Source organism: Urocampus carinirostris, chromosome 4, assembly GCF_059441175.1.
Source record: "Urocampus carinirostris isolate Australia breed hairy pipefish chromosome 4, RoL_Ucar_1.0, whole genome shotgun sequence".
NCBI lineage: Eukaryota > Metazoa > Chordata > Actinopteri > Syngnathiformes > Syngnathidae > Urocampus > Urocampus carinirostris.
In genome coordinates this window covers 39,696,572-39,760,873 of record NC_142352.1, presented here as the reverse complement: position 1 = coordinate 39,760,873, position 64,302 = coordinate 39,696,572, and the positions used below count along the sequence as shown (strand labels likewise).

Genomic DNA, 64,302 nt, shown 5'->3' with positions numbered 1-64,302 from the left:
GTTCGAAAACCGAGGCTCCACTGTATTATGGTATGTTATTATGGAAGCCCAGGAGTGCCATACTGTAAATTTAAAAAAGAATGTTCAAATAAGAAATTTGATAATTTGATAAAAACGGCATTTAAAAAACAAAAAAACCTTGAGCAAAATATTTCATTTCAAATATTATAATCGAAATGTTTTGAACCAGCCATACAAAAACGCTTAAAAAACTCCCCTGTCACCTCAAACGACGCAGCCCACTTTTCGGGATTGGAAAGGTTTGTTGCTCTCTACCGCCATCTCCTGGCCTTAAGATAGATAGATAGATACTTTATTCATCCCCGCAGGGAAATTCACATTTCCAGCAGCATCCCTGCGCTGAAGAACAAAACAAAACAATAAAGCAAAAAGAATACAATACACAAATACCCAATGTGACCTGTTAATACACAATGTAGAGTGTTATATAGAGTATTTACATAGTGCTTCACAGAATAAACACTGCAATAAAAATACGGTAATATGAAATGTGGGGGCAACGGTTTAATGTGGGCCTTCACTCCGCGGTGTTATGATTGGAGTCTTAGGCAGCCTGTTCGTGAATTCTCAGATGCGCCTGAATAAACTCTCTTCTTTTAATCTACGACTCGGCCGAAATGAAAGCAGATGTCTCCGACCTTGGAGGCCGAGAGCTACTTTTTGTTACTTGTTAGCACAAAGGCACCCAGTTTGATACATATTTCCATATCTGTCAACCTGTACGTTTTTGCCGTACAAAGTACGTTCATTATCCATTTTAAGACATGTACGACGTACAAGAAAATCTGTACGGAAAAAGGCAAAATTGTCAATGATGGGTACCATTCGGTAAACACCGACTATCACTAAACGGCAAATCAGTCAAATCAAAGGAGTTCGCCGCGGTAGCCTCTTTCTCTGTATCGTTTTTTTTTCATTGCAAACGAAGCGAGCGGTTTGATGCTACTGTGCGCATGTGCCTGCCGCCTAGGGATTTCCCATCATGCATCATTCCGGTCACACGTGAACAAAGCGAAAGTCGAGCAGTAGGCCTACATTACAACATAGTTTTGAAGTTTCTTTAGATACAATTATCAAGTAGCAATGGCCGAACCTGAATTCAAACGCCGTAAGTCATTCTGATCTGAAAACAACAGGTGGGGTTGATTGAATAAATTTAAAATACGTGTGGTTTTAAAAAACATCGGATTGCATGCGGTAGTTGTGTAGTGAAAGGAAGTCCGTCTCTTTTTAGAGAAGCGGCTTTTTAGGCTCAACTCACTAAAGAGAGCAGGCTCTCAAACGGCTCACTTGCTTTGATGCATTACTGTATATTACGAATCATTATTGTTGTATAAAGGAGTTAAGAAAAAAAAGTATGAAAAGAGAAAATGAAAAAAGACAGGTTTGGTATCCCTTTAATCAATATATTACCAAAAATAATTTAATGCAGAACATGATTTTATAATTTGAATAAGAAAATGTATTATTCTACTTAATTCTATTTGCATTTTTTTCCTTCCACGGTGAACGTCCAAGCGACTTCATTTTTGAACTTTTTTTTATAATAAACCTCATTCATGTCAAGCAACTCAGGATCTCACAACAAAATATTAATTAACAATATATATGATATAACGAAACACATGTACAATATAACATGTTAAACTACATAAATAAACACGTTTGAAAAAAAATATAGGGTACGACTATTTTGTATATTGCAAGGGAAAATACGACATTTTGTAAGGGCATGGAGCCATGGAGGTTGACAGGTATGTATTTCTAACTTATGTTATTACGATGTTGTTACTGTGTTATTACCGGGGCAATTATTAGAAGTAGGGTTAACTCAACTCAACAACTTAACATCATTTTACTAGAAAATTACACTGGTGAGCTATTTTCAGGGGGCAGTCTAGGAGACCTTTAAAGGGACACCGTCGTATTTGAACACTAGATGCCGCTTTATTGTGTAGTCCAACTGAAAACAAATGCCGCCAAGCACTGAATAATACAAACTACGGAAACTTCAGCTGACTGCAACATTTTTTTTTCAGATTTCTTTCACAAGGTTTTGTTTTTTGGGGTTACGACCTAGCAGCAAGATGGTGGACAATCATGTCAGTTTCCTCTAGGCAAGCCTGATGTTATTTAAGTTTTTTCTGACCTACGAGTATTCTTGTCCATGTTTTTTTTAAAATTAAAATCGATATTGTTTTCTTAAAATACGTTTTTTGACCTCTAGTAGGCGCTAAATAATACACAATGTCCCTTTAATCTGTACCTTATAGTCGTGAAAATAGAGTATGTAATAACATTTATACTTAATTAGGGTATTATCATGAACAATGAGAATGTACAATGCATTTATTTGTTTTAAATGCTATTTACCCCTCAAAATATAAATTTGTTGCAAGAAACAACAAACGTACAAAGTCAGACTATTCTCACAAACATAAATTGGCATTATTAAAACCACGAATAAATAAGCGAGGTAAAGCTGGACCTCAATGATTCATTTTCTTACACTCACAAGCCTGTAATTCTATGTTGAGCCACACGAGGATGGCATTACTCAATGATCAATATTCTTCCACGACGCTTCAGTGATCCAATGTAGAAATACGTTTTATAATACTGTACACTTCAGTCTGTCATTTCAAATATATATATAATTGTGTATTTATACATGAATTGAAACGTTTTTTCCTATGTTTTAGCATTTATCTCAGGTCCCACTCCGAAATCATGGAGGGGTCAGACATTTTCATCGTAGGTGCATGTCTACTGTGAGAGAGATAAACTAAAAAGAAAAATCCAGAAATCACAACACATGATTATTTTTAACAATTTATTTGTGTGATACAGATGTAAATAAGTATTTGAACACTTGTGTATCATCTAGGATTCTGACCCTGAAAGACCTGTTAGTCTCGCCTTTAGAAGTCCACCTGCCCCTCATTTATCATCCTGAAGCAGTCGTACCTGTTTGAGGTTCTTAGCTGCATAAAGACACCTGTCCACCTCATAAAATAGGTAAGACTTTAACTTGTAACATGGCGAAGACCCAAGAGCTGTCCAAAGACACCAGAGACAAAATTGTACATCTCCAAAAGACTGGAAAGGGCTACGGAGCAATTGCCAAACAGCTTGGTGAAATAAGGTCCACTGTTGGAGCAATCGTTAGAAAAGGGAAGAAGCTAACATCAATCGGAGTGGAACCCAATGCAAGCTATCACCTCGTGGGGTCTTATTGATTCTAAGAAAAGTAAAGAATCAGACCGGAACTACACGACAGGAGTTTCTCAATGAAGAGCATTGAAGATGTTTCATGGCAGGGTCTTCCAACACGACAACGACCCGAAGCACACAGCCAGGAAAACCAAGGAGTGGCTCTGTAGGAAGCATATCAAGGTTTCTAGCATGGCCCAGCCGGTCTCCAGACCTGAACCCAATGAAAATCTTTGGAGGGAGCTCAAACTCCGCGTTTCTTAGCGACAGCCCACAAACCTGACTGATCAAAAGAAGATCTGTGATTAGGAATGGGCCAAGATCCCTCTTGCAGTGTGTGCAAAAAACTACAGGAAACATTTGACCTCTGTAATAAATGGTAAATAGTCTGCACTTATATAGCGCTTTTCAAGTCAATGAACACCTCCCAAAACGTTTAACAATGTGCTTCACACTTACCCATTCACACACTTACTCACACCAATAGGGAGTCAGCCATGCAAGGCGCCTACCAGCTTATTGGGGGCAGTATGGATTCAGTGCCTTGGGCACTTCGACATATAACACGGAGGAGCCGGGAATCGAACCTGCGACCTGCGCTCTACCTCCTGAGCTAATGCCACCCTAATAGAGTAATAGCAAACAAATGCTACTGTACCAAATATCAATGTTCATTTTCTCAGGTTTTCAAATACTCATTTGCAGCTATATCACACAAATAAATCGTTAAAAAAATCATGCACTGTGATTTCTGGATTTTTCTTTTTAGTTTATCTCTTTCACTGTGGACATGCACCTACAATGAAAATTTCAGACCCTTCCATGATTTATAAGTGGGAGAAATAGCATAATAGCAGGGTGTTCAAATAGTTATTTCTTTCACTGTGTATATTATATATACTGTATATTCATTGCATTATTAACTTATAATTTTTCTACACTTTTTTTTATGAATATTATCTTGGGCCAATTCATCCTTACAATCATCTATCTATCTATCTATCTATCTATCTATCTATCTATCTATCTATCTATCTATCTATCTATCTATCTATCTATCTATCTATCTATCTATCTATCTATCTATCTATCTATCTATCTATCTATCTATCTATCTATCTATCTATCTATCTCATAAAATGAAGTCTCATTCTAATCTCTCCTAGAGATCTAACTCATATCAGCTCCACGTAAAAATAATAGACCGGGTGATTGGCAGCTTAGTAAAACATCAAGCTCTCGGTTGAATGTTAGTCAGGTGGAAAAGGAATAAATAAGTAAGCAACACATGGGTGAACGCTTCCGCGCTGCCATTCATCTCCGTGACGTTTAGAAAAGCAGAGGAACAGTTTGACGAAAGTTGACTCCACTCTTTCTCAAGAGCGTGCCTGGCGGGGAAGGCAGCGTTTCAAGGAAGAACTACCCTATTTTGTCCTTTCTACGCTTATGTTTGCCAATTTTTCTCATCGTGACTTGACTTCACTTTAGGGGCTCATCTCCCTTTTTACTTTCACGGAGGTGAAAGCTATTGCAAACATCTGTTACATCAAGAACCAATCAAGGAACAATCCATCCATCCAATACCTGCACGGCTTATCCTCAGTAGGGCCGCGGGGGTGCTGGAGCTTATCCCAGCTATGTTCAGGCAGTGGGCAGGGGACACCCTGAACTGGTTTCCAGCCAGTCGAAGGGAACACGGGGACAGACAACTCACTCGCTCATTCACACCCAGGGACAATTTGCACCGGCCAATTCACCTGAAATGCATGATTTTGGGATGTGGGAGGAAACCGGAGTGCCCGGAGGAAACCCACGCGAGCACGGGGAGAACATACAAACTCCACACAGGATGGTTTGATCTCATGACCTCAGAACTGTGCCGTAAACGCGCTAACCACTCAGCAGGTGTGGAGCCTATTGTTGGGAATTAATTAGTTATCTGACTCCATTAACCAAACACAACCTACCTTCATCCAACAATTTATGCGCGCTCATTTCTTGAGAGAAAAATGATCAGGAAAGCCGAAATTTTCACACAGGGGCGGATTTATTTTCCCATACAGAAGAACTAAGTGTACCCTCTCGAAGACGGCCGAAGTGACATTGGCGTCTGTGGGAAGCTTTCTTCTGAAGTCCTATAGCTTTCTCTTATTGGCCCACGTCACCCCGCAAGATGGCATCGTCTCGGCTCCTCCCACGGGCGTGCCAAGCCGTTGTTTTGCACCCATCGTTCTCACAACACAGAGCCTTGATGTCTGGCTTCTCAAAACAATGCCCGCCGTCCTGCGTCAGAGTCCTGTTATCAAAATTCCCTAAACAAAATATTATGCATTTCAAACAGCCTGCCCTGACCTTGTACATTGAACTAAAGCCCAAGCAGTGAAAATCTTCATTGCATTATAAGTCAATCGTATAAAATCCATTATAGTCAAATGTATAAAACCCTTTAATATCAAGGAACTACTTTCGACCTAATCATAAATCGGGGGAACGCCGACCACTCGCTTGCATCTGCCTTTATTTTGCCAAAAAAAGGCAAAATAAACACGTTACGTGCTCATGTATATATATATATATATATATATATATATATATATATATATATATATATATATATATATATATATATATATATATATATATATATATATGACCACGATTTTTGCTTCACCCCTTGACTTCCTGTGTAACCAACTTTGTCTGAATAAAAACCTCTCTGCACTCATCTGTGTTTTAGCACCACTCTGAGTGTGTCCTCGACAAGTCCATAATAATGTTGTGGGCTCTGCTGCAATAGCCTGAGCTAGTAATGTCCTCTAGACTGGGAACAGAATAGCCAATGATTTTCTGAACCCTGTCGATGACCCTAGTCAAGTCAAGTCTTGTGTATTTGCGATGCAGTTAATCACAAGAAGTCTCTAAGGGCTGCACAGACCACAGACTACTATTACACCATCCCCTGATCTAAAACCTACATGAGGGCAACGACAAACTCAAAAACCACAAGTCAAATCAGCCATGTTTATTTGTATAGCCCTTAATAACAAGGAGTCTCAAAGGGCTGCACAGACCACAGACTATTGCAGACTTCAGACTATTATGACACCATCCCCTGATCTAAAACTTACATGAGGGCAAGGAAAAACTCAAAAACCTTAACATGAGGTAAATGAAGAAAACCTGAGAAGGTACAGTCTCAAAGGGCTGCACAGACCACAGACTATCGCAAACCACAGACTATTATTACATCTTACCCTGATCTAAAACCTACATGAGGGCAAGGAAAAATTAAAAAAACCTCAACATGTGGAAAACGAAGAAACCTTGAGAAGGGGCCGCACATGAGGTCATCCACTTCCAGGATGACCAGGCTGCAGTGAGGTTCTCCCGTGTGCTCCTATGCACCTACTCCCTCTCTGAACCTTCAAGGAGAATTTAAAGCAACTCTTGAATTCAGTCTCACAAAGGCCACACTCCAAAGTATAAACCCTGCGGGGAAGCCTTCAAGCGTGACATGTTGACACTTGGTTTCCACATATTTCTGGCGACTGAGCCGCCCGCTCTCGACTTCCCCTTTGCGTCAGCGCAAATGCTGCCAGAGATCAACAAGAAGTTTGACGAGGACAGCGAGCGTCAGTGTCGGGCGAGGCTACGCTTCTCCGCGGGAGTCCGTGGGGCAGACACGGCCCCTCGCTTAGTGTATTTGACTAGCTAAGTCGGACACTCTGTGTCGGCGAGTGTCAGTTTGTCAGATACCCTGAGTGAGGCGTTGCTGGTCAACCGGACGACGTAGACATCGGGACAGACGTGGACGGAACCTTATCGCTATTGGATAGAGTCGTCGATAAGAAGGGGAAATTCGAAAAACTAACGATCCACGTTGAGTAAATACCATTGACGGTCAATGATATACTGTAGGCAAAAACATGGAACTAAGAAATGTATACTGCATGTGATCTGTGATCCACAATAAAACACATTTCCCACTAGTTTCTGTTAAAACGTTTTGATTGTCCATCCATCCATGATCTGCACTGCTTATCCTCAGTAGGGTCGCAGGGGTGCTTGAGCCCATCCCAGCTTCGGTCAGTAGGCAGGGGACACCCTGAACTGGTTGCCAGCCAGTCGCCTGGCACACAGACAATTCACTGGCTCATTCACACCTATGGACAATTTGGACCGGCCATTTAACCTGACATGCATGTTTTTGGAATGGAGGAGGAAACCCGAATGCCCAGAGAAAACCCACGGAAGCGCAGGGAGAACATGCAAACTTCCATGCACACTGCTATAAATTACATTGTCAATACGAAAATCAAAATTGCTTGGACTTTTTTTCAGTTTATATAGAAAGTGTATTTCATGATTTGTTTGTTATAAAGGCAATATTCGTAGTATTTAGTAGCACTGCATTCTCAACATTTTTTACAGCCTTTAAAAACGTTAAGAATGTTTTATATTTTTGTCTCTTTCCATTTTTGATTTTTGTTTCCAAAAAACACTGGGGCAGGCAAGTCAAACATACGGCCTGCGGGCCAGATACAGTATTTTTGAGTGTTCAATAAAAATGCAAGTCTCTCACTCCATTCTTACAAAAGTTCAAATTTTCTTCTTTTAAATACAGACCAAATGTTTCTTCTCGCCGCTAGAGGGCAGTAATAGTCCTACCTGCGTTTGGGACTACTTATCTATGTGAAGGTTTGATCTCAGGACCTTAGGGCCCGGTCACACAGCCGTTTGCGTCTGAATCACGGCCAGAAATTTCTGCCTGTGAAGCAGACGCTGTTGGACGCTTTGAGATCGCCATACAGACGAGATACAGCCGTGTTTTACACGAGGTAAGAAAGAAAAAGTTTTGCGCTGCTCAAAACTTTAGGGCTCGGTCATCTAGCCTTTCACGGGCGTATCGAGGCTGAATCACGACCAGAAATTTCTGCCCGTGAAGCAGACGATGTTGGACGCTTTGAGATCGCCATATAGACGAGATACAGCAGTGCTTTACACGCGGTCGGAAATTCACACGCGGTTGGCCGCGCGAAAAAGTTTTGCGCTGCTCAAAACTTTAGACCACGTGTAACCGCGGGCGGCACACGTGGTAATGACGCGGAAATGACGCGGAACGAAGTGCTCTGGCCGCGGCCAGGGCGTGGTTACATATGGGTAGGACGAGAAATTTCAGCGAGTAATCGTGGGTGGAGCACGGTCATAGCATGTTCTGCGCCTGTACGTGTGTGGCGGTCAAACGCCTTTCTCTGCGTATATACAGCGCGATTTGCCGAGCACACGTCAGTTGTGCTCGAGACGTCAAGAGGTGGACATGGATCCCCGTCACCGTAGTGACCTCGTCTTAATCCATTTTTATTTCTTGACATTTCTTTTCATTTCATAACGAGATAATAAAATAAAAATGTAAAACTATTACAATAATAACATATTGGCTTCTTCTGTGCCATAGCTTGAAATCTTTCGATCTTCACGGGACTGTGTCTTGAGCGGTTATGATTTCTACAGCCCGGTGTTATGCCGAGAAATGAATCCTTGCCGAGATTTGCATCCCCTCGCTACTACAACCACTTTTACCTCGTTTTATCTCACTTTTAGGGAATGTAATGGCGAACATATAACCAAATCCACTTCGTCTTGCATTTGTTGGGAATGTAATACAACATAAACCATTCCGTCTTTGTTTTTGTTGTGAACGTAATCGAACGGTAATGCACATCGTATATAAATCACTTTTGAGAACTGTTATGCACTCTACCCTAAAGCTTATTATGCAGAAATAAGCTTTATGGTAGAGTGCATAACAGTTTCAATACGAGCGATTTGAATAAAAAAAGGCAAAATAAACATGTTATGTGCTCATATATATATATATATATATATATATATATATATATATATATATATATATATATATATATATATATATATATATATATATATATATACTGGACTGTCTCAGAAAATTAGAATAGTGTGATAAAGTTCTTTATTTTCTGTAATGCAATTAAAAAAACAAAAATGTCATACATTCTGGATTCATTACACATCAACTGAACTATTTCAACCCTTTTATTATTTGAATATTGCTGATTTTGGCTTACAGCTGAAAAAAACTCAAAAATCCTATCTCAAAATATTAGAATACTTCCTCAGACCAAGTAAAAAAAATAATTTTATAACAGCAAAACTAAATCAAACATTTGAAAATGTCCATTGATGCGCTCACTACTTGGTTGGGAATCCTTTTGCACGGATTACTGCATCAATCCGGCGTGGCATGGAGGCAATCAGCCTGTGGCATTGCTGAGGTGTTATCGATGCCCAGGATGCTTCGATAGCGGCCTTCAGCTCATTTGCATTTGTAGGTCTGGTGTCTTTCATCTTCTTCTTAACTCTACCCCACAAATTCTCAATGGGGTTCAGGTCAGGGGAATTAGCAGGCCAATCAAGGACAGTGATGCCATGGTCAGTGCACCAGTTACTGGTGGTTTTGGCACTGTGGGCAGGTGCCAGATCATGCTGGAAAATGAAATCCTCATCTCCATAGAGCTTTTCAGCAGATGGAAGCATGTAGTGCTCTAAAATCTCTTGGTACACAGTTGCATTTACTCTGGACTTGATGAAACACAGTGGACCAACACCAGCAGCTGACATGGCTCCCCAAACCATTGCTGACTGTGGGAACTTCACACTGGATTTCAAGCAACTTGGATTTTGCTCTTCTCCAGCCTTTCTCCAGACTCTGGCGCCTTGACTTCCAAATGAAATGTAAAACTTGCTTTCGTCTGAAAAGAGGACTTTGGACCACTCTGCAACTGTCCAGTGCTTCTTCTCCATAGCCCAAGTCAGACGCTTCTTCCGTTGTCTTGAGTTCAGAAGTGGCTCGACCATGGGAATACGGCTATTGTAGCCCATTTCCCGGACACGTCTGTGAACTGTGGCTTTTGATACCTGGACTCCAGCTTCAGCCCACTGTCTTTGAAGCTCCCCCAAATTCTGGAAGCGGCTCTTCTTCACAATTTTGTTAAGGCTGCGGTCATCTCTCTTGGTTGTGCAGCGTTTCCGGCCACATTTTTCCCTTCCGACAGACTTTTTGTGGATATGCTTTGAAACTGCACTCTGTGAACAGCCTGCTCTTTGAGAAATTTCTTTTTGTGTCTTACCCTCCTGATGGAGGGTATCAATGATGGTCCTCTGGACAGCAGTCAGATCAGCAGTGATTTAGTTTACCGAACCAAGCTGAGTGTTTTTAAGGCTCAGGAAACCCTCGCAAGGTGTTTCGAGTTAATTAGATGATTCAGGTGATTAGTTGAATAGCCTACTTGTATACTTTTTCATGATATTTTAATATTTTGAGATAGGATTTTTGAGTTTTCTTAAGGTGTAAGCCAAATTCAGCAATATTAAAATAATAAAAGGCTTGAAATAGTTCAGTTGATGTGTAATGAATCCAGAATGTATTACATTTTTGTTTTTTTAATTGCATTACAGAAAATAAAGAACTTAATCACAATATTCTAATTTTCTGAGACAGTCCAGTATATTAAAAAAAAAAAAAAATATATATATATATAATATATATGGGCAGCACGGCGGCGCAGTGGTTAGTGCATGTGCGGCACAGTTCAAGTCATGGGAACCTCCTGCGTGGGTTAATATCCAGCTCCAGACTTCCTGTGCGGAGTTTGTATGTTCTCCCCGTGCTTGCGTGGGTTTCCTCCCTCATTCCAAAAACATGCATTTCAGGTGAATTGGCCGGTCCAAATTGTCCCTAGGTGTGAATGAGCGGGCGAGTTGTCTGTCCCTGTGTGCCCTGCGATTCGCTAGCAACCCAGTTCATGGTGTCCCCTGCCCACTGCCCGATGATTGCTGGGATGCGCTCCAGCACTTTGCGACCCTACTGAGGATAAGCGATGTAGCTAATGAGATGAAATGTTGTATAAAGAAGTTAAGAAAAAGAAGTATAAAAGGAGAAAATGAAAAAAGACAGTTTTGTGATTATCCTTTTAATCAGTATATTACCAACAATAATTGAATGTAGAAAATAAATTCATAATTTGAATAAGAAAATGTATTATTCTACTTAATCATATTCTACAGTGAACTTCACAGCTACTTTTTTTTTTTAACTTTTTTTATAATAAACCTCATTCATGTCAAGCAACCCAGTATCTCGCAACAAAATGTTCATTAACAATATATATGATATAGCGAAACACAAATACAATATAACATGTTAAACTACATAAATAAACACGTTTGAAAAAAAATATGGTGTAAGATTATTCTGTATTTTGTAAGGGAAAAAATGACAGTTTGTAAGGGCATGGAGCCATGGAGCGCGTCAGGTATTCAATCGTGCGTGTCTCTAACATGCCCTCGGAGAAAAGGTTGGTCCAAGGTTTCTTGTCTCTCACATTTAAAGACGAAACTAAGCGTAACCATTGCGTGCTTAGTCTTAGGGAGCTGGAAACAATTCAATCCCAAATCTTTCGGGAAGCTCAGAGACGCCGTGAGATGGCCCTGGTCCCAGCTGAGTCGGCCAAAGGGAAGCTCTCTTCTTATAGTCAAGTCAAGTCAAGTCAAGTCAAGTCATTTTTATTTGTATAGCCCTAAATCACGAAGAGTCTCAAAGGGCTTCACAGATTATTACACTATATTACACAGACTATTTTTCAGCCGACAAGAAGAGTATGTTATTCATATGCAATGGAGTAGAAGTGAGTTTTAAGTTTAGATTTAAACATTTCCACTGAGGTTGCAGATCGAATCTCAGGGGGAAGAGCATTCCACAGGACGGGTGCCCGGATGGAGAACGCTCTCGAACCAGCAGAACACTTCTTTGCTCTCGGGATCACCAGAAGACAGGCACTCTCAGATCGTAGGCTTCGGACCGGGACGTAGGGGCAGATCAGATCTGAAAGATAAGAGGGAGCAAGTCCATGTATGATTTTGTACAATACTAAGTGAACCTTGAAGTCACATCTTTGGCTAACTGGGAGCCAATGCAGGTTAGCCAAAATCGGTGTTATGTGATCGTACTATTTTGTCCTAGTTAAAAGCCTCGCTGCGGCATTTTGTACTAGCTGAAGAGACTTGATTCTGGACTTCGGGAGACCGGAGAGTAGTGCATTACAGTAATCGAGACGGGAGGTAACAAATGCATGAATTATTGTTTCCGCATCAGACTGAGACAGTATTGAACGGATTTTAGCAATGTTACGAAGATGGAAGAAAGCGGTTCTAGTAATTTTCTTTACATGCATTTCAAAGGATAGATCAGGGTCAAACATGACACCTACATTTTTAACTGAGTCACTCTGTGTGATGTGACATTTGTCAATGTTCACAGCAGTTTTTGAGAATAAGTCACGGCATTTAGATGGACCAATGACTAACATTTCGGTCTTTTCAGAGTTAAGACGCAAGAAATTGAGTGACATCCACTCTTTTATCTCAGTGAGGCAGGCCTCCAAATTTCCACAGTTTAGTGTGGAAGATTCCTCCAGCGGAAGATATAGTTGAGTGTCGTCTGCGTAGCAGTGGAAGCTGATATTGTACTTGCGAATAATATCACCTAATGGAAGCATGTAAATGTTGAAAAGAAGGGGGCCAAGCACTGAACCCTGCGGAACACCGCAGGTAACATTAAAGGGCTCAGATGTCATTTCACCATATTTAACACAGTGCGTCCTATCTGAGAGGTAGGATCTGAACCACGAGAGGACGGTTCCTGAGAGACCAATCCATTTTTCCAACCGTTTTAGTAGGATATTGTGGTGCACTGTGTCAAGAGCAGCACTAAAATCCAGCAGCAGCAAATATGATGATGATTACAAATGAGTAAAACAACTATTATTTAAATTGAACAACTAGTAAGAAAACAGTCATAAAAGCATTCTGTGTGTCTAGATAGATGTCTAGATAGATGTCTAGATAGATGTCTGGATAGATGTCTAGATAGATGTCTAGATAGATAGATGGATGTCTAGATAGATAGATAGATAGATGGATGGATAGATGTCTAGATAGATAGATGGATGTCTAGATAGATGGATGGATAGATGTCTAGATAGATGTCTATCGTAAACGTGATGATCGTTGAGAATCGTCTGCAACGGAGGAACTTCCGGACGCAACGATATGACGATTTGCGGGTGGACCCAAATGCAGAGAAGCAGGGCCACAAAGTAACAAACAAAAGAGTGGGCACAAAACAACTCTCAGAATGTCGAAACCAGAAAAAAGAAACGGAAACCTGACGTGGTAACGCGATGACGGTGGAAATGGAAATCGCTTGACATCCTACTCGGAGCAGTGGAATATAAAGACAAACGATAAAGAGGAGACGGGAATGGGGAGAGTGGATGCAGCAACGCACAGTTCTGCCACACACCCCCAGTTGGCGTGCCAGATCGTGACACCAATACATTTTGGGTACATTTAAAAACAATGAATTATATTAGATGTCACAAACCAGGAAATGAGACAGGACCCGATAGTGTTTGTTTTACTCAGTTTTTATTAAGAAGGAGAGCAGTGCATGCATCCACGATCTGTCGGTCATGGGTAGCAGATAGCAGGAACGCGGAAGTGGCACTTCTGTGTCGAGCGAGGCTAGTCGTTGACAGCGAGAAAACAGGTCGACAGCCGGGACGGGGGAGCAAAACAGAAACGGATCCAGAAAAGAGGTCGGCAACAGGTATAAGGCAGGAAAAAGGGCAAAAACGGGTCGATGGCCGGGACGGAGGAGCAAAAGCAGAAACAGGTCCAGAAAAACGTCGCCAACAAGTATCAGGCAGGATAATGTCGGAGAGTACAAAAGCTTGCCTAGCTGGGAGCATAGGTTGGCAGACGATCTGACGGGTTCTTTCAGGAAGCCGAGAGTTTAAAAAGAGTCCAACAGCCAATCAGGGTCTGTGGCTGTTGGCGCCAATGGGGCAGCCGCAGGTGCCCCAAATCAGTAATCATGACATTAGAATCTCTACATTTTGTCGAAATCTGTCTTTTGGACATGACATTAAAGGAAATTTGGAACTTTCTACTCGTGGCTGCCATCTCCTGGCTTGTGTGATTATCAAAGCCTCTGTCAAGCTCCTTATGACATACAAGTAAGTACATTTTTTCGGCACGCTAAAAAAAATTCTTACCACATACTAAATATAAAAACATTTGACTTTCAACTTTTTAAGGACGCCTCAAACGACACAACCCACCTCTAAGAATCAATTTATTTTCATTTTCCATGATCGCAAGATAGACCGGATAACAGAATTATCGTTAATCATTTTCCCGACATCGAATAAAAAACCTGTAACTCACAAAAAAATACATTTTACATTCTTTCCAAAATGCATTTCGGGATTTTGTCCCTAGATTTGCTTTGCAAAATAATGATGTCATTTCTGTCATATTTTCGAAGGGGCTATGAACTGACAATGAACTGGACAATTGATTTAAGCGCTAATAGAACCAAAGCATGAAAACGGTAAAACCCTCCATATCACTTTCCCTTTAAATGACCACCAACAGGGAAACTCCTGTTGTCACTCCGGCAATAAAAAGCTCCAAAATAAACAGCAGTTACTGGAAAATGTCAGCAGTATTTCACTAAGTCATGAATCTGCCGTTACAGGTGTCGAGAGCAAAAAGGAGGATTTATTCGGGCCTTCTGGCCGCTGGTTCCACCGCCTGGTTCATCGCGTGCGAAGATTGTGCCGAAAAAATGTCCACGTGACGGCTGGTGAACATTTACAGACGTAATCAAAGGTGTTTTCGGACACTTTCAAGTGACAGTGTGTCATCATTCACCGCTAGCGGTCGATGCAGCTAAGGATCAAATGGAAACGTGTGCATTTGAAGACACTGCGGAAGGCCATCCTGTTGGCCATTTTACAAAATTCGGAAGCTTTATTCCGGACACAGACTGAGGAGATCAGTTCTTCCTCCTGCCATGAGGCTCTTTAACTCCACCCGTGCGTATAGTAAGATCAAACATCGAGTTGGATCCGGCCATGTCTGTCTGTCCCTCAACCCCCTCATACACTCCCTCTCCGGAGAAAAACAAAGCCTGCAACGAGGACAGTACAAACATCTTCTTTGTTCCTTTATCTTCTTTGTTTTCTTTATCCTCACTTTAAAATGTGGAACTGGAGTGCCACGTCCAATTTCGTTGTCACAATATATTCAACCCATGTTGTAACAATGACAATAAAGGTATATTCTATTCTATTCTATTCTAAAAGCCCAGATTAGACCACACCCCCACATTGCATATTACCCTATTTTTATTACAGTGTGTATTTTATGTAGCACTATTTATATACTCTATATCAACACGTTACATTGGGTATTTATGTATTATATTCTTTTTACTTTATTATTGTTTCATTTTCAAGACAAGGATACTGCTGGAAGTGTGAATTTCCCTACAGGGATCAATAAAGTATCCATCTATCTATTTATCAATCAATCTATCTATCTATCTACTGTATATCAGGGGTGTGGTGTCAAAATCGTTTTAGCTGGGGGCCACAAATGCTATAAAAAATCTCACGGGGGCCGGACTAGTAAGTTTAAGAGAAAGAGAGAGGGAGAAAAAAGAACAGAAAAAAAACAGAGTAACAGTGACAGAAAAAGAGAGATATGAATGGAGAAGAAGGGGGAAATAAATATAGAGAGAAAAAGAAAGGGAAAAAAGAGAAAGATAATAAGAATAAGAGATGTGAAACGACAGAAAGAAAGAGTCAGCAGGAGAAAAAGAGACAAAGTGAGGTGAGAGAGAAGTCGAAAAAGGGAAAGAAAGAGGGTGAGAAAAAAAGAAAAATCAAAAGGAAGAGAATTAAAGTGTAAATTAAAGAGAGAAAATAGAAAGAGAGCAAGACAGAGAAAAAGAAAGAGTTAGAGATCGAGAGAGAGATAGAGAAAAGAGAGAGAAAGAGAGATTGAAAGAAAAAGAGGGAGAAATAAATAAAAAAGAAGTGAGTCAGAGAGAAAAATTATCACAATTGCTTTGCAATGGTTAACTGGCTTTGGTGACATCCGGTGGAAATATTTAAAACTACAGCTCATTTTCCTCTTGCGCTTCTCTAACTGTTGTCTTGCAGGCCGGATTTAAAACATTGGTGGGCCTGATCTGGCCCGTGGGCCCCCTGTGCTCTATATCAACACGTTACATTGGGTATTTATGTATTATATTTATTCTACTTTATTATTGTTTTATTTTCAACACAAGGATACTGCTGGAAGTGTGAATTTCTCTATGGGGATGAATAAAGTATCTATCTATCTATCTATCTATCTATCTATCTATCTATCTATCTATCTATCTATCTATCTTTATCGTGGAAGACGAGTGACACTCAAGGACGAATCAGGCTTTACACTGAGCGACTAACAATAACAATTGCCCTTTCCGGCAGACACCAGGGGGCAGTTGAACTGGAGGACCCCACTCCTGTTCCTTATCATCGACACTTGATTCTAATCAGGAACCCAGGGTTTAAGAACTGAGCCACAAGCAAAACCTGCTGGATGTCCTTTATAGCCTTGCTGAGTATACCTCCTGAACTTTGCAAGCTGTGAGTTTTATCCAGACTGTGTTATGACATATTTTCTCCCGCTTTTTATGTGCGGAGCACCTTTTAAAATCCCATCCAATATCTGCACTGCTTATCCACAGTAGGGTTGCGGGGTGCTGCAGCCCATCCCAGCTATCTCCGGGCAATAGGCAAAGGACACCCTGGACTGGTTGCCAGCCAGTCGCCTGGCACAATTTGGTCCAGCCAGTTAACCTGACATGCATGTTTTGGGAAGGTGGGAGGAAACCGGAGTGCCCGGAGGAAACCCACGCAAGCACAGGGAGAACATGCAAACTCCACACAGGAGGGTTCTCTTTTAAAATCTATTTGCTCTCGAATAAACTGTTGTCATTTGGCTCGTGTGTCTGCGCTTGGGTCAATCCCACCAAAATATACCAGATAGTGGCAAACTATAACCTGCAGCCAAATGGCTGTTATGAATAGATAGAGACGGAAACAGTGGAAAAAGTGGATGATGCCTGAACGTCGGGACTCGTAGACCTTGACGTGCAGGGGCTCATCTATGGAAGGTAAGTGGCCGTTAGGAGCTGAAAGCAACACCGGGACGATACCTTCGCAAATTGGTCGTTTGGGCTTCCGTATTAGATAGATAGATAGATAGATAGATAGATACTTTGTTCATCCCCGAAGGGAAATTCACATTTCCAGCAGCATCCCTGAGCTGAGAACAATCGAGAACAATCGAAAATAACACGGGAGCTGCTGGAGTGGCTGCCATTCGTGACGGCGCCGGAAGAAAAGATTCAATTTGAATCATTTACAAACAAACAAACAATTGAATCATGTACAAACAAACAAACAAAATATTCATGTTTCAATAAGTGGAGTGTTAATAAAATATTTCTGATACTGATATAACCAGATAAAACTAATTTTAAGTTACCTGTCCAAATGAATGTTGTGCCATCTCACCTTTCCCACTCTCTCTCCTGCAGTTGACTTGCTGCTGCTCGCTCCTGAAACTAATACTTACCTCTTTGTGTATTGCCTGCATATGGCGACACCCTCTTTCAGCTTGTCTGTCAGAACCTTGATCTCCTCCTAAAATGCTTAATTACTCGTATGCAATAGTATAACTGTTTCGAGCAGTGAAATACAGAAATGACAGCATCAACATCAAGTATTTTAGGCTGGATAAGGCAAACACAATACTTGTAATGTCACTGAGATCACAAAGTCCTTGAAAATAACATAGGATTCCAGAGTCAAAGCCTATGTGGACTCACTGACTTAGCTACTTTATAATTGCTCAATCTCAAATACCTTGTTCTAATCCTTCTGAAAATGAAAAATGAACACTCACCCTGTGGGGCAAAAATCAGTCTCTGGTTGTCATCCGTACACAAAGTGCTGCTGCACTACACAAGCTATTGTATGTGAGGCAGCTCCTCACAGTCCATCCAAGATACAAACGTGATGCTTGCAAACATGAAAAATCTTTGCGCTAGCTCCCTCTGTAATATGGTGGCCAAATGTGTCAGCTTCAAAGGATCGTCGGTCGCGGGTAGCAGATCGCTGGGAATGCGGAAGTGGCACTTTCGTGTCGGGCGCAGGCAATGTCGAGAGCGAGGAAAAAACAGGTCGATGGCCGGGACGGAGGAGCAAAAACAAACGGGTCCAGAAAAAAGGTCGGCAACGGGAATCAGACAGAACAACAGGGCTGGATAGAGTCGGGAGTCACAAAAGTTTGCCTAACGAGTAGCGTAGGTTCACAAACGATCCGAGTCGGGAGTCACAATAGTTTGCCTAGCGTGTAGCGTAGGTTCACAAACGATCTGATGAGTGTTGTCAGGAGGGCGGGGGTTTAAAAAGAAGCAGGGAGCCAATCAGCACCCAGGGCTGTTGGCGCCAAGGAACGGGCACAGGTGCCTCGCATCAGGAATCATGACAATACTACATGTATTTTTGCTTATCATTAGTGTTTTCTTTAAATAAACAAAGTATTTTACATTACTGGGGTTCACTCTATTGTATACCCCACATTGGGGCTTGTAGCTAATTGGACCTTTTTTCTAGCATGTATGCTAATGCAGTTTATTCGATTGCAATTATCCATCTCAGGTGGCGGCCATTTTATAACATAAGAGTTAGTTAGCAGTTTTGTTTTGTACTAATATGGTTATTTGTACCTAATGATAAAAGCCAATATCCTTTCATTTTGCATGATGTTAATTCTCACTTTTGGGAGAGAAGTGTGGGTAACACCGTGAGCTGAAAGAAAGCCAAAAAAAGGTAGAAACACAAAAGCATTTACACTCACCTTCACACCAGGAGGGAAGAAGCCCAAGTACCCGGGATTGAAAAAGAATTGCCAACCTTTTAAGGTGCCGTGTTGCTTATTGAATAAAATTCACAATAACACTAATGTTCTACTATGAATATAAACACATTGAAAATGACAGGGCAGCCCGGCGGCGCAGTGGTTAGCGCGTGTGCGGCACAGTTCAAAGGTCTTGGGAACCTCCTGTGTGGGTTCAAATCCAGCTACCGGACTTACTGTGCGGAGTTTGTATGTTCTACCCGTGCTTGCGTGGGTTTCCACCGGGCACTCCGGTTTCCACCCACATTCCAAATACATGCACTTCAGGTGGATTGGCCGGTCCAAATTGTCCTTAGGTGTGAATGGGCGAGCGAGTTGTCTGTCCCTGTGTGCCCTGCGATTGGTTGGCAACCAGTTCAGGGTGTCCCCCGCCCACTGCCCGACGATTGCTGGGATGGGCTCCAGCACACCCGCGACCCTACTGAGGATAGGCGGTGCAGCTAATGAGATGATGATGAAAATGACTGTAAGAAACTATAAATTCGTAGTAGTAGTAGTGTCAGGAACCAGAACAGGATCAGGACCCAATCGCGTGACATTCTCACACAAGCCTTTATTTTACGGTAAATGGGGAGTCATGCACGTTAGGCAGCCGGTCTGGTGTGGAAAGAAAGGAAGCCAGAGACCGAAGAGATAGATTCCAATTGTCCGAGTTGATTCTGGACAGATGGGGTCGATACCGGACAGACAAGATAAATAAAAAATCAGGATATCAAAAATAAACAGGAAAAACTAGACAGGAATGAAAACTGGAGAAAATAATAAACAGGACAAAAATAGACCGAAACAAAACCGTAAACCGAAATTAAATAGGACAAAATAAACGGGAACAATACCAATAAGGAAAATCCAACAGGAAAACAGGACCAAGTCAGAACCCACGTCTTGCGGGGCAGAGGTTCGTTGACGGGCAGACAAAGGAAGGCAGAGAGCGCTGACCTTAATATAGACAGGAAGCCAATCTCTCAACGAGCTCCAGCCGGCGCCACGTGGGCGGGGCCAAATGGGCACCATGGCAACCGTGACACACACGGGCGGGGCCAATTGGGTGCCATGAAAAGTAGGTAGTGTTTCTACCTCCTTGCGCTTGTCTTTATATGACGAGACAATAGGTCAGTCAAAATAAGAGCTCGAGACGAGCTGTTACTTTGAAAGTGTTATTTACAGAATATTCTGGGCATAAATGAGCTACAAGAAATTGCTGTAGGAAATCACAAGTCAAGACTGAAGTGATTTAGCATCATTTACACACAAGGCAGCAGCAAAACTGTGCATTTATTACATAGTAAATGAATGAATGAATGAATGAAAACTTTATTCGAACAACACAACAAAAAACAGAACAAAAAACAATAACAACAACACAAAGTTAACCATAGTTCTAGACGCACTATTCCCAATCTCTCGTATCACTCATACCCCATTTTATTCATCTCTGTATTCCGCCAGGAATAATTTTTTGTATTTAAATTTGAACAAGTGAATAGTTGGACATTGTTTGATCTCGTCTTGTAAAGTATTCCAAAGTTTGATTCCACACACAGACACACATACTTTTCCTGGTGGTTCTCACCTTTGGGATTATGAATTCACTGCAGCCCCTTAAGTTATAATTTCCCTCTTTCCGAATGAATAATTTATGGATGTTTTTGTTGACCGAAAATAACAGTTGTGAACTGAAATTTTTACTAAATCATCCAATTTTAATAATATGGACTGCAGGAATATAAATATCATACCCTGTGTGTGGTTCTAACTGCATGTTTTGGGAGGATAAAAAGGGGCTGTAGTGAACTTTTGTCGTTATTGCCCCAGACTTCTGCACAATATGTTAATCATGGCAGAACTAGAGAACAATATAATAAATACAATGCAATATAGTTTAAAATGAATTTGGCTTTATTAATTATTTAAATGCTTTTAGACACTTTAGTTTGTATGTGTAAAGTGTGTTTTCCATCTTAATTTATTGTCTATTATGACTCCTTGTCATGATTGCCGATTGAGCGCAGCTGCGTCGTCTTAAATGGCGCCAAAAGCCCGGACAGCTGATTGGTGGACACTCTCTTTTTAAACCCCCGGCTTCCTCTTGGAAGCTGTCAGATAGTTATGCGAACTGTTACTTTCAGCTCAGTAAGCCTTTTTATCTGACTCCGTTCCTGCCCTGTTTTTTTTTGCTTGATCTTTGTTGCCAACCTGTTTCCGGACCTGACTACGCCCCGTTCTGCCTGCCTGTTACCTGACCTGTTTCGCCCCGTTACCTCTTGCTACCGAACTCGCTTACGAACTCGACACCGCCTTTGATCTCCAGTCCCGGCCAATGACTTGCTATTCCCGCCTGTCTCGCCAGACACGGAAGTGCCACTTCCGCACCGCTCGCTCCTTTTGTCTGTCAGCCATCGGATCGTGGAAGCAAGCGTTACTCTCCCTCTTTAACAATGAAAACTGAGGAAACGAGCGCTATTGGGTCCCATCTCTGTTCCTGGTCTGTGACACCCCTAAAAATTAGATTTCTGATACAGCGTCTATTGCAGCACCATCCATTTTTACTTCTAAATCTTGATTTGCCTTGCGATTACCAAAGAATATTACTTTGGTTTTATTTAAATTTAAAGATAATTTATTTATATCCATCCATACTTTTAGGTTAATCAATTCTCTATTAATACAGGTTACCAAATCAATAAAGAAAATGTTAGTGTCGTCTGCAAATATGACTATTTTCAATAGTTTTGAAACATAAAAATATCGTTAATATATAAATTAAATGACTTTTACCCAGGATAGAACCCTGTGGTACTCCACAACATTGAAAATATTGTTAATATATAAATTAAATAATCACTAAAGGGATAACGGGGTTCAATGGAGCACTGTTCTACTGATGATATTCTTGTAACCCCTGGGGAAATCGCCCGAGGAAATCAATTGTATTTTGTGGACCGGGACGAAAGCTGGACTTTACTTAATGTGATCTTCCTCAAAATTCTTGAATTGATTATCTTTTCATTAGCTGAGATTGATACTTCCTGTCTCTCATTGTGTATTCCTTCAAAGAGGTAGGGTGATGGACCTAACAATAGCGCTTACGGCCCCTTCTTAGGCCACTTGGTTATTGTACAGCAGGGGCCACCAACCTTTTCGAAACTGAGAGCGACATTTTTGTTCCATGTTAGCGTGAATGGCTACCGGTTTGATTTGCATTTCCTAGGTTATTCATCGCATTATTACTGAAATAGGCTCGGTAACCTACTGAAACATCCGCCTTCTATAAGGGTACATAGAAATTTACATATAGTAATTAACAGGGTTGGGTAGGGTTACTTTAACTTGATTACTTTCAATTACTTTTGGATGAATCCAATACCAAATATGCTAATAAAAGACAAAAGAAACTAAATATGAATGAAATTATGACTAACAAGGCGTGGTAAGCTTTCTCTCCTGGCTTTGATCTCTTTGATCTCCGGCAAAACTAACATAAAATGCGACAGAAACAAAGTTAAAAAAAATCCATAACAGCTAGCCAACATCATTTTTGCCGTTCCATGTATTCCGTTACTCCCCAAACCTGCACAAAATTTAGTAATTTTATTCATATTTAGTTTCATTTGTCTTTTATTAGCATATTTGGTATTGGAGTAATCCCAAAGTAATTGAAAGTAATCAAGTTAAAGTAACCCTACCCAACCCTGGTAATTAAATGACTAATTGGTCATGTATTTAAAGACACTGATCATGTCATTCATAGAAAATCCTAATAACCTGTCACTGGTAAGCTATTTCAGGAACTGGTCCACTCAGGTGTTCTTAAAGGGCTACGTTACCACTAAACCTTTCCCTAACTTTAACCTTAACCAAAGGGTTGGGAACATATGGCTGGCAAGCCAGATGAGCCTCTCTGTCTTTTGGGATCAAAAACAGGTCATAGCCAAAGACAAACAAGGAGATCAGGAACGGACAGGTGGAAAAACGGATGCAAAAACAGAGTCAGGGTCAAAATGTTTGCCTTGTAACAACAGAGGTTTGCTGACGGACTGACAACCGGAGAGTGACAGGTCAGGGCTTAAAAAGGGACAGGGAACCTGCATGAGCGGGCACAGGTGATCCAAATTAGTAATCATGACATAACCATTATGGTGACCCCCTGCTGTACAGTTTGTTTCCTCATTTCAATCAATTCTTTTGCTCAATCCATGTTGCCTTTTCTCAACAGGTCAAACGAAAAACTGTCCACAACAAAAACTAATTCTCCAGATTAATAATTGGATTTTCTCTTAATGCCTAAAACCATATAGTACGCGGTTCGGTGGCATCCTTTCCTTATTAAAACGACGTAACAGATCAACGTGTCGCGAGCAGCAGCCTTTCCAGCAGCTCCGTGTTATTTCGCTCTTTTTGTGATTTATTGTTTTAAGTGTCTGCTTCTATGTTCGGTGTTTTTCGTCTCGTTTCACAACTACACTTTGGATCACTTTCTATCCTATCGTTATGGGTTTTAACGTACAAAAATGCGTTTATTCAGGGAATCAACTCCTTGCTCTGAGGAATTTTCGTGCAGGTGTGATGAGGGGGCCCTATCGTGGATGCAGAGCCGGAGCTAGCTAAGCGGCTAGCGGCGTTATAAACCTTTGGTAAATGGTAAATGTGAACTCTCTACCAAATAAGACCAACGAACTGGCTGTGCTGGTGAAAAACATCAAAGCGTACAGGGAGTGCAGTTTGCTGTGTTTTAGGGAAACGTGGCTTCTGTCTAGCATCCCGGACGCTATGGGGGAGCTACCCGGAGCTACACATTTTCAGCGCTGTTAGACAGAGACACGAAAGCCTGCAGGAAGCGGAGAGGAGCGGGACTTGCTATCTACGTGAACACAAGGTGGTGTAACCCTTGGCACAAAAATTTTCATCAGCTGCAAGGACGTCGAACTTTTGGACTAGCGTGTGACGTCATCCACTCCTCTGTTGCTAAACTACAACACAGCACCCCGAGGCCATCCTGTTAATCTGTTAATAAACAACAAAGGGATACTGCTGGAAGTGTGAATTCCCTACGGGGATGAATAAAGTATCTATCTATATATCTAACTGTGGTGAGTTGTGTGCCAGGAATGATACAGATGATGCCCGGTCTCCTGCCCCAAAAACGGCCAACTTTCTAAACAGTGAATATCCATCGATCAGATTCCAAATGCGAGCCGTACAGTCGGCTCCAGACAAAACGCTCGTTTACCAACCCCGCGTCATAAATCCCCCAGATTTGGCAACTCGCTATGAATCTGTGACTTTGGTGACAATATGCCATCAGGTAATTGCTAATTTCCTGGAACTTTGCATTATTAGCCGTTGAGGATGATCTAAAGTCATCGAAATGGCTTCCGTAAACCGCTTGAACTTTCTTCTGAGGAACTTAGCCACAGTTAGTGCCTCTTTCCCAAGGTTCGACTAGAGCTTGTGTAACCTTGAAGCTTCATGTTCACATATTTCCCAATTTTTTATGTTAAGGTCTGATGTGTCAGCCTTGGCATCTTGACGTTTCCAACTCCTGATTTTATTGTCTCCGCTCTCCCACAGATTCCCTCCGTTATCTCCACCCTTCCTTCAGCCCCACAGTGAACTGTTAATATCAGTCTACATAATATAGTACTCGCTGGCAAGCTAGTTGTTGTTGCAAAGTTGTATCGGCTAAAACTGTAATTAGCGTTACTCGCTAATAATGTGTTGCTCCAGGCTGCTATCAAACATTTTGTGTTAAGCTTTAATTCTTTACATCAACTCCGGCACACAACACCGAAACAATCAATTGGATGAATTTGTGCCTTTATGAAGAAAATAATAAAGACCTTCAAGGAGGATGGACTCCAAAAAGAGAATGACCTAAAAAGAAGTCAGGAACCTTGAAACGTCTGAATTGCAAAATGGGATTTTGCTCATCAACCACATTTTACTTGGTCTAAAGCGCCTGGCCACATGATAGATTTGTTGCGCTCCATAATGCTTTCATTTAAAAGTGTTTCTAAAATCAATTTATTACTGGAAAGTTTTGCCGGCATACTGTATATCTTTTCAACTCGTTTCATTTGTTGAAGGAGAAAGTTGATTTCTTTTCCATCATGGTGAGCATCCAACACTGACAAGTTCAATGTGATTTTAAGGAGGTATCTTTACTCCCTATCTTTACTTACACCAAAATAATGGATTAGAATAATAACAATAGAATAGTCTTTATTGTTGCTGATTGTTTACAAGAAAATTAGACAGGACACTCTAAGATAAACAAATGCTTAAATGGGACAGGCTGAAATATTTAGTGCCTCCTAGTGGTACACAACATTTTCATTCAGTAAAAAAACATAGATTTGAATACCCGGAAAAAATATATGAGATATCATAACAATGTTAATTCTTATTAAAAAATATTATCCTTTTACATAGAAGTCGCCGCCATGTTTGTTGGGAATCTTGTTGCTCTGCTGTGCTCTTAGCACCTGTTTTCATTCGCCTTTGACAATACAGTGCCATCTCGTAGTCAAATATTACACACTGGGGCTTTGAAGAAATAAATCGAAAAGAATATTAAGGTAATGACAGAAAAAGAAGATAGTGCTTTTCTTCCTCCACGAGATTAGAAGTCCTTCAAAGTTTTTATCACAGAATATTCTGGCCACAAATGAGCTTACAGAACAATGGTTGCGGAAATTCAGTGCAATGACTTAGATGCCTGACAATCACTCTTATACCGGGAGGGTGGTCCGGAGAACAAAAACAAAACAAAAATCACTCTTATACACAATCGATGAGTCCAAACGAAACCTTAAGAAAAAGAAGAGTTTTTGTTCAAACCTGTTCTAACAAGCACTGATCTGATTATGATCACGTTTTCAAGGCCACTTCTGGCTACAAAATAAAAAACAACTGAAAAAATCAAATCCATATAATTATGACCGACTTAATAAAAAAGTAATAGATGACTGAATTAATAAAGGTATAAATGAAGAAATAATATAAACCAGACTAATTATATGCCACGGTTGCCATGGCGCCCAATTGGCCCCGCCCATGTGGCGCCAGCTGCGTCTCATTGGCAGATTGGCTTCCCGTCTATTGAAGCTCAGTGTTCTCGTTCTTTCTTTGTCAGTCCGTCAACGAACCTCTGCCCCGCAAGACGTGGGTTTTTAATTCGGTCCTGTTTCCTGTTGGTATTTCTTGTCCGGTATTGTTCCCGTTTGTTTTTGTCCTGTTTAATATCGGTTTCATTCCTGTCTATTTTATCCTGTTTATTATTCTCTCCAGTTGTGTTCCCGTCTAGTTTGTCCTGATTATTTTCAATAGCCTGTTTCATTATAAATCTGTCTGTAAGTCTGTCCCGTCCTGTCCGTTATCGAAACCATTCATCCGATATCAACTCGGGCAATTGGTATTGATCTCATTGACCTCTGGCTTCCCATCATTTCACGCCAGACCGCTGCCTAACGTGCGTGACTCCCCATTTCCCTTAAAATAAAAGGCTTGTGTGAGAAACAATATCCGTGTATTATTTGCCCTCATGTAGGTTTTAGATCAGGGAATGGTGTCATAATAGTCCGTGGTTTGCAATGGTCTGTGGTTTGTGCAGCCATTTAAGACTGTTTGTGATTAAGGGCTATTTAAAAAAACCTGACTTGACTTGACTAAAATAACCGCAACTATATTTTTTACCTAGCCTTTTATCCAACTTTTCATTATTAGCCGTTGAAGGTGATCTAAAGTCATCGAAATGGCTTCCGTAAACCGCTTGAACTTTCTCCTGAGGAACTTAGCCACAATTAGTGCCTCTTTCCCAAGGTTCGACTAGAGCTTGTGTAACCTTGAAGCTTCATGTTCACATATTTCCCAATTTTTTATGTTAAGGTCTGATGTGTCAGCCTTGGCATCTTGACGTTTCCAACTCCTGATTTTATTGTCTCCGCTCTCCCACAGATTCCCTCCGTTATCTCCACCCTTCCTTCAGCCCCACAGTGAACTGTTAATATCAGTCTACATAATATAGTACTCGCTGGCAAGCTAGTTGTTGTTGCAAATTTGTATCGGCTAAAACTGTAATTAGCGTTACTTGCTAAAAATATGTTGCTCCAGGCTTCTATCAAACATTTTGTGTTAAGCTTTCATTCTTTACATCAACTCCGGCACACAACACCGAAACAATCAATTGGATGAATTTGTGCGTTTATGAAGAAAATAATGAAGACCTTCAAGGAGGATGGACTCCAAAAAGAGAATGACCTAAAAAGAAGTCAGGAACCTTGAAACGTCTGAATTGCAAAATGGGATTTTGCAATTCAACCACATTTTACTTGGTCTATAGCGCCTGGCCACATGATAGATTTGTTGCGCTCCATAATGCTTCCATTTAAAAGCGTTTCTCAAATCAATTTATTACTGGAAAGTTTTGCCGGCATACTGTATATCTTTTCAACTCGTTTCATTTGTTGAAGGAGAAAGTTGATTTCTTTTCCATCATGGTGAGCATCAAACACGTTTTTTTCTTCAGGAAAACGTTTTTATCGTTTCCGAGACGTACTCACTTGTCCTGCGGCAAATGTCTGTTATGTAAATGGTTTGCATTTAAATAGCGCTTTACAATGTGCTTCACACTTACCCATTCACACACACTCACACACTGATAGCGGCGTCAGCCATGCAAGGCAACTAGCTGCTTATCATGGACTCGTTGGATTTACAGTCCATAAGAATGTGTGTAAAATTATTCATTTTATCAGCAAGACAGTCCAAATAACAACTACAAACTCATTAAAAGAATTTCCTATAATCCTTTGCTACTTTTCATTTCGTTTTTTGCGGCCTTATTGCTTTGAGAGTTGAAAAATGTTCTAGGATACATTTTGCCCAATTGCATTTTGCTGTGGCCAGGAACAGCAAACCACTTGTCGGGCTTCGCGGTTCTTTTGCAAATCTGTCAACCAAAAGTGAACTGCAGTCATGCAGCCGCAATCCATTATCCCAGGTTCCATAATGCTGTAAGCGGGGTTCAACAGAGCGCACTTATGATGTGCCTTAGGCCTCTTTTTTTGCAGTTATCTGATATCCCGCCTAAATGAACTGCACTCGTGAGGCCACAACCCATCATCCTCTATTTTATATTTCTGAGAGTGGGGAAAGGCACTTTTTTCAGGAGATGTGCTGTTCTGGCCTGCATAAAATGAAATTCACGGTAATGGCAATGATCCATTATCCTTTGTCGACAATTGCTGAGAGTCGTTGAAGCGTGCCATTGTGGACCACGTAAAATCAACTGTACTGTTTTGGCTACGATCCAGTATACCCTGTTTAAAATTGCTGAGAGCAGGGGCCAGCAGAGGGGTATAATTTTCAGTCCGTCTGTCCCCTTTTGTCAGTCCGTCTGCGAACCTCAGTTAATACCGGGCAAACCTTTTCCGACCCTGACTCCCACCTGTCCCGTTTTTTGCTCCCGTCTTTCCCCCGGCTTTGACCCGTTTTTGATCCTGACCACGTCTACTCTCCCGTCCCGGCTTTTGACCTCTTTTTGTAGCCGACCACGTCTTCTCGCCTATTCTGGCTTACGACCCGCTTACGACCCGACCACTTTTTTGCTCTCCTGTCCCATCTACTAACCAGTTTTTCCATTCCCAACACCGCCAAGCGAGAGAGAAGAAGCTAGAGCTATATATATATATATATATATATATATATATATATATATATATATATATATATATATATATATACCTACATTTTTTCTTGCAGTTTCATGCAATACCTGGGATTTCAAAGCCATTTTTTTACATTAGGTTCATCAAGTATCTTCATTACTCTTCCACTCCCGTTGCATTTTTTGTTCAACGTTTCCCTTTTTCCAAATAAATCATGCAGTGATTGCAGAATGAATTCGCTGGAGAGTGTGAAAAATGTTTGGCATTGTCTCTCTGAATTTGTGAGTGCTTGATTATGTCTTAAGCAAATTCTGCTGTATTGAGGGTTGAACCTGAAACAAACCTCGATAAAGTGTTGTGAAATGTAAAAAGTCACATTTTTTAAGTGTAGTTCTGAGCCAACTGCCTCTGACTCTGATTGGCTCCCTGTCCCTATTTAAACCCACTCCTTTCTGTCACTAGTGGTCAGTCCGTCTGCGAACCTCAGTTTACTCTACGCAAGCTTTTTTTTTACCCTGACTCACATCTGTATTGCTACCGTCTGTTCCCAGGCTTCGACCTGTTTTTTTGATCCCGACCACGTCTACTCTCCTCTCCTGACTTTCGACTCTTTTCTTATCCCGTCCACGTTTTTTGCTCTCCTGAGACATTCTTTCCGTTCCCGACCCCGCCATCGCTCACCACGGAAGTTCCACTTCCGCGTTCAGAGCGACCTGCTTCCCGCGACCAGCGATCACTGTATCGTGGGATGCAACCCTTTCCTTTCTTCCAATAAAACTGAGAAAAACGTAAGGCAGGTGGGTCCTGTCTCTGTTCGGGTCCTGACAAGTTCAAGTTATCTTTACTCCCTATCTTTACTTACACCAAAAATAATAGATTAGAATAATAACAATAGAATAGTATTTATCGTCGCTGATTGTTTACAAGAAGATTAGACAGGACACTCCAAGATAAACAAAATACTTAAATGGGACAGGCTGAAATATTTAGCATTTTTATTCAGTAAAAAAACATTGATTTGAATACTCGGAAAAAAAAAACATGAGCTATCATAACTATCATAGCAGTGACGCCCGACAGAGCGCATGTCAAAAATGGTGTGGGGGTTTTCATAAACTTTAACTGGGGTTTCTGATCCTCCATTTAACGACCTAAACGAGGGAATGCAGTACAGTATGAAGGAAACCACCCAACTAAAATGATTGCGTCGTATCCTTAATGTCACGAGGCGTGGTGGCGTGGAGTCGAAGGAGTGATCGGACCAGAACAGGAAGCAGGAGGCAGGAAGGGAGAACTCAATTGCGTAACGATCCAAAAGTTTTATTTAACAAAATAAAAGTCGCCCAATACTCCGGGACCAAAACAGAACAATACAGAGTTCCTCCGGCACGAACTAAACAGGACAAGGCATAACAGACGGAAAATGTTTCAACCTAAAACAGGACAAAGCATAACAGACCTGGGATTGTGTAATGAGCCAGCGCCCGCCAAACCCAAAATCCAACCTTAAATAGCAGACCAGCAATCAGCTGATCTGCTTCAGCTTGAGTTCGGGGGCGTGGCATACTGGTCGTCATGGCGACCGTGACACTTAACCTACGACCTAACCTCCAAGATTAAACCTTGAATGTTCACCAACACAGACGACTTAAGCCAAGGATTCTTCCTTTCGATCCAATTTCACCTTGATTGTGGTCAGCCTTCCAGATAGGAGACATCAGTACCAGCAATTATGTTCTGACAGACAAGCTGAAAGAGGGTGTCGCCATATGCAGGCAATACACAAAGAGGTAAGTATTAGTTTCAGGAGCGAGCAGCAGCAAGTCAACTGCAGGAGAGAGAGTGGGAAAGGTGAGATGGCACAACATTCATTTGGACAGGTAACTTAAAATTAGTTTTATCTGGTTATATCAGTATCAGAAATATTTTATTAACACTCCACTTATTGAAACATGAATATTTTGTTTGTTTGTTTGTACATGATTCAATTGTTTGTTTGTTTGTAAATGATTCAAATTGAATCTTTTCTTCCGGCGCCGTCACGAATGGCAGCCACTCCAGCAGCTCCCGTGTTATTTTCGATTGTTCTCGATTGTTCTCAGCTCAGGGATGCTGCTGGAAATGTGAATTTCCCTTTGGGGATGAACAAAGTATCTATCTATCTATCTATCTATCTATCTATCTATCTATCAAATTTCCATGTAAGCTTTGATAGAGCGTGTCAATGTCACAAGTGTCAAAGGAATAAAGACTTAAACAATAATTGATCATAAAGATGCCCTGGACAAATATTTTACTACTCTATTGCATCTGATCTCAAATATTGGTCGGATAATAGATAGATATTACTGGATTTTACATCCAAAATCTCTGATATTATATACTCAATATGATCAAAAGATGTTATATCGGATTTTATCGCTAAAAATAAACCAAGTTGCAATTTCTATATTGTATCGTAAGTTAAAACCCCCCTTTAGAAATTACACATCCGTTACATCCTTATGATCAATTATTGTTTAAGTCTTTATTCCTTTGACACTTGTGACATTGACACACTCCATCAAAGCCTACATGGATATTTGACCAAAATTTAAAAATGGGATCAAAAGGAAGAATCCTTGGGTTAAGTCGTCTGTGTTGGTCAACATTCAAGGTTTAATCTTAGAGGTAGGTGTAAGGATACGACGCAATAACTTTAGTTGGGTGGTTTCCTTTATATACTGTACTGCATTCTCTCGTTTAGGTTGTTAAATGAGGGATCAGAATACCCAGTGAAAGTTTATGAAGACCCCCCCTCCATTTTTGACATGCGCTCTGCCGGGCGTCGCTGCTAGCAACAGTCGACTGGGGATAATGCATCATGGCTGCACTGTTGCAGTTATTTTAGAGGCAAAGAACGGAAAAAAGAGCAACCAATTATAAAACAAATTCACCCTTTCAGCCCCCACTCTCAGCAATAGTTAAATGGTGATACTGGAATGCGGCCAAAGCAGTGCAGTTTACTTTAGGTAGGCCACTATGGCACGGGGCCGGAACCTAAAATAAAGTACTCTGTCTCAATAGGTCACCTGGGATAATGGAACATTTTACTTAGGCCAGAATCGCACACCTCATGACAAAAGGTCCTTCTGCCGGTCCCCGCTCTGAGCAATATGCGATCAGGGACAACGGATCACGGCTGCACGAGTGCAGTTCATTTTAATGGACAGAATGGCAAAAAAACACCACCAAACCTGACAAAATGTGCTCCGTGAGTCTTCGCTTACACGAGTAAATGATCGGGTTTTATGGATCAAGCATCTGGGAATATTTTTCAACCTGCGTTCATGATAGGTTGGTCGTTTTGGTTGTAATATTTCTCAGAATTCACTGTGTGAATATATCTTGTTTTTGTATTCCTAAATAAAAAAAAAAAATCTTTCTCACACACACACACACACACACACACACACACACACACACACACACACACACACACACACACACACACACACACACACACACACACACACACACACACATGAAGTAACGTTTCAATAATCAGTCTAATTGCATCTCTTGTACGTTTATCAATCTTATATTCTCTTATTTTGTAGTCGTGTTCATGTGTTTAATGTTTTCACTGACGTGAAATAAACCACGCCCCCCTGGGCGGATAGGCTAGAGGGCCAAAACAAACCCTGCAATTGGCCGAAAAAGATGTGTCAATCATCAGTTAAATCGATTGCTATTGGCTGAAGTTATTTGGAGCCTCGGATAGGCTAGAGAGCCAAAACAAACCCTGCAATTGGCCAAAAAAGATGAATAGCAAGCTTGCTAAACTACGCCATAAAGAAACATGTTTCATTAGTCTGTATTTATAAATATTTTACTCTCCAGGATTTACTACACCCACGGTTGTAAGAAGACCATGGTTGCGTATCATTATTGAACGTGAGAACTTAGGTGAGCTATGAGGGTTTATATTTTCCCGGTATCTTGTTTTAGAACAATCTTGATGTTGCTGTGGTGAGTTGAGTGAATTAAACTCAATTACAAGTGTTTATTGTCATATGCACAGTAAAGTTGCGAGCGAAAAAGAAAATAGAAACTAAGGAGTGGTTGGCATTTCTTGAATCCCAAGACTTTAACCTTCCGAATGATATTTGAAATGATGCATTTAAGTGACATTGTACGGACATCGCAACCGCACGTGCCTACGACACGTATTTGCTTCTTTACAAGCTTTGGAAATGTTAAGGGGGTAATCAGTTTGACTGAATCATCTGACTGTTTTGTCGACGTTCCCATTGTAGCGCCTTATAATCCGGTGCGCCTTATCTATGGAAGATAAAGAACCAAATCCTATTTTTTGGGGGTGCGCCTTATAACCCGGTGCGCCCGATAGTGCGGAAATTACGGTATATCGTGTGTAGAACAATCAAAACACACGTGTTATTTAAGGGACATGAACACATGTGTTATTTTAGGGACATTTTCGACACGTGTCCACGTCAAGGATACATCATTTAGAACGTGCAACATTTAACTAGTCAAGTCAAGTCAAGTCATTTTTATTTGTATAGCCCTAAATCACGAAGAGTCTCAAAGGGCTTCACAGATTATTACACTATATTACACAGACTATTTTCAACCGACAAGAAGACCCCGAGAAGGTGAGAGCGATAAATGACGTACAAGTCGCTGATCTAATGGAGTCGGATGGCAAGACGCCATGCCCTAGTAAAATCAGATCTTTTCTAGGCATGGTGATGTATTTCCAAAGCTTCATTGAAGCATGTTCTGCAAAGGCAAAACCTCTGTTCAGGCTCACATCTGTATCTGGTGACAAGTATAAGCGCAAGAGAGCCCGCAAGAAAGGTCAAGTGAAGCTGACGCCTGCAAATGTTTGCGTGTTGAATGGACACAAACTTTCACTTCGGCCTGAATTTCCGCAAGCAGTGGGTTGTGGAACCCAGAAGGGAGAGGACCCACACAGAAGGGAGAGGAGCCACACAGAGGACTGGAAGGATGCTGCTTGGGAGGGTGGGATGGCAGAGCTATGCCCTTGCACAATAGTATTGCCTTTTACACGCTGGTTAACTACTGTTAAAAGAAAATAACTCTGAAATTGTTTAATTGATGTTGAAAATGTCAGAAAAAATGTTAAAATGTCATATCGTCACGTCATATTGTCAGATATAAAAAATTGTGAATATGCTTGATGGCTGTTGAGATTGTCGTGTTTGTTTTGCTGCTGTTGGTGTCGGTGGATTTGTTCAGACTGAGGACAATCGACTTTGGCCTGGACAGATCTATTGACACTAACAAAGATGTTATATAATGAAATTGTGAATATGCTTGATTGCTAATAGGATTTTCGAGAAGGGTTGTTCAAACCTCACATTGTGTTTGCTGTTAATAACGTCATATTGGAATATAATATTGTGAATGTGCTTAGTTGCTGTTGAGATTGTCTTTATTGTTTTCTGTTATTAGTGTCAATAAATTTGTTCAAACCAAAAAAAAAGCCCAACCCCAAGAGTAGCCCGCGAAGACGCAAAGCGTGCGTAATAGAAGCGCCCTGCCCACTTGCTGCCAATTTGGAATACGCTAAAACGCGCAGCGAAGGCGCACTGGATCCAGATTGCTTTGTGGCTTTACCGTGGATCCCCTTCCAAAAATTGTCTTGCGAACGTTTTCTTTCCACGCAACAGCTCGTCGGCTTCGTTCGCGCGATTAGCGACAGCTATTTTAATAATTTTCTTTTTTAATTCATCGGGGGAGATCCTCCTTACCCACATCCTTTGAAGAGGCTCGCGATCTTGGACGTCACTTGGATCATCCCGAACAAAAAAAAGGGAAAAAGTTCTCCGGAGTTGTTAAGCACAAACTTCAGGACATGATCCAAAGCAGCGGCACGTTATGGCCGTCTCCGTTTCTCTGGGAGCCCGCGATGGACGCCGGTGACACTGGCGAGCACCTCCAACGCCCCGGGTGTTTGTACCAAGAGGAAACCGCCAAGTACAGGTGCACTCGAGAAGAGCGGGAAGCCATGTTTCAAACTCCCGAGACGATGCCGGTTGTCCCCGCCGCTTCTCTGGACTTTTACCCGGGGGGCTCCGTCGCCTTGAATTCGAACATACTAGACCACGTGACGAACATCTTAACGCCGGTCATGGCGCACCAACCGCCGCCGTGTCGAGCGTACCAACAAACGGAGGCGTCCGGTTACGTCCAAGATGGTGAATATCCACCGGAGGCCTTCGGCATCAGCGAGAAGTCCGACCAATGGAGCGAAGTAGAGGCTCCGTGGGGAAACTTGTACGATTGCCGCGAAGATAACTCGTACAACAACCGCGGCGGCGAGAAATTCTGGGGTCGACAGAGCACGGCGACACCTCAGGTCAGCGGGGCGGACGCGGCTTTCGTCTGCGAGCCGTTTGAGAGGAACATCGGGCGAAGCGAGTCTTGGTTCCCCGCCAATGGGATGCTGACGATGCCCTACACCAACGCCAACTTTATCAATACCGAAGTGGGACAATGGATGGACCTCTCCTACGACTCCAGGTAAGAAGCAAACTCCGAAAAGTAAACCCTTAAACAAAAACAAAACTTCAATTAAAATAAATCTCGAAAATTAAATTAAAAAGAACCCTTTATTTAACCTTCGTGCTGTCCTCAATCACCACCTTTGTACTGTACTTTCATACCAGTCGCGCTCCAGGGCTCCATGCCCTTACAAACCTTCGTATTTTACCTTACAAAATACAAAATAATCTTGCACCATATTTTTTTCAAACGTGTTTATTCATGTAGTTAAACATGTTATATTGCACATGTGTTTCGTTATATGATATATATTGTTAATTGACATTTTGTTGTGAGATCCTGAGTTGCTCGACATGAATGAGGTTTATTATAAAAAAGAGTTCAAAAAATGAAGTAGCTTGGACGTTCACTGTAGAAAGAAACAATGCATGCAAATATACTAAGTAGAATAATACATTTTCTTATTCAAATTATGAATTCATTTTCTGTATTACATTATTGTTTGCAATATACTGATTAAAGGGATAACCAAAAACCTGTTTTTTTTTCATTATCTTCTTTTATACTTTCTTTTTTCTTAACTTCTCTACACAACATAATAATTCGTAATATAATGCATCAAAGCAAGTGAGCCAGCTTTCTTTAATGAGTTAAGCCAGAAAGGCCGGTTCACTAAAAAGAGACGGACTTCCTTTCACTATAGCAAGCCACTCGCTTCATCTGCAACCCAAAAAAAAAATGGTAAAGAGATAGGGGCTTCCGCTGTGAACTGGTCTTGATTGATAAGATAAGATAAGATAAGATAAGATAAGATAAGATAAGATAAGATAAGATAAGATAAGATAAGATAAGATAAGATAAGATAAGATAAGATAAGATAAGATAAGATAAGATAAGATAAGATAAGATAAGATAAGATAAGATAAGATAAGATAAATAGATAAATAGATAAATAGATAAATAGATAGATAGATAGATAGATAGATAGATAGATAGATAGATAGATAGATAGATAGATAGATAGATAGATAGATAGATAGATAGATAGATAGATAGATAGATACTTTATTCATCCCCGAAGGGAAATTTACGTTTCCAGCAGCATCCCTGAGCTGATAACAATACAATAATAAGGCAAAAAGAATACAATATACAAATATGCAGTGTGACGTGATTTGCCATTTCGTGACAGTTGGTGTATACCGGATGGTACCCATAATTGACAAATTTGCGTTTTTCCGTACAGATTTTCTCGGACGTTGTACACGTCTTAAAATGCATAATAAACGTACTTTGTACGGCAAAACCGTACAGGTTGTCAGGTATGAGTAAACCCTTAAACAAATTCATGAATTGAGTAAAATAAAACACAGACTGCAATTAAAATAAATCTTGGAAATTAAACTAAAAAGAACCCTTTATTTAATCCTCGTGTTGTCATCAATCACCATCTTTGTACTGTACTTTATTTACAGCTTACCTGAAAATATGTGTGAAATTAAATATTTTTATACCGCTGAGACAACATTTAAAGTTAAATAAAATATAATTTGGGGATTTTTTTCTGTGTATTTAACAACACAATCGGAAGGGCATTTTGACCTAGAGACAACCGAAGGGTTGGAATACCTTTGATTTATAAACAGGGATCAGAATTTTCCGCGGATCCGCGGATTTCCGCTGTTTTTGAACCCCAAAGGCATTCCGACTTTTTCACTTTCACTTTTTCATTTGCGTAGCAAACAAATTCAAAATCCGACTGTCTCACTCTTACCTTTATTGCTCTGGCGCACCCTGGCGGCCGTTAGAAAAACTGGCCGCATTGTTGCACAAGCTGCAGTGACTGAACTACTTTTGAACTTATCTTGCAGTATTTACAAAACAATCAGTTATGTGGACAAATTATTTTAATGTTCTAAAAATGTTACTTAAATTATAAATATAAGCATGGTTTTGGACAAGTAAATTGGCTAAAACAAGATCTTGAAGTTACAGAAACTTTGAGCCATCGCAAAGTGTGATGTTCCAGGGAAAGTAAAGTGTCGATCTGATCAATTATGGTACGCGAGGTTGTGTGGCACTGATCGATCATGCTAAAATGAACAAGCACAAAGCAAAAATAGCTTGCCGGCGATCAAATTATGCACTCGGATCCGCATTTAAATTTGGCAGTGAAACTAACAGTAACATCACCGGTTCAACATTATTGGCCATTCCAAATCCTTCCACTTCAAATACTAGGAGCAGTCAACCACTGGTTCCCCTGTGTGACAAAAATCCCAATCTGAGGTATTTATAAATCTATTTATTTATGAAATGATTGTATCTTTTGTGTTTATACAATATTTAGAACAGGATAAACAAAATTTATGACATGTATTTTCTTTAAGCATGTCCTTCGCCCCCCTGAGACCCCCAACGGGCTCCGCCCTGGACCTGGCCGGGGCCTGCGGCCCCTGGACCCTGGCTATTTCAGCTGAAAATGAAATTCTCCATTCTGATCCCTGTATAAAGTAACTCTTTTGATATAAAGAGGGACCAATTGTTTCACACGAAAATAAGTTTTACTTTTTTTGCCATGCTTAAATAAAGATAATTACCTAAATCTTGGAAATTTAAAAAAATAACCCTTTGTTTGGATTTTTTTTCATGACATTTCTCGAATTACTACAAATACAGATATAAATTATTACAGGTTTATATTTATACATTTCCAAATTGGGATCGCTTATTTCAAAGCCAAAGTTATTCTCCATAATAATAAATGTTTTAATGTGAAAACAATTGTTCCCCCTTTATATTGGACAAAATAATTAGTGAGACACCAAAATCAATGTTATTCTCTTTGCATAAGCAGAAATGTAATGAAATACATGTAAACTTCTGAACAAACTGTCATTTTTAAAAATGTACAAGTCTGTATTTACCATATAGATTTATTTAAGCAATGGTAACAAAAAAAGTTATTCTCTCACCGCTATTATTTGGACAAATGTCTGAATGTGAAAACGTTGCTCTCTTTATATAAAGAGAAAAATAGTTACTTATGACTGAGACATCAAAGTGATTCTAGAAATGTGATGAAATACATGTAAAATTCCAAACAAGGGGTTATTTTTTAAATTTCCAGGATTGAAGTGATTATTTTTATTTAGGCATTGCAACAAAGTAAAAGTTATTCTCCCAGCAAAACGACAAATGTCTAAATGTGAAATAATTGCTCTCTCTTTATACAAAGACAAAAAGAGTTACTTCGGACTGAGACCAAAATAACTTTTTCACATTGTCATAATGGAGCATTTTGTTTAGAATTTTGAGATAGGAGATTAATGACAATGTGAAAATGTTTTTTTGTTTTTTTTACTTTTTTTAAATTTATTAAAAATAGAAAACTAAGAAATCACATTTACATAAGTATTCACAGCCTTTGCTAAATACTTTGTTGATCCACCTTTGGCAGCAAATACAGCCTCAAGTCTTTTTGAATATGATCCCACAAGTTTAGCACACCTATCTTTAGGCAGTTTTGCCCATTCTTCTTTGCAATAAGTCTCAAGCTCAATCAGGTTGAATGGGAGACGTTTGTGCACAGCCATTTTCAGATCTCTCCAGAGATGTTCGATCGGATTCAAATCTGGACTCTGGCTGGGCCACTCCAGGACATTCACGGAGTGGTTCTGAAGCCAATCTTTTGAGATCTTGGCTGTGTGCTTTGGGTCGTTGTCCTGCTGAAAAATGAACCTTCGCCCCAGCCTGAGGTAAAGAGCGCTCTGGAGCAGGTTTTCGTCCAGGATATCTCTATGAACCAGCTCAGTAGCCTAGATGGTAAGGCGCCCGCTTTGAGACTGGGAGGTCGGTGGTTCGCGCCCCGGCCGAGTCATTCCTAAGACTTAAAAAGTGGTCGGCGGCGCCCTCTGTTGGCTGCGGCTGCATCGGCTCGCTACAACGGGTCAGGTGCAATCGACATTTCGTTCTGTGTACATTGTTACACAGAATGACAATACAAGGAAATTATTATTATTATTATTATTATTATTATATAATGCTGCATTCATTTTTCCTTCTGTCCTGACTAGTCTGCCAGTTCCTGCTGCTGGAAAACATCCCCACAGCATGATGCTGCCACCACCATGCTTCACTGTCGGGATGGTATTGGCCTGGTGATGAGCGGTGCCTGGTTTCCTCCAAACATGGCGCCTGGCATTCACACCAAAGAGTTCAATCTTTGTCTCATCAGACCAGAGAATTTAGTTTCTCATGGTCTGAGAGTCATTCAGGTGCTTTTTGGCAAATTCCAGATGGGCTTCCATGTTCCTTTTACTAAGGAGTGGCTTTCGTCTGGCCACTCTACCATACAGGCCTGATTGGTGGATTGCTGCAGAGATGGTTGTCCTTCTGGAAGGCTCTCCTCTCTCCACAGAGGAACGCTGGAGCACTGACAGAGTGACCAACGGGTTCTTGGTCACCTCCCTGACTAAGGCCCTTCTTCCCCGATCGCTCAGTTTATAAGGCCGGCCAGCTTTAGGAAGAGTCCTGGTGGTTACAAATGTCTTCCATTTACAAATAATGGAGGCCACTGTGCTCATTTGGACCTTCAAAGCAGAAGAAATGTTTCTGTATCCTTCCCCAGATTTGTGCCTCAAGACAATCCTGTCTCGCAGGTCTACAGACAGTTCTTTTGACTTCATGCTTGGTTTTTGTGCTCTGACATGCACACTCAACTGTGGGACCTTATATAGACAGGTGTTTGCCTTTCCAAATCACGTCCAATCAACTGAATTTACTGCAGGTGGACTCCAATTAAGCTGTAGAAAGATCTCAAGGGTGATCAGTAGAAAAAAGATGCATCTGAGCTCAATTTTGAGCTTCATGGCAGAGGCTGTGAATACTTATGTAAATGTGATTTCTTAGTTTTCTATTTTTAATAAATTAAAAAAAAAAAAAAAAAAAAAACTTTTTCACATTGTCATAATCGAGTATTTTGTGTAGAATTTTGAGATAATAGATTAAATTAATACAATTTTGAATGAGGCTGTAACATAACAAAATGTGGAAAAAGTGAAGCGCTGTGAATACTTTCCGGATGCACTGTATACACACCGTATTTTTCGCACTATAAGGCGCAGGTAAAATCTGATTTTAAAAAAAAAAGCTGACTTATGCGTCTTATAATCAGTTGCGCCTTATATGTATATATATATGGATCAATATTGAATTACAAGGTCTCGCAACTTACGGTAAGCAGCCATCGACTCGTAGAAGTGCGCTGTGCATACTGGGAAATATTAAACAACGATTCTATTTTATTTGTGCGTTTGTATAAAGACCCTGAAATGGCTCCTATTAAGAGACACGCTTACAACGCAGAGTTTAAACTCAAGGCCATCAGTCACGCAGTAGAACACGGGAATAGAGCAGCAGCGAGAGAGTTCAACACTAATGAATCGAACACGAGAGTGGCTCGAGCCGGCAGAATTAAGAGTTCCCCTAGGAACTCGCTAACTGAACAATGGTTCCATGGGTGAATTATGTAAAACCCACTACAACGTTTTACATTTTACAGTTATTATGTTATTGCTTTACTGTTATTGTTTTGCACTTGTTGTTTTTGCACATTACGAGTGTCACTATATTGCGATTGCACTAACGTTTAATTTACCATAACAGTATCAGACGTTTTTTGCGTGTTGACTAAATGGAGGAAAAGTAAAATGTTATGCCTTGCTGTTGTTCAAAGATGTTAAAGATGTGTCACGAAAATGCTTTACCTCAGAGAAAATAATAAAACGGCTGTTTATTCATTTTGGGAGTGAATGGAGTTGTGGAAAGCTTATAAAGAGCACTGTACCTTTTTTTTCCTTTTAACTGTAAGTGCAAATCCACATTTGGCCACTAGATGTCTACATGCAAATCTCTGACATATAAATATCTATGTAATAATTGTTTCACACTGTCTCATTATTCATCTATGTTGACAAATGGAAGTACAGTTCAGTATTTCAAGATCCTTTCTTAGTCTTTGCTGAAGATCGTTTAGCGAAAAAAGAATAGAACAGAACTGTCTTCACTGTCAGTGATAACAACGCAGTATAATTTTTTTTACAATGGGATTAGACGTGGAACTCCAGGATAAAACATGATATTAAATATTGAATATTGAACAGGCAATATTCACAATGTATTATTTGTATGCTGGCCTAAGTTGTATGTGCATCAGAAAAGTAGTGCTTTAATATGATTTCTGCACCTACAGAAAACATTTGAGTCTGCCTTATATTTGTAAAACGTTTTTCTATGCAGTAGCTAAGAGCGCAGCTTTTCCAATGTTGTGATCAACAATTATACACTCGTGTCATGTTTGCAGGTTTGAACCCGGCAGAGAGCACATGATCCCCATGGAGTTCTTCTACCCGCCACAGAGAGCATGTCTGATCTGTTCTGACCAGGCATCCGGGTTGCATTATGGGGCACTCACCTGTGGCAGTTGCCAGATTTTCTTCAAAAGAGCAGCAGAAGGTAAACTGGGTCAGAAATGAGTACCGCGGTGGGAAAACTCACAGACTGTAATATATTGTACTCAAATGACACTTCAGGCACTGCTCTTAGTTTCCTCCTGATCTACCCCTGACACTGGCACTTGTTTTTATTGAAAGGAAAGCACAAATACCTGTGTGCTAGCAAGAATGACTGCACCATTGATAAGATGAGAAGGAAAAACTGTCCATCCTGTAGGCTGAAGAAGTGCTTCGAGGCTGGGATGACTTTTGGAGGTAGGGTGGATGAAATACTATGAGAAGGGGAAAAAAATTCTGCACGTGCATGGATTAAAAATCCTTAAAGTGGTGGATTAATTCCTTCTAGCTTCAATCCCAGTGTTGCACCCTTCGAAAAAAAGCGGGTCATTTGTAAACACGTTTTACTAACGGAGCCTGAGTGCTCTTGAAAAACAATGCAATGATAAACAAGGATGTGCTTGACACACAGCTTGGTGTGTTGTGTATAAAAATGTTCATATAATTTCATTTCATTTAATTTGATCATATAACAGGGAAGACATGGCCCACTTGGTGATATAAGTCATTTTACTCTTGTAAAAATCTGATTTATTGTCAGTTGTTACCCATTAAGTAGTCATATTTCTTTTAAGCACGGAAACTAAATCATAGTCTGCTAATATTGAACAAAATAGATGCCAAGTTCTATTTTCCAATAAACATTCAAACTGAAGTTTGATTTGATACCATTCTGGGAGTAGTTTTACACATTTCAATAATGCTTTCTTTAGTGTTGTTCCTTTCGAGATATTCATTATGATGCAGCACCAGGATCATTGAGTACGTTTCAATGCAGGCAATAATTCGATTGGACACAGAATATTCGCAGTATTCCGATTATGTAAAGCCATGTAAACATGCACAATAATCCAAATAAGGTCTTAGTCCAGCTGTGAGTATCCAGTTTGCAGTGGGTGGATTTGTCTTTTAATTTTCCAATTACACAACCATGTATGCGCATTCATGTACACACGTTCCCTTATTCGGGATATTGGTATGCTCCAAAGCACTGTGTAGTATAGAGGTGAACAATACACGCACTAACTTAGTATTAGTGATTTCTCCAGGACATTTCCAATTTAATTTCTGCCCCAATGGCAAAAAATGGCACAGGTGTATCCATCTATATACAGTCTAGTAAATGTCACAGTTGTATATATCTGTATATAGTATAAGTCTACATTTTTGGCTAGCCACGTATGAGCACAAGGGATGCAGCAACAGACCTTGGTTTTGGAGCCCAGCGGAGAACAAGCAAGGTATTTTGCTGAATTTGGTGAGTGACATGAACGAAATAATGCTCTATTTAATGTAAAAAGTAAAATGGGGAAACAAGGTTGATTTGCGTCATGTCGTCACACTCGCTTTGGAATTTTATTCAGAATATTCGCAAATTCGGCATGTACCGAGTTATTCGTTTGTCTCATCATGTAAACGATTCATTCGGATTGCTTCAGAAGTCCAATATTCCGTTTACAATTGGATTATTGCCTGCACGTAGACGTAGACAGTAAACTGAAATGTATATTTGTGAGACATGGGAACAACCCATAGAGAAATATTGTCAAATGATAATGCTCTTGAAGTAAAACTTCCCAGGTGCAGATGAACCCCACTATTCTATTTTCGATCATAAAATTTGCTGTTTTAATGAATTCTAATAAGCACATTACAGGGAAGGCGAAGTTGCAAAAGTTCTTTTTGCCAAAAAAGGACCAAATACCGTACTTGAAGCTTTCTCCGCTGCTCTTCTTCCACAACTCTCCTCAATTGCAGCATTATCACAATACGGGATGTCAGTGATAATCAAGCCCCTGACTGAGCCGCCGTGCACTTGAGACCTATTTCATTCACTTCCCCTTTGCTGTCAGCCACATCTGCTTGTCATATAAGGCTCTAAGGATTGACATGTAGCGGACTCATTTTTGGTCTTACGTTCAATTTCCACTCCCTTCCATTTTTCCCATTCTGTGTACAGTGAAAATTGTACGGGTGGCACAAAGTTGACATGCGAGCGGCGAATTAAAGCAGCAGCAGACGTGCTGCTCGGTAATTTAGCCACTCGTCGGTGACAAACCCGCGGCGCATAAATGCCTTCTAATGCAGTGATTGGTGGTAAAGAGGCACACCGTTTCTATTTGGGGGCAAAAAGAGCCTCATTTCACTTTCACTCGCATCATGAATGTGTCATTCGCTTACAGCATATCACAGAAATACATCTGAGATTGGGCAGCACGGCGGCGCAGTGGTTACGGCTGTGTGGCACAGTTTATGTCATGGGAACCTGTCGTGGGTTCAAATCCAGCTCCATATTTCCTGTGCGGAGTTTGTATGTTTGTCCCCGTGCTTGCGTGGGTTTCCTCCGGGCACTCCGGTTTCCTCCCACGTTCCAAAAACATACATTTCAGGTGAATTGGCCGGTCCAAATTATCCCTAGGTGTGAATGAGCGAGCGAGTTGTCTGTCCCTGTGTGCCCTGCAATTGGCTGGCAACCAGTTCAGGGTGTCCCCTGCCCACTGCCCGGAGATGGCTGGGATGGGCTCCAGCCCCCCCGCGACCCTAATGAGGATAAGCGGTACGGCTAATGAGATGAGATGAGAGTAGTAACTCAGTAGGCGCTGTCCTGAACAACTCAACACCAAACGCATCAATGGCCTGAAACCATCATAGCCCAAGGAAGCAACATTATACACTAGTTGATGATATTACCTTTCAGCTGATTCTTTGGACGAATGCAACTCATGAGTCAGCTCGGTCTGAAATTGTAAGTTTCGAATGCAGCATGCGCACAGGTCAGCGGTTGTGCCTTTTTCTTTATTCCTCAATTTCACTAGTGCACTTTTTGCATTTGCTATTTCTCCATTCCAAGTCACTCTGCCTTTTAGCGCGATATGAATCCCTAATATAATGCAAATGGAAATCATCTTGCCAGTTGTATCCTTCAAGGATGTCTTTGCTACCTTGTGAAATATTCTAGGTAGGAAAGAATTCAAATGGAGGCTAGGTAGAAAAGCCATGCCTCATTGAAAAATGGCCAAAGACCTATCCATCAGTTGAGAAAAAATAGAAGATTACTCGGTGTACTATTGGCTTAAATTATTTTTGTACAAGGTAGGGGTTTGACAAATTGAAAAAAACTGTTTTCAATTGCAATATTAGTAGACTAAGTGTCCTTGTGCAAGACGCTGAATCCCTAATGCCTCCAAAAAGCAGGTCGGCGCCTTGCATGGCTGCATGGCCGCTATTGGTTTGTGTGTGTGTGTGAATAGGTAAGTGTGAAGAGCACATTGTAAAGCGCTTTGGGAGGTCTTCATGGACTCGAAAAGCGCTATATAAATGCAGACCATTTACCATTAGACTGTCTCCAATTCTCTGAATTTAATGCACGCCAACCTGCCACCATCTCATGATTGATCCCACATTTGTTTTTCCCGTCCCCTTTTCTCTCTTTGTCAGGATGCAAACTGAAAAAGATTGGACAACCCAAAAACGTCCAGGAAGATCATGCCAATAATGTCAATGTTATCCGAAATACGTGGTTCGAAACCGAAATGGTCTTAGTGCACATCCTGAAGTCCATTGAGCCGGAGGTGGTGAACGCAGGTCACGATTCTGGCCTGCCTGACTCTGCATCCAGTTTGCTCAGCAGCCTTACCATGCTTGGAGAAAGGCAACTGGTTGAAGTGGTCAAATGGGCCCAAAAGCTCCCTGGTAAGATGCAGGCTTCCATTTTTGAAAAACTCTGTGCAGTTTTATGCAGTAGACATATAGCCACAGAGATGCAAAAATACAGACTGTGAGGAAGAGCATCTGGGTCAGAAATTGCCAACCCTTTTTGAAGCTGAAAGCTACTTTTTGTTACTAATTAGCCCAAAGTTTAATAAGCATTTCCAAACTATCAACTTACGTTATTACTATGTTGTTGCTATGTTATTATCAGGTTAAGCACTAAAGAAAATCTATTTACTAGAAAAATCACAACAACCCAGCACTAATCATGTCGTGGATTTCTCATACCAGTGTGAAATAAAATTGCCAATAACATAACAATGTCTTATCAGTGGTTAGCTATTTTCAGAAGCAGTCCGCGGGCTATTCGGGTGACCGTGGGCACTGCGTTGGTGACCCCTGATTTTGAAATATTGAAATACTAAGGTGTTTTCAGACGCCTGATGTGTAATAACTGTTTGCAGGTTTTAATGCTTTTCATCTGGATGACCAAATGACGGCCTTACAGAATTCCTGGATGAGTGTGATGGTGTTTGCTCTGAGCTGGCGCTCCTTCAAGATTACCAACGCCAGGCAGCTGTACTTTGCGCCGGATCTCATCTTTAATGAGTAAATCATCCTTTTTAATATGACAAATTTTTCCAACTTTGAGTCTCAGCCAAAATCCCAAATTGGACAGAATATTGAAGGCGCGCCTTATAATAGGGTGCCCCTTAATATATTTAAGACAAAAGTAGAAATTAATTCCAATCCATCCATCCATCCATTATATGCACCGCTTATCCTCAGTAGGGTTGCGGGGAGCTGGAGCCCATCCCAGTGGGCATGGGACACCCTGAACTGGTCGCCAGTCAGTTGCAGGGCACACAGGGACAGACAATTCGCTCACTCATTCACATCTAGGGACAATTTGGACCGGCCAATTAACCTCACATGCACTTTTTTGGAATGTGGGAGGAAACTGGAGTGCCCAAGGGAAACCCACGCAAGCACGGAGAGAACATGCAATCTCCACACAGGAGGTTCGATCTCATGGCCTCAGAGCTGTGCCGCACACGCGCTAACCACTGCGCCGCCGTGCTGCCCATGCATTCCCATATTTGTGCAATTATTGATCAGTCGTTACATTTTATTACTGACCAGAAATGCATAACAATGGTGGCAACGGGGATCGAACCGGACAACAATGGTAAGAACACGGAATCCTAACCACCAGGCCACCAGGGACATTAATGATTGTTCACAATTGCATAACGTCGAATGCAACGGGCAACGAACCCAGATGTCGACGAGGAAAGCACTGGATCCTATCTTTCAGATGCCTATAAAGACATATCACGCTATTTTCAGTCATGGTAGCAGATAATCTGTAATCTGTTAGGGCAGATAGAATGTTGTTTCACTTTTTCCCGGCACAAACTAAGTGACAAACATTTCAAATATGTGCAGACATGTATTCATTTATATATTTCAGAGCGACGGAATTACATCCCCACATTGCTGTTCTCTTAGTTCAGAATGACCTAATTACTTCCTACGATACCTTTATCGTCATTCTGTTCCGAATCCTGTGCGCTTCGTAAAGACTTTGCGAGTCGGCTGTACCACAGACCAGTTTAATGTCTGACAATATGCTCCCGGCACGGCCCAATAATAACATCAACAATTTGGCACAGTGACTGTAGATAGTGTGATAATTTGAGATAAAACCTAATGCCGTTTCATGTGTTGTATGTATCGCTAGTTGTCTAGGGGATAGGATCCGGCGCTCTCCACACCATGAAGTAATTTTAATTAAAAACTAATTAGAGTAGTTTTTATCCCATGCGCGTTATAGACCAGTGCGCCTTATATATTAAAAAAATGGGGGGAAGACTATTTTGAATTGGTGTTAATCGAGTTCACTTTTTGGTGAAGAGAACAGCAAAAAACAGCTGCCAGGCCCTACAGAACTGCGCTATTCAGGTCTATTCTGGGTTTAATAGATTGTGACCACAGCTGTGCATTTTAGGCAGGTCAGAACGGCACGTCCTCTGACAAAAGTCTCTGCTCGTAGCAATATAGGATTGGGGATAATAGATCCCGGCCGCACGCGTGCAATACACTTTTTGGTGAATAGAAAAAGCTGCCAGGCCCCACAAAAAGCCGCGATGCACCAAGGCGGGGATTGCATTTTTGGGTGATACAAGCAAGTCACATTTTAATCGCCCACATTGAATTTAGCGTAACTGTGATCCAAAAGAAGGAAAGTGGGTGAGAAAATTGGACGGATATTGGTCACGAAAATGTGTCCCTAAATTGTGTTGAAATCAATTTCCAACCACATTCTGTGACATTAGGCTCCACTTAAAAGTTGTTCAAATGACATTTGAAAGTGAATCGAAGACACCAACTCCAGTGGCAGGATGGAAGACGGGGCTTCTTGTTTGTTCTTGGTAGATTAGCAGCTCCAAATTGGAGCAGTGAATTACGTCCAGTGGCGCTGGTGTAATTCAGCCAAGGTGGGTAATTGGAGCTATTTGAAAGAAATGTGAGCGCAAAGCGTTAATGGACTGAAGTGCTCCCTGTCACTTGGCTGTGTACAGTCTCCTGCCAAGCCTAGGCTATACTTTAATGAGGGACGAAAACCCGCCTCGGCTTTGGTAATGAGATTGAATAATTGTTGGGCTTTTTCCACGGTTGCATCCGGGTTTCAGCTCGCACTTGATGCAAGCGTGCAATTGCGGCTAAGAAATTAAGCAGCACGTTAAATGTGGGAGGATCCGAGAAGAAAATTAATTTGAGGTGGGCACTGTGTCTCGATTCAGTTTCCTGGATAAAACAATTTTGTTTCATCAGGCAGTGTTTTTCCAAACAAGCACCCCATTGTGCCCTTAAACTTTACCTTATTTACCACCTGAAATTGTCCAAAAATTAGAAAAATAACGTCATATTATTAATATTGGACAAATATAAATCTTCATTATTAGTTACATAACATGTTGCGACATGACTCAAAAATTTGTGCACATTGGGAAAAAAAATCCTAAAAGGATTACGCTGTGAAAAAAAGAAAAAAAAATGTCAATTTTAACTGTTATTTTTCTTATTTTACCAGAAAAATGTTATGCATGAAACGGCATTAGGTTTTATCTTAATTTTAGCTATATTCTATATTTCCCATGTCTTTCTCAACAATCAAATTGTTTAAAATGAATAAATCGAGAAATTGTATTTTGTTAAGACATTTAAATGTAAATATTATAATATCATGCATTATAACCGTGTGGGAAAGATTTTTGCTAATTTTAAATATTATTTTATTTTATTTTACAATGAAAAGGTACTCAATACAAATTTGTATGTATTAATTTACTAATTGTTTTTGATATTTTTTACATAGGTTTTGTTGTCTGTGTCATGAACCTGAATTGGATCAGGACCCAAACGCGTGACATTACTCACGCAAGCCTTTTAATTTACGGGAAATGGGGAGTCATGCACGTTAGGCAGTGGTCTGGCGTGAAATGATAGGAAGCCAGAGGCCGACGAGATCGATACCAATTGCCCGAATTGATATCTGACAGATGGGGTTTGTATAGGACGGGACAGACGAAATAGATCATGAAACAGGATATCGAAAAAAAAACGTACAAACTAGACGGGAACAAAAACTGGAGAGAATCATAAACAGGACAAAAATAAGACGGGAACGAAACTGGAAACCGATATTAAACAGGACAAAAATAAATGGGAACAATACCGGACAGGGAATACCAGCAGGAAACAGGATTGAGTCAAAACCCACGTCTTGCGAGGCAGAGGTTCGTTGACGGTCTGACAAAGGAAAAATGAGAGCACTGGGCTTAAATAGACGGAAAGTCAATCTGTCAATGAGCCGCAACTGGCGCCACACGGGCGGGGCCAATTGTGCACCATGGCAACCGTGACAGTTTGTCTCCACAGTTCACTTAAAAAAATGAATGAATCAAGAAATTGTATTAAAACACAGTTTAAATTGTTAGAATAATCTGCATTGTAATAATGAAAATAATAATTCCACCGGAAAATAATTTTGCTCATAAATATGAAATATGTTTTTATTTTACCATAATTCTGTGTTAATTGATTTGAATTAAATATTTTCTAAATAGACTTAAATGTCTTGTCTTTACAGGACAAATGTTGAAAGTAAATTAATTCATTCATGTATGTTCATTATGTATCATACATAAGAACCATAAGTATCCTAAAAATTGACATTTTTTACAGGCATCATGAGATTAATTCAATTAAGGAAAGTGCACCTTGACTCAGAAAAGGTTGAAAAAATACATTGGACAAATATGAATAAAAATGTAGAGTTTGTATCATCACAGAGAAATCATTTGGGTTGACTTTGGATTTAATGTATCCTGTATGGCCCCATTAAGTATAATTTGTGTAAAATTTGAATTTGATCCAAAGGAATAATTTAGCAGAAAGTCCATTTGTGAGGTTGTGTAATAGTTGGAGCAGTTTGCCCCGGAATTGAAAATGTTCCATTCAATTTTCAGTCTTCCATTTAGAACTGATGTCATATTATTCTTCCTGGCGAGTCCTTGCTTCACTTGTTTTTTTTTTCTTTTGAATTGGCGGGTTATTTACCATTTCTTCATCAAATAGAACAGAAGTAAAATGATTTATGAGTTGCGGCAAATTTTATATTGCACTCCTTAACATTTTTGAAAGGGAAAAGCCACGTCTGAAAAGGTTTGATGGCAGACCTCACCCCTCACACTTCTCTTTTCTTTGCGGGCACAGGCATCGGATGCACATCTCCAGCATGTACGAGCACTGCGTCCGAATGAAGCACCTGGCGCAAGAGTTTCAGTTGTTGCAGCTCACTCTGGAGGAATTCCTCTGCATGAAGGCCCTCCTCTTGTTCAGCATTCGTAAGTTTTCTCACTTGTTAGTTGTCAGTTCCTGACCCCTGCCAGACGTAAGACAGGGGTCAGGAACCTTTCTGACCCAAACAGCCATAAAAAATGTTTAAAAAAGAAATTGAGAGAGCCACATCATATATTTTCAGACAAAATTGAAAAAACTGCCAAACACGCTCTTTAGACAAAAGCTAATTCTTCAGCACATTTTATCTCACTCTGTGTCATTTGATGATTTAATCAAATGTATGAAATGATAATAATGCCAAATCCTGTGTCCCAAATCAATGTAAATATGCCATTTACAGTTTGTCTTCCTCCTTCAGTTAAAAGTGTTGAGGCAATTTTTTTCCAAGAAATGTGTCCTTAATAACGGTTTCAAAACAATGTGCATGCAAAGTTCTTTTGTAAAAATGTCACAAATGATTGCAAACGATAAGCTCATCGTACTATTCACTTTGGGTGTAGACTGCACTGAGCGAGAGAGAGAGAAGGACGTGCCTTGCGCTGTGTTTTCCAGCGTTTTTATTTATCAGTTTGAATGGTATCCTATCGAACTTCTGCATTAAGTTGCTTCGGCTTTATATGGACCAAAATCGGGATGAAATCACTTGATTTCGGATCGCCAAAGAGAGATGTGCAATAGTTACATTTTATTTCGGAGCCATACGTACTCATGAAAAGAGCCATATATGGGTTCCCTAAACCTGATGTAAGTTGAGGTTGGTGTCTGGTAAGGCATAGACCATCCAGCCATCCATTTCTGCTCTGCTTATCCTCAGTAGGGTCGCGGGGGTGCTGGAGCCCATCCCAGCTGTCTTCGGGCAGTGGGCAGGGGACACTCACTAGCTCATTCACATCTAGGGACAATTTGGACCGGCCAATTAACCTGGCATGCATGCTTTTGGAATGTGGGAGGAGTGCCCGAACCCACACAACCACGGGGAGAACATGCAAACTCCGCAGAGGAGGATTCAATCCCATGACCTCAGAACTCTGCCGCGGACATGCTCACCACTCCTCCACCGTGCCGCCCCAGGCACAGTCATATTTGAAAATAAATAAGCCCACATCTCATTCACAGGGTTTGTACGGGTGCTTGAAATCCTTGAAAACACTTGAATCTTAATGTTTCGTTTGCGAGGTTTGAAAAGTGCTTGAAATGTGGGTGAAGTGCTTATAAAATGCTTGACATTCTTGCCATGTTTCGCTGCAGCCTGAATCGATAGACAAAGCAATAAATTAAGTGAGTCTTCCTAAAAAATGCGTCGCATGCATCATGGGAGGCTGCCGTTTTAAAAGTCAAGTCAAGTCATGTTTATTTGTAGAGCCCTTAATCACAAAGAGTCTCAAAGGGCTGCACAGACCACAGATTATTGCAGACCACAGATTATTATGACACCATCACCTGATCTAAAACCTACATGAGGACGAATAATACACTGATACACGGTTATCGTCAACATAAAATATAGGTTATTTGTGTGCTATAGAATAGAAGTGTGTTTTAACCTTAAACTTGTTTTCCTTCAAATTTTTGTTTTCCTGGAAGGGGATGACCTCATGTACAGTCCCTTCTCAAGGTTTCTTCATTTTCCTCATGTCCAGGTTTTTGAGTTTTTCCTCGATCTCATGTAGGTTTTAGATCAGCGGATGGTGTCTTAATAGTCTGTGCAGCCCTTTGAGACTCTTTGTGATTAAGGGTGTCACAAATAAACATGACCTGACTTCAAATAACAAATATTTGCATCAAAATGCCGTGGTAATCCAATGGAACAAATTCTTTCCGATACAATTTTATTGTGTTAAGTGTATACACTTTGGTACCACATGGTTTCGGAGAGAGGCCAAAATGTGCAGGAACGGCTAATAGTTGATAATACAATTATGTTTCCTCTATTCTAATTTTACTTTGTTACTGATGCAATTTCTCTGTTGTTTTAAGTCATTTCCTATTTGATTGATATACTCAGACAGTACCCTTTGCCTCATTTTATTGTTCTCCATCAAGTTGTTTTTTATTTTCAAGTTTTATTGTTCCGGTAACAAATACCGCCTATGTAAATATTCAAAGAGAAATTCCAGATGAACGAAGAAATTCCTGAAAATATTCTGCGCCCTGTTTTCTATTTTGAGGTGGAAATTATTCTGGAGACAAATTCTACCTGGGATTTGGACAAAAGGGTCGAAATTCTCGAGATTCACGGGACGGAAAGAAAACGGGGCCAAGCGAGAACGGTGACGCAACGTATTCCCGTTGATGAGGTCATTTAGGAGAATCTTTGATGTTGCAACTCGGGAGAATGAATTGTGTCGTCAGTCAACGATAGGAAAGCTGCGGGAACATGTTGTTTTGATCGTGTCTCGACTGTTTCATCTGCCCGGGCAAAACAGTAGTTTGTGTCGTGTCCGAGAGGTTATCGTAGGGGTCCTCGGACAAACGCCGTTGACGTGGCCGTGAAAAACCAAACATGACGTCAACTTCCTGTGACTGCAGTTCCGGTGGAAGGTCTGAAGAGCCAGGAGTTCTTCCACGGGATGCGCAACAGCTACATCAAAGAACTCAGCCGACTGGTGAATATTCAAACTCCGGCAGGTTCTCAGAGGTTCTACAATCTCACGCGAATGATGGACTCTCTCCACTTAGTAAGTGACATGCTTCTTACTTAGGCACTTCACCGCCAAACTTGGGACTTTTTATGGTGCTCGGAATAAAAATTTTGAACAGCTTGCGTGAGAGAGTTCAGGCAACCGAGCGCCAGGATCGGGTGTCATGAACCGGAACAGGAGAACCCAAATGCTTGACGTTTCTCACACAAGCTTTTATGTTACGGGAAATAGGGCGGTCATGCGCGTTAACCCAAGCGCCAGTGATTCGGCGATCGTAGGGCGGAAGACATAAGGCAGCAGTCTGGCGTGGAATGACAGGAAGCCAGAGGCCGACAAGATCGAACCAATTGCTCGAGCAAATATCTGACAGATGGAGCGATACCGGGCAGAACGGGACAGACAGGATTGGTATCAAAACTAGATATCGAAATTAAACAGGACAATCTAGACGGGAACAAAACTGGAGATCAATATTAAACAGGACAATACCTGTATAGACGGGAACAATACCGGACAGGAAACACAGGCAGGGAACCGAACAAAGTCAAAACCCACGTCTTGCAGGGCAGAGGTTTTTTTTGACGGACTGACAAAAGGGTGAGTGAGAATACTGAGCTTAAATAGAATGGAAGCCAATCTGTCAACGAGGCGCAGCTGGTGCCACACAGGCGGGGCCAATTGGGCGCCGTTGCAAACGTGACATTGAGAGGTTTACTTGAAAAATGTAATCGGATATAGCTTCTATATACATGTTGAAAAATGCAATGGTTAATCCACTATGATATTGCAGTATTGTGACTTTGTTTTCAAGTAAGATCAATGAACAACGTAACCTTGAAAAATAATCGGAGAAAATCATGGTCAGGTAGTTGCTTGTAGTCCAACAAAAAGGGGCGAATTTTTAACCAAGTCGTATAATTTACTCAGCAAAAATAAAACCTTCCCTTTCACATGGTAGACGAGATATACTCTGTTTTAGTTCTCATCAAGATCACATTAAAACATTGACCGCATCGTGGATTTTGAACCGCAATTAACTGCAAAACACAAAAAGAAAACAATCAATCAAATGACCTAAGTGTCCCTGAACACATCATGACCATGCAACTGCGCTGCCCAATAGGCAGGTGCCTAAGCAGCCTCACAAAACTGCAATCTCGTGCCAATTCAACCAAACGAGATAAAAAGAAAAGTGCTTTTACCTGCAACACAAGTGACAATCAAGCAATCTGCACAACAAATAGATACTACGATGCGCTCTCATTTCAAGCGTAAGCTTCATTTCTCACCGTCTCTAAGTGTCAGTAATTGAAACTAAGTCAAGTCATGTAGTGTTTTTTAAGCTTAGATTTAAACATTTCCACTGAGCTTGCAGATTGAATATCAGGGGGAAGTGCATTCCACATCACCGGGCCCGGATGGAGAACGCTCTCGAACCTGCGGAACTCTTCTTGGCTCTTGGAATCACTAGTAGACCAGCGTTTTCAGAGCGAAGGCTCCGGACCGGGACATAGGGCGAAATTAAATCTGCTAAGATGTGAGGGAGCAAGTCCATGTATATTTTGTATAATACCAACAGAACCTTAAAATCACATCTTAAGCTAACAGGGAGCCAATGCAGGTTAGCCAAAATCGGGGTTATGTGATCAAACTTTCTTGTCTTAGTTAAAAGCCTCGCTGCAGCATTTGTACCTGCTAAAGGCTCTTGATTTTGGACTTCAGGAGACTGGAGAGTAGTGCATTACAGTATCTTAGCCTAAACAGTGCAGTTCATTGTAGTTGGGCCATAATCACAGACTTTAGCGGGCTGAACCGAGGAAAAAATGCACTGCAACTGTCGACCAGGGATAACGGGTTGCGGCCACAGCCATGCATGTCGTATGAGAGAGAATGGATCGAGGTCGCAGAAAAGGAGTCCGCTTTGCTGGATAGAATGGTGAAAATGTCAGGACCAGAATGGAAACAGGACGCAGTTGCGTAGCAATTACGACAAGTTTTATTGAATAAGAGAGGAAGGGCTGCCCCCACGATCCAGTGTACGCTGTACGTACTCTAACTGTGATCCAAACACGGAAGTGGAATTTCCGTAGCGAGCGATGGTGGTGTCAGGGACGGAAAAACTGGTCGGTAGCCGGGACTGGGAGATCAAATCATGGTCAGGGTCAGAAACGAGTCGTAAGCCAGGACAGGAGAGTAGGCGTAGTAGGGGTCTGATTTTGAAAAAATCATGTCTTTTTTAAGGGGGAGAAAAGTGGTAGTCAGTGTAGGAAAATGGTTATTTGACAAAATGTGTCCACCTAAATGTAGAGTCGCAGTTGTCTTGGCGCCAGCTTCTGTCACGGTTGCCATGGTGCCCAATTGGCCCCGCCCGTGTGGCACCAGCTGCAGCTTGTTGACAGATCCGCTCCCCGTCAGTATTAAAACTCTGTCCTGTCAGTCCCCTTTTGTCGGTCTGTCTGCGAACCTCGCTTATGCTAGGCATGCTTTTCGACCCTGACTCTCTCCCGTTCTGATTCCCGTCTCTGATCTCGACCACGATTTTTGCTCCCCCATCCCGGCTACTGATCTGTTTTCTCTGCTCTCGACACCGCCATCGCTCGCCACAGAAATACCACTTCCGCATCTGCACAACCTGCTTCCCGCGACCAGCAATCTACAGATCGTGTGTACCATCCTTTCCCTTCTTCCCAATAAAACTAAGAAAAACGCACGCAAGTGGGTCCTGTCTCCGTTCTGGTCTTGACAGAAAGTCCGCTGACTATAAAGTGGCTAGATTACTGATTTAAGTAATCAAATCGGAATGCAAAGTAGTAACCCCTTAACGTATTGCAGTTTGGCTTCTTTGCGGATCGTTATCATGCCTTGTGTTATAAATTTGAATCGCCCCGCCTTTTTCCTGCCTTTGCATCAATGACGATGCACTGTGAGTTGTGCATTGACTTTAAACAGATTTACGAACATACATTATATTATCTTTTTGAACTTTAAGTTTCTCTAAAAGTCATCCAAAGTTCTCTGAGAGGACAAAAGGCAGAGTAAGATGCTTTCTATTGGCAAAAAAAGTTGAACTTCTCCACTTGCTAAACTTGCTCTGGAACGTATGTCTCTCTTTGGCGCTCCCTAGTGGCCTTCTGGTGTTTAAAAAAAAATGTTTGACAATGGAAGGACAACATTTGCCAATGACAGTGTCTGAAACAACGTCTGACCGGGGCGTGCATCTTTTACGTCGGGCGTACAATTTACCAAATGTCTCCGCCCGGGTGGCCGACAACTTTTTCAAGAAAAAAAAGAAACTTTTTTTTTTTTTTTTCAAATCAAACGTTTGCTTTATTCCAATTTCTGAATCTTCGTTCGGTTTGGAAATTTCGGTTCGTTTTGGTAATTTGCATACTCAGCAGCCAATCAGAAGCCTGCATCGAATAACTTCGTACTTCCGGACTTTTCAGAGCGTTATAAAAGGGTTCATTTGCATATCATTTTCCAAAGTAGACATACAGAGAACACAAGAAAAATGGATAAGTGGATCAGAATGAAGACAAAAGATTCAAAAGAAGCTAACAAAATTTATGATGCTACAAAAGGTAAACGTACATTGAAAGCATCGTGGAGAGACGAGTTCACGTGGCAAAACATCGCATGAATGAAGATGAATAAATACAGGTACATACTGATGGCAGATGGAAAACAGCGATGTCATATACATGCAATGAATGTTAAAAGTAGATTTATAATAAACTTAATTTTAAAGTCCTGTTCTGTTATATATTCTGATTATCAATCCTTATTACTTTGCAACAATGTCTTTTTTTTGCGATGAGTCGTCTTATATTGTTTCAAGTTGTTAAAAATGGTTACTTTTTCGCACGAGTTTCAGACACTGCCAATGGATATAGATAGATACTGTATGTGTTTCCTTCCTTAAGACTAATACAATGCTTTTATTTTTTCGGCTCTAGACATATTTTTAGGTTCTTTTTTTTGGTTTTGTTTTGTTTGTTTTCAAAAGGAGGGTAAACACAGTTTTGCATAACATCCACAAGACGGCGACAAAATGTCCTCTGAAGTAAAAACGTTGCGTCCTGAAATTCTTCAATCATTCAATACATGCCTCAAGATTACTTTTTTGATAATAATTTGACAATTTGGGTTATTTGTAATAAAAAAGAAAATAATTGTACTTGCCCAAGACACACCACAGGAAATGGTACCCCTACAACAACCAACCAACCAACCACAAAGTTAATAATCCTAAACAAAAGATTAAGCCTGAAAAACGTTTAATAAAAAAATAAAGGTTTCTACTTTGCAGGTTTTGACTCCTGCGGGACGTTTTTTTTGCACTTTATCTGTTTCAAAAGCGACAGAACCTCATCTAAGAGTGTTTTTTTTTTTTGTCCCCGTTTCTCCAGACTATGAAGAAACTTCAGCAGTTTACATACGACCTGTACCTCCAAGCTCAGTCGCTCAACATCCAGGTGACCTTCCCGGATATGATCGGGGAAATCATCTCAGTCAACACCCCGAGGATCCTGGCGGGATTGGCCAATCCCATCTTGTTTCACCGATAAAACCTGGAAGATTTTGGTTCTTTTTTCAGTTTTTTTCGTTTTGCAATCAAGAAGTATCACATCTTTTGCTGCCAGCATTAACCGTAACAATAGCTTGTACTGTTTGCCGGCGATAATGAGCGCTTCTACATGTTATCTGACAATCGCATGTCCTCTTTGAAGCCATATCTCTATCTTGTTGTTTTTTTAACACGGTCACAACCGCAGATGCCACAAAACCGACAACACACCGACTTTTAAGGTGGGTGTGGAAATTGTAAGACTCCAACACAATACTGGGATATGTAAAAAGATATAAGAAGATGATCATTCTTAACAAAAACTTGGATTTTAACAAAAATACTGCGATACCGATACTCGACCATAATCCTTTTGGGATCGGTGTCCGTCCACCAAAAAGTTTGGAGTACCGAAATTTTTTTTCCCTTACTATGTAATGGTACTTATTTTTATACATTCCAAAATTCCCCAAATAACGTGTACCTAAACAATCCTAAATACATGTTAACAAAAGATGATCATTCTTAGTTGGGCAATCAATGAAACCCATTTTTTTTATTAGTAAAAACTTGGATTTTAACAAAATACTGCGATACCGATACTCGACCATAATCCTTTTGGGATCGGTGTCCGTCCTCCAAAATGTTCCACTACTACTCCAGTTCTGTCTCACAATTTCATTTCTCAATCTATCCAATCTTGTCACGCCTAACATACTCCTCAAACACTTCATCTCAAAAACATTTAATTTCCTTCTCAAATCTGCGTTCAGGCAACACAGTCGGCACAAGCGGACTCGCATACATGCCCCTTTTAACATCTATACTCGTACTCTTGTCGCTCATCACTCTCCTCAGAGCACCCAAAACCTTGCTTCCTTGATTCACTCTGTGCAATACCTTGCACTCCATCCCACTAACTGCAGCCACATCACAACCCAAGTACCTAAAGCTTTCATCTTCTAGCTCGTGTCTAGAACAATGGTTTTTAATCTTGTTGCAGATACCGAACCCTACCAGTTTTGTAGGCACAATCACTGAACCAAATTTTAATGTAAAATAAAATATTTTCTTTTTCAATTCAAGACTTATAGTTTTTCTACTGGTGCACAAAATGAACCGTGCGAAACAAACAAAAGGCAAGAAACGTACCAATTACGTCACTAAAAATCAATGTGACCTCTGTTGTCTTTTAGAGACCCGGTCAGCTCAAGTGCTCCTCTCATGTAATCTTCACAGCAAGTCTGTTCCTTTTTTTTTGGTTTTATGTCACACCAGCATTCTTAACACGTTTGCCTAACACGCGAAAGTTCCCCAGTTCGTGGAAACATATGATGGCCTGGAGAGACTGCACTTGGCTCCAACCAACCAACCATCCTTGAAAAAGTGTTTGCAACGATGTGTTGTAACAAATGATATAAAAAAAAAAAAAAAAAAAAATACTTTCTTGGCACCAACTGGATACTTTTCCATTTGTTGTGTCACGGACCAGGAACCCAATTGCGTTCGTTTTACTCAGCTTTATTGAGAAGAAGGAAAGGGTTTGCACCCACGATCCGGGGATCGTCGGTCACGGGTAGCAGATCGCTGGGAATGCGGAAGTGGCACATCCGTGTTTAGCAAAAGCAATGTCGAGAGCGAGAAAAAACAGGTAGATGGCCGGGACGGAGGAGCAAAAACATAAACAGGTCCAGAAAAGAGGTCGGCAACGGGAACCAGACGGAAAACAGGGCAGGATAGGAGTCACAAAAGCTTGCCTAGCGTGTAGCGTAGGTTCGCAGACAAATGTTGACAGGAAGGTGGGGATTTATAAAGAGGCAGGGAACCAATCAGCGCCCAGAGCTGTTGGCGCCAAGGAACGGGCACAGGTGCCTCGCATCAGGAATCATGACATGTTGTCACCAAAACGTTTGGACTAGTGTTGTTGTTCTGAAGAGTTGCCGTTGAACCTGGTTCCGTTGAGTTTCAATGATTTCGTCAAGGTATTCGTCATTGACTTATGCTGCCTCAACATCAAAGGTGAACGGCTGTCTCACCCAAGCTGGATATAAGTCTTGACCACGGAAGTATCCGTCCTAAGTAGGCATGTGTGCCTTGATTTCCACAGCAGAGGCTCTATCAAACCCCTGAAACTGACTTACCGAACCCCTAGGATTCGATCGAGCCCAGGTAAGAACCACTAAAAAAGAATTTCTCACAGCTCTGACAAACTCTCCCTTAACAACTAAAAACCACACATAATCTTTTTCCAGCCTCCCTAAATTATCCAATTGTAAGGTGATGTCCTTGCTATGGATACACCCTCCTCTCTTCCATGTACAGGCACAGAGTCAAAAAGCAGGAACTCCGAAAAACACACTGTTCCCCCCCAAGACACCCCTTCTCTTGCATTATTGGAGTACCCCTGATGGACAGAACTACGTCCTTCTCTGTACGCCGCATGATCGAAAGAACCCCAGCAGTCTCTCTCAAAGCCTCTGACAGCTTCAAAAATGTGCAGCAGTTGTCTAAAAGTGTGCATCTTACAGTGAAGTTCCAGTTCTTATCAGGAAAATGACAGACCTTGATAGATTTATAATCCATCCATCTATCCATTATCTGCACCGCTTATCCTCAGTAAGGTCGCGGGGGTGCTGGAGCCCATCCCAGCTATCTTCGGGCCAATGTTCTCTCTAATTTTCCACGGGTTTGAGCGTTCACACAAAGTCGGTGAGCAACGCTTGAAACGACATTGAGCAACCATAATCCCAAGTGTGGCAAAATAATTAATGATCAAACATGTCCAAAACTTGACATCACGTTACATTTTGCTGAGTTTCCGGCAATGCAAAATAATTTTTCTCTTTTGAATGAATTTACTCATGTACTGTTATTCTTAAAATTCTTTCACAAGATATCCATTTCTTTTTATTTCCTGATTTAGTTTGTCGCATAATATTAACGTTTTGGGGGGCTTTAGTCGGTTGCAAGATACAGAACTGTACTTAATCGCATTTTTTAGTGGAAATACAATGTTGGCAACAAGATTCACTTGATATAATTGGAAATTATTTGAATGCAACAAACTTTTTCTTCTTTTTTCCGTGTTTTTTTTCTACTTTTTTTTCGATTCCTTTAAAAAAATCTCATTGTGTTTATTCTTTCCAAGCTGTTGCCTTTTTCTTTTTGTTCTCTATTTAATTTTTCCCTACATTTCATTTTCTTTTTTTGTGGCTTTTTTTCAATTTTCCTTCTTTTTTATCTTCCTTTTGTTTCTTTTTTCTCAGCTTTTCACTACTTTTTCATTTTGGTATTTTTTTTTTTAGTCCCCCCTTCCTTTAAGTCATTTTGTGCATAATTTTTCATAATATTTGGTCATGTTGGGATTAAAGAAGTAAAAACAACCTGAAGAGCCATTTAGGACCCAAAGGAGCCGGTTCCTTTTAGTGAGCCGAGCCGAAGAAGCCAGTTCTCGACAAACTGTACTAAACTTACTCAACTTTACTCGACTTCAAATACCGCATTTAGGACCCAACGTCAGGGGAACCCGTGTAATTTTACCTTCATGCACTGTAACTTGGACTTAATTCGCTTCTTAATTAGTAATTTTGAGCCATCATTTTTGTGCGCTGGCTAGATTTTCTTGTGCGCTGAGAATGTGCGAGCAGTGCGCAGCTTAAAGGGGACACTGTTTCGGGCAGTGGGCAGGGGACACCCTGAACTGGTTGCCAGCCAGTCGCAGGGCACAAAGGGACAGAGAATTCGCTTGCTCATTCACATCTAGGGACAATTTGGACCAATTAACCTGACATGAATGTTTTTGGAATGTGGAAGGAAACTGGAGTGCCCGAAAAAACACCCACACAAGCACGGGGAGAACATGCAAACTCCACACAGAAGGTTTGAGCTCATGACCTCAGAATTGTGCCGCACACGCGCTAACCACTGTGCCGCCGTGCTGCCCTTGACCCATAATAAACATTTCATAGGGCCCCTGTTTAGGTGAAGCATGTACCTGTCTTGTGGACAACCGGTAGGGGGCAATGATGCTTCGCATGACAATCCCATACAAACTAATACCAGCTGCCGTTAATCACCAGGGAAGAAATGCAAAGGCAAACTGAAAACACAAGAGAAGGCGGTTTGTCGGAATTTTAAACCGACTTGTTAAGAAACATGTCAACAATGTCAAGCATTTACAAGGACTTCACCCAAAACTCAAGCACTTTTCAATTCTTGAAAACACAGCATTAAAATGTAAGACTCTTAAGGATTCCAATCATCTGTAAGAACCCTGTAATTTCATTAGAAACGAAAGATTTTGGACAAAACTGAAAGTGAAAAATCCATCCATTCTCTTCACCGCTCGTTCTCAGTAGGCTCGCGGGGGTGCTGGAGCCCATCCCAGCTTTCTTTGGGCAGTGGGCAGGGGACACCCTCAACTGGTTGCCATTCGCAGGGCATACACAGGACAACTATCTCGCCTATTTATACCTAGGGACAATTTGAACCAGCCAATAAACCTAACATGCATGTTTTTTGAACCTGGGAGGAAACCCACACAAGCACGGGGAGAACATGCAAACTCCACACAGGATGTTCGATCTCATGACCTCTAAACTCTGCCGCACACGCGCTAACTATTGCGCCGCCGTGCTGCCCTAGGTTTATAATAAAGACACAAATTGCCAAAGTGTTAATTTGTAATCAAGATTGGCGATTTGTCTTTGAGTGATGATTCATGATTGATGCCTACAACGCCGGGAGTTTAATTACAAGACTCTCTGCAATTTTTAATATTTTAGGATGAGTGTTTGATGAAATGGAACCCATTTTGGCATCTAAATGAAAACAATGATTTCAATAAAGAAAGCCTCGAGTACCTCGCTTTGAAAAGGAAGTTACGTTGCATGCTTCTGGGGTCTCTGTCGTTTGAAAGTCGCTTTTAATAGAAGGCCTTAATACATTTAGTTGTGTTTTTATCAATGTGTGTGTGTGTGTTTTTAGCAAATTACTAATTCATCGTCAAATCAATGAACCACATATTAATAAAATTAAAGCTCCTTCGAAATTATTAGGAGTTATTTTATAGAGCAGGCATCTGGCGTCCTCTTTTTGTAATCTGAGGTAACCGAAACCGGCAATCAGAATCAGAAATCCTAAAACAATTTATTCTCAACAGAAGAGAAAAACGGTCCAGAAGTTAAGCCTAAATATGTCACGGTTGCCATTGCGCCCAACAAGCTGCAGCTTGTTGACAGATTGGCTCCCTGTCAATATTTAAACTCTGTCCTATCAGTCCCTTTTTGTTGGTCCGTCTGCAAATCTCCGTTTTTACACGGCAAGCCCTTTTTCGCCTGTCCTGTGTCTTTGCCCCTGTTTTTGTCCCGCTACAATCTGTTTGATCTCGACCACATCTGCTCTCCCGTCCCGAATTACGATCTGTTTCGATCTCGACCACATCTGTTCTCTCGTCCCGAATCACGCCCCATTTTCTGATATCGACCACGTTCTTGCTCTTCTATCCCGGCCACTGACCCGTTTTTCATGCTCCCGACTCCGCTCGTCACGAAAGTCCCACTTTCGCATCTGAGCAACCTACTCCCTGCGACCAGCGATCCCCGGATCATGTGTGCACTCTTCCCTTATTCCTGACAAAATAGCTGTAAAACACCCCTTATCACTCACAACACATCTAAATAGTAATTGTACAAACAAATACAGTGAATTCAGTAAAAGGATAAGTAAGATGATGTGAATTTAATCATATGCAAGTTTATTATAAGTAACTAGCATGCTAACGTAATTGTATGCATGGTTGTAGAGGAGTGGGGAAGCATGAAAAAAACCTAAAAAGTCAAGTCAAGTGCGCAGGATCAGGCCTGTATGGCGGGAAAAACACGCGCTAACTGATGCTGAGCGGTCTCCAGCACTCGGACCGCTAGTGTTAGTCTTGAAATTGTCGGAACTTGGATTGGCAGATTTTTGCTCGAAATCTTGTATCTCTTATTCCTAGTAACTAGAGCAGGTCATACGTGGAGGGACCACTGTGGTCATTGTATATCTGTACTCGAGGGTTGAGTGTCAAATATTTGTCATAAGCCAGGAACAGAGACAGGACCCAACAGTGTTTGTTTTACTCCGTTTTTATTAAGAAAGAGAACAGTGCTTGCATCCACGATCCAATGATCGTCGGTCACGGGTAGCTGATGGCGTGTCGAGCGAGGGGTAGTCATAGGCAGATGGCCAGAATGGGGGAGCAAAACAGAAACGGGTCCAGAAAAGAGGTCGGCAACAGGTATCAAGCAGGAAACGGCAAAACAGGTCGATGGCCGGGACGGAGGAACAAAAGCAGAAACGGGTCCAGAAAAAGGTCGGCAACAGGTATCAGGCAGGAAAATGTCGGAGAGTACAAAAGCTTGCCTAGCTAAGAGCATAGGTTCGCAGACGGTCTGACGGCTTCCATTCGGAAGCCGGGAGTTTAAAAAGAGTCCAACAGCCAATCAGGTCCCGTGGCTGTTGGCGCCAACGGGGCAGTAATCATGATAATAAATAATCATGACAATATCAGTTCCGTCAAAAAAAAAAAATCTCTTGCT

The 64,302-nt window shown here is 41.0% G+C and overlaps 1 protein-coding gene across 3 annotated transcripts; it reads left to right on the top strand.

Annotated features, from left to right (window-relative positions):
• The first annotated feature begins 34,427 nt into the window (after positions 1-34,427).
• On the top strand, positions 34,428-58,809 carry LOC148367539 (progesterone receptor-like). Of its 3 annotated transcripts, XM_088334518.1 has the most exons (8): positions 34,428-35,381; positions 41,728-41,879; positions 42,017-42,133; positions 45,374-45,628; positions 46,111-46,255; positions 50,429-50,559; positions 53,045-53,193; positions 57,567-58,809. In XM_088334518.1, the coding sequence occupies exons 1-8, from the start codon at positions 34,714-34,716 to the stop codon at positions 57,723-57,725; spliced, it is 1,776 nt and encodes a 591-aa protein (XP_088190644.1). In that variant the 5' UTR covers positions 34,428-34,713; the 3' UTR covers positions 57,726-58,809. The 3 variants fall into 3 exon arrangements, with proteins under 3 accessions (XP_088190644.1, XP_088190646.1, XP_088190645.1); XM_088334520.1 differs by lacking the exon at positions 42,017-42,133; XM_088334519.1 differs by lacking the exon at positions 53,045-53,193.
• Positions 58,810-64,302: the final 5,493 nt, after the last annotated feature.

Coding starts and splice junctions, on each gene's coding strand:
- LOC148367539 (XM_088334518.1), top strand. CDS start 34,714: ATGATCCAAAGCAGCGGCACGTTATGGCCGTCTCCGTTTCTCTGGGAG. Junction 41,880..42,016: donor CTTCAAAAGAGCAGCAGAAG/GTAAACTGGGTC, acceptor TTTTATTGAAAG/GAAAGCACAAATACCTGTGT. Junction 45,629..46,110: donor ATGGGCCCAAAAGCTCCCTG/GTAAGATGCAGG, acceptor AACTGTTTGCAG/GTTTTAATGCTTTTCATCTG.